The sequence below is a fragment of the Vicia villosa genome, linkage group LG5, assembly GCF_029867415.1.
Source record: "Vicia villosa cultivar HV-30 ecotype Madison, WI linkage group LG5, Vvil1.0, whole genome shotgun sequence".
NCBI lineage: Eukaryota > Viridiplantae > Streptophyta > Magnoliopsida > Fabales > Fabaceae > Vicia > Vicia villosa.
This window is the reverse complement of record NC_081184.1, coordinates 111755035-111817307: the sequence shown is the minus strand read 5'-3', so window position 1 is coordinate 111817307 and position 62273 is coordinate 111755035. Positions and strand designations below refer to the sequence as shown.

General features: G+C 36.1%; 3 protein-coding genes across 4 annotated transcripts; 2 read left to right on the top strand and 1 right to left on the bottom strand.

Annotated features, from left to right (window-relative positions):
- The first annotated feature begins 2417 nt into the window (after positions 1 to 2417).
- LOC131602010 (uncharacterized) lies at positions 2418 to 7234 on the top strand. 2 transcript variants are annotated; one of them, XM_058873952.1, is made up of 3 exons: positions 2418 to 2741; positions 3582 to 5972; positions 6069 to 7234. In XM_058873952.1, the coding sequence occupies exons 2-3, from the start codon at positions 3693 to 3695 to the stop codon at positions 6360 to 6362; spliced, it is 2574 nt and encodes an 857-aa protein (XP_058729935.1). In that variant the 5' UTR covers positions 2418 to 2741; positions 3582 to 3692; the 3' UTR covers positions 6363 to 7234. The 2 variants fall into 2 exon arrangements, with proteins under 2 accessions (XP_058729935.1, XP_058729936.1); XM_058873953.1 differs by lacking the exon at positions 2418 to 2741 and adding an exon at positions 2774 to 3322.
- Positions 7235 to 30294: 23060 nt separating this feature from the next.
- On the top strand, positions 30295 to 33970 carry LOC131607053 (serine/threonine-protein kinase BSK5-like). The gene is made up of 10 exons (XM_058879102.1): positions 30295 to 30537; positions 30661 to 30884; positions 31006 to 31141; positions 31872 to 32005; positions 32093 to 32198; positions 32320 to 32405; positions 32585 to 32773; positions 33044 to 33208; positions 33390 to 33503; positions 33583 to 33970. The coding sequence occupies exons 1-10, from the start codon at positions 30456 to 30458 to the stop codon at positions 33823 to 33825; spliced, it is 1479 nt and encodes a 492-aa protein (XP_058735085.1). The 5' UTR covers positions 30295 to 30455; the 3' UTR covers positions 33826 to 33970.
- Positions 33971 to 53273: 19303 nt separating this feature from the next.
- On the bottom strand, positions 53274 to 56931 carry LOC131602008 (dicarboxylate transporter 1, chloroplastic-like). The gene is made up of 3 exons (XM_058873951.1): positions 55668 to 56931; positions 54586 to 54807; positions 53274 to 53908 (listed from the first exon to the last, which is right to left on the bottom strand). Exons 1-3 carry the CDS (start codon positions 56754 to 56756, stop codon positions 53546 to 53548), a joined length of 1674 nt encoding a protein of 557 aa, XP_058729934.1. The 5' UTR covers positions 56757 to 56931; the 3' UTR covers positions 53274 to 53545.
- Positions 56932 to 62273: the final 5342 nt, after the last annotated feature.

Below are 62273 nucleotides of genomic sequence, written 5' to 3'. Positions count from 1 at the left end.
TCTATTAAGGTGTATGTTTTTTCTTAAATATGTAATAAAATTTATAAAAACAAATAATTAAAATAGTTTTCTTTGTCGCGAAACATAAACATACATTTAACAAAAAAAGAAGTGTTTTTAAGGAGTAGATAGAGTAGGTCAATTCGTATTCACTTGTTGGATTAGATGTGAGATGTTGGTCCAAAATTCAACAATTAATATTAGTGTTTTTTTTTATTTTATAAAAATATACAATTGTAAACAAGCACTGAATATTTATAAAAAATAAAAATTGTCTTCAAATAAAAAATGTAAACACATTTTCAAATAAATCCAAATTAATATCATGAAATGTTTTAAAATATGAAAAATTAAAATTAACTATATACATATAAAATAAATTTTAGATATATTAAAACATAAAATAGACAAATAAACTACACTGTCATTTTTCTTTTAAAACGTAAAATATACAAGATGAGTGTTTATGTTTTAAAAAATAAGTAGTAGTAATAAATAAATTACTTCTTCTAATTTTTTAAATTTATTTTTTTAAAAGAATTGTTTAAAATAGATAACAATTATTATTATGAGAACGGACAAGGTAGAACTTAGTATTAGATATAATGATGTATTTAAACAATGTATTATATAAATAACTTTTTTTTTTGTGGGCTTGGGGGCAAGGTAGAACTTTTTATCAAATATAATTATTTATTTTAAATAATGTATTATATAAATTATGTAATTAATTTTCCTTTGTGGGGGCTTGAGCCCCCTTACCCTTCTACATGCATCCGCCCCTGGCGCCAAGAGTTGGTGTGCAACGCGTGCCGGCATCATTTCATATTATTTAGAAAAGTGATTTATTTTATTTATTAAAGCAATGGGCAAATAGCATCATTACAGATTTGGATCTCATTGGTAATCATGCTGTCTGGCTTTGAACCTTCATCTTTTGTTTATTCGTAGTATTATTTTGACAAATAAATATAGTTCAATCTTAATCTTATATTATATGGCGGAAAGCGATGTATATAGGATGTGGTATGGTGGATTAGGAATCTTTTCTACCTTAAAATGTGGACGGCTAAATGGCCTTTAAGCCATAGAAAGGACGACACATATTGTGCAAGAGTGGTGTTCAACATTTTTTTGATTTGCTTTCAGTTTTGTTCTCCCTTGTGCCAACAACTCTGATCTCAATTGCGGCCAAGAAAGGGGAAATTTTATCCCTTTATTTAACAATAGATAAATACTTAGATAATTTCACTTTTCACTGTGTTATTACTTATTACAAACACAAACTATATTCCAATATACTTTTCACTAGGTTATAAATGGGCTTTAGCAGGAGAAATTTCTTGTACCAAGTGTAACTTTTACGAGTTTTGTCAAAACCCGTTGATATATCAATCATAGATTTCAGTTGGTTAGCAATGTTTTCTGTGTTTTAAGTGAGTTTTCTCGTTTGTGTAAGCGGGTTCGAGTATCACTAATACTCCCGTTTATTTGATTCCTTGCTTAGAAAAAAAATTTAGGAAACAATTTTATATTTTACCAGATTTATAAAAATGTATACATTTAGCCACATTAACATAACAAGTGGTCTGCTGCAAGTGGAATTTCTTTATAGAAGGTGTTGATTTGTATGGAAATGGAAATGCTGGCTATGTATTCAGTTCCAAAATTAGGTAAACTCAAACTTCCAAAGCCAAACAAACAGCACTTCACAAACTGTTATCCAAACTCTGGTTATCAGTCCTGTCACACTAAAATATTAATATTGTTTGTTTTAAACTATACATAGAAATTAGATGCTCACAATAGCAACCGGCTTGAAGGTATTAACATCCAAATTAAATAAAAAGTCTGAAACCAATGCCCGACACCAAACGTCAGAGAACAGAAGAAACCAAAGATATCAACCACAAAAACAGGAAAATAAAAAAATTATCAAAACAAAAAAATAAAAGAGATGAATTAACATAAATTACTAATTAATCTTATTAATTAAAAACAACAGAAAAACTACAGTTTCTCTCTTAAGCCTGGCTCAAGCCCAGATGAAAGAGAAGTGGGCCCACGTGAAGCCCATCCACTGAGTACCGTTGACGGACGGGCCCACATTTGAAATCAACACTTTCTCATAGAAAGAGAATCCAATAGTAAAAAAACAAAAAAATATTACTTCACGTGGGACCTGGGATCACGCACTATATCTATGCTTATTCCTCTTTATCGTCACCGATTTTTTCTCTACGTGATGTCGCCATCACCGTCCGATCATTTGCCCATCATTTTAAGCCTTTGGATTATAGCCCGCTCCCCCCATAATCACGACATAGTTTTACAATTTTTTTTAAATTATTATTATTATTTTTTAAATAAAAATCTATAAATTAGGTAAATAAGTCATAAAACTCCAACCATGTTGTTAGTAAATGTTATGTAATGCGTCTAGAGGTAGTAGTTGTAGGAGTGGCACGCACTCATAACCACAAACAAAAAAACAAATCACTCCCTTTCACTTCAGCTCCTCCATTGTCTTTATACTTTTACTGACTATAAAACACAGTTTAGGTGTGTACGCGGTTGTGTAGCCATGTGTCTTGTTCCAGGTGCTACAATCTACTCTAAAGACTTTTGAGCTCTGATCTCAACTTTTACTCTTTCGTATATTCACCACATTATTTATCTTCTTGATTTGTTCCCAAATCCCACACTCTTTCTAACCACCGACACCGCTCCATTCTTCTCTGGTATGCATATTTTCAAACTCAGCTTTTTCTCTATTCTACTTTTCTGTTGTTGTGTCACTTGTACCCAGAATTTAGTCACTTTTATGATTTGGTAATGTTTAGAAAAAGTGATTTTATTTTTTAAGTTGTTTTAATTTCTTCACATGTGTGTTTTATAGTTTATTTTCCTTGCAAGTGGACTGGAGACAGTTCAATAATTTGATTTTCAAAATTATAGTGAAATAGCTGGAAACTTTTGTCTCCGTGAGGACGGTATCTGTACCTTATCTTTTATATATTTTTAAATTGGATTCATATCATTTGCATGGACCATTATACCCCTTGCTTGTTACTGGGATGCCGCAGGTTCCAACTCGCATTCCTACCATCAGTGGGATGTTGCGGGTTCCAACTTGCATTGCTGCAATCGGATGTCATGAACAATTACAACTGAGCTGGTTTATCAGACATTGACATTGACATTTTCTTTTTGTTATCTTATTGGTGTGCATTTTATTATGGTCATGAATTTGATACACAATTTCTATGGTTTTTCTCATCTTGCTAAGTCCCCTTCAGTCACATGGTTTCATATGTTAAAGGTATTGTGTTGATGTAAATAGCGACCCCACGACCTTTACAGCTTAATTTACACTTATGCATAAACGGAAAATTGTCCAGAATCTTTCTTTGGACCTTACTTGCTTTGTTAGCTTATAAATTTTATGTCCCTTTCCATGAATCTTGTTTTTTTTCATTCTGTTATGAGTTTATGATCTTTCATAATAAGCAATAATTCATTTAGGTTGAGTTGAAATCTTTGTTTTTATAAGTTTTGGCTTTTCTTTTTTTGTAATTCAGGTTTGTAGATGAAAAAGTAGTATGTTTTGGATTGCAAGGTGGTTGATTGGTTCACAAAATTAATGGATAGTTTTCAAATCTGAAATAAAACTCAGGAAACTGTCTATCATCATGAGCAGAAAGGTTTACAGTGAGAGTAAGTCGGGGAAGTCATCTATGCCAAATGCTGCTGATTATCATCAAGAAATTCATAAAAATGAGGAAGATATAGCTTTAAAATCTTACCGGAGTCGCCACAAGCACGGGAATCATGGAAGGGAATATGAAGATGAGATGGTTAAGTACATGTCCAATTTGCCGGGTTATTTACAAAGGGGGAGAGAAGAAAGTCGGGATAAAGTTTTAAATGTCGGCGTTCTAGATTGGAACCGTCTAGAACAATGGAAGAACAGCCGTAAAGATGCATCACATAGAAATAGAAGGAGTTCGTCATCAAACAATGATTCCTCTTCTGTATTAAAAGACGGTTTATCTGGTCATTCTAGCAAAGATCAAGGGACAATATTGCGTCAGTCGCTGAAATCTCACTTTATGGCGTCTTCGATTCAAGACCATTCTCAAGCTGTTAAATCCTCTAGAAGAAGTATTGGACACTGTCAGGATTTTAGAGGTAGCATCGGTAATATTGACACGAAGGACCATCCTAATAGAAGACTGAAAGAATTCAACAGGGAATATTTGGATCCGCATATTGATAAGGAAAGTGGCATCATGCGAAATGAGAAATTGCACAAAGCAGCGTCAAGTGCTATGCTAGAAATGCGTACTAGAGATAGTGGAACGGGAAAAAGAGTAGAGAAATTGAATGAACCAAATATTGATAATGTTGTGCAAAGTATGCTAAGAAAAAGAGAGCCGTTTGTTCTTAATTTGCCTACAAAGTCAGAAGATCATTCACTATCATTCTTAGCTCAGAAGTCAGAAGATCATACTCGATTGAGCTTTTCAGAACAGCCGAAGGAATTCTTTCGTAAAGAACTAAATCATGATATTTCGCATTCCGGTTCACTTCCAGATGAACTTAGCTGTAATGATTCTCAAGATAAAGGTTCTGCTTGCAGTTCCACAGATTTGGAAAGTTTCAAACTTCCTGCTTCTACTTTTTCATCGCCAGCATCTACTCCCTCATCACCTTTATCAGTCAGAGTAGAAATAAGCCCGCCCAAATCTAGAAAAGCTGAAGAAATGAAACAAACCACGGCCAAAATTTCATCTGCGAATGTGCCTCTACATGAAGTAGACCAAAAAGTAACATCTGAAAAGTCAAGAAGCTCTTCACCTTTTCGTCAATCAAGCATCGGCTATTCAAGTAGAGGTTCTGCTTGTAAAGAGACTGGACACGTGCGGCATCAGAGCTCTATAACAGCTGCTGAATATAATGCCGACAATGTGAGAGGTTGTGGTAACTTAAACATTTCAGGAAATGATAAACCTGGTGATGCTGGTAGAAGCAGGACGAGCCCTTTAAGGAGGTTACTGGATCCATTGCTGAAACCAAAGACGGCTAAGTTCAGTCACTCCATGGACTCATCTCAGAAAGATTCCTTGTCAACTAATAAGAATTATAGGTCAGCTAATGCGAGATTTTCAACTCTACATCCAATCAAAGAAGTGGATAGGGACCATAAGGACGGTTGTAGTGCAGTTAAGACCGCCGATTCTTCAAGGGACAAGAAGCACTCTCCATCAACGACTCAAGCTCTTCTGAGAATTGCTGTGAAGAATGGTTTGCCTCTTTTTACATTTGCTGTTAACCAAATTGACGGTAACATTCTTGCAGCCAAAGTGAAGAACTTAGGCGGCGGCTCTGGAAAAGACGAATGCAATCGCTTCTATACCTTTTTAACCTTTAGCGAGGTTAAGAAGAAGAATGGAAGTTGGATGAGTAAAGCAGGCAGATGCAAAGAACCTGATTACGTTCCCCAAGTTGTGGCTCAAATGAAGGCTTCTGATTTGCATTATTATGATTTAACCGGCCAGAATTGTATGGACTCCTCTACCGTGAAAGAGTTTGTTTTGTTTTCTGTAAAGCTCGGGCAAGGCGATGCCCAGGACGCCGACTATCAGCCAAATGATGAACTTGCTGCTATAACCGTCAAAATACCTAAGGCTATCAGTTTCATTAACAATCAACATCATAGCAGTTGCCACAGTGATAGTCATGACGTCGTCCAAGCAACAGTTGTGCTCCCAGGTGGGGTTCATAGTTTTCCAAGTAAAGGCGGACCTTCATCACTACTAGAGCGCTGGAAATCCGGGGGATCATGTGACTGCGGCGGCTGGGATTTGGCTTGCAAACTTAAAATTCTTGCTAGTGAAAATCAAGCCAGTAGAAAACCATGGTCATCCAAATCTCATTTTGCAGATTATCAATTCGATCTTTTTGTTCAGGTACATTTTGTTCATGAAACATATTTCGCATACGATATTACAGATTACTAAGTTAGCAATTTTTTGATGCATCTCTTTTCTCACTAATAACCACAGGGGAACGAACAAGATCCGTGCCCAGCATTCAGCTTAACCCCCTTAGAAAATGGTATGAGTTCCGTAGCCTTTGACTCGTCGCTCTCACTTTTGCAAGCATTCGCCATTTGCATTGCCTTAGTTGATAGCAAGTTGCCCTGTGAGCTTTCTGGATCAAGAAACTCCATTGAAGGAAAAAACCAAAAGGAAACACTATCCTCGCAAACCGAAGAACTAAAGGCTTTTGGTAAATTACAGGACATTCCTACCAGTTATGTTTCTAATCCACCAGTTTCTCCTGTTGGTAGGGTCTAAAATTAACATGTGGTAGAGACATGTCTCCACAAGCTAGAGTATAAGATTATACAAGGATCTTAATATTTATAGAAGGTTCTTAGTATTTTTTTCTGTTTATTTTTCTTTAACAGAAGCAAGTATTTCTGCTAAAAAATGCACAATATGATAAACAACTATTCTCATATATCAATCAATTTAACTGTTAATAGTATGAGTAAATTGTTTTCTATTATTGTGCATTTTTTCTCAATACTTGTTTCACCATTGAAATAAATACCAGCACTGTAATGTAATCATAATGCTTTGGTAAGAAATATGGTTTGGCTGACGCAGATTCCAAGGGTGGGAAAAATATCATCGTGCAGAAGATCAAGTATCACCGAGAATTATCAAACCATAGTATCTAGATGCTATTGTTTGTTGAGTTTTAGCATATATCCAGGAGAGGCCTAATCTATATTTATAAATTATAACTAAGGACTGTGTTTGTGTTAAGAGTTTCATATCCGACAATATATGAGCTGAACATGTATTTATAAATAGGGGTAATTCTCACTCTATGAACCGGTTTTATAGGGATGAGTTAGGTTTAATCACATTTCTTAACATGATAGCAGAGTCATTAGGTGCAACCAAAAAGAATGAAACTAGACAAACAAAGTTAAGGTTTGATTATCTATTTTCTTTAAGGGTTTAACACAAGGCCATACCAAAACTATGAAATAATTATGAGAGCATGTATAATGTTGGATTCCAGAAAAGAGTACATTTAATAAAGGAAAAGTTTTCTTTATCTTTTGTACAACTTTGCTTCATTTTATTTATGATTCAATGAGCATGTGCGAATGTGCCTTACTAGTCATGCTGTAGACCTTGTGTTCATTAGCCTCTGTGTCTAAAGATATCCTTTTTGGTTTGATTGTTAAAAAAGAATGTTGAACCCTTCAAAACACTTATAAATGATATCCTAATGCTTTAAGAGAAAGTTCAAATTGACCATACATAAACTTTTCACGTACTGCTCACTATAACAAATGATTGACCTCAAATAAAATAAAAAGTGTAATCGAAGTATAATTTGGGATCATCATTGTTTTAGGAATGAGTCTACAACACAATTGTGGTTGCGGCATCACGATTTTTTTTAATTCTATGTGATTATTGCTAGAACAAGCACAAATTTTTTGGGGTGAGTCAATAGAGAAAAAGGTAAATGTGAGAAGATGGAGTGAATTGAGATATTGAGTGAGAGAGAATAAGGTTTTTTCTTTGGCCACCTCCCTATGGGGGTCACCCCCAGCGAAAATCCCAAAATACCCCTGCTTCGAAAATGAACTTCCGAAGCGCTTTTTTATTTTAAAAAATTTCCTTAATTCGGAAGTGCATCTCCGAAAACACCCCATGGGGGTGCCTTCTAAGATGAACTTCCGAAAACACCTCATGGGGGGTGTCTTCGGAAATGAACTTCCGAATTATGCAGAAACTGTGTTTTTTTTTTATGTTTTTTCATAACAGTCTCGCATTTTAATTAAACGCAAACGCCAAATAAAATAAGAAATAGATAAACTGAAAATACTAATATGATAAATAAACAAAAAAAATACTAATCCGATGAAAATAATATATACAAACCGAAAAAAATAAAAATAGTGTGCTAAAGATACAATCCGATAACAAAAAATATATAAACCCGACCACTACTGGGTGTGCCTAAACCTCTCCCCCTGAGACCTCCTCTGCCGCCTGTATGTCGCCGCACGGTCCGCATCAGTGACGATCATCTCCATCACGGCGACTGTGTAACACCCCATTTCTACCCGGCAAATATATATAAATCAGAGTTTTTCAAAATTTCTCAATAAACAAATGAGGCGTCACATAATCAAAACAAAACAAATCACCTCGTCGCATAAAGCGGATACATAGCACCTTTGAAACAGAATAACTTATTTTATTAAAACACAGCGGAATCACTTAAACAAGTATTCAATAAAATATCTTCAGTTAACTTATCATTTTGTTCAACCAAGATAACACAATTAAACAACAACATCATGAATGACATAAATCGTTCCCCCAGAGTGCTACGTATCAGAGCGACAACCGACTCGAGTAACGGCAACTAAATCTTCATACATGAATACCTGCACGTTACCAATATAAAGGCAACGGCGAAACAAGAGAAAGGGGTGAGATATCAAATCATATAAGTGGGCGCATGATAAATTGTATATTAGGATTTAGGCATATAAAATCATTACATCGCAAGTATCAACAGTTATCATACAAATTATACTTCCACAGTTCATTAATCTCACATATTTTTCATCACACAACAAGTCATAATCATGTAAATAGTATCATCTAATAAATTTCACATATTCAAGTAAGCACAAAATTCAATAGTATAATACTCAAAGATTCAATACTATTATCCCAAATATATACACAATCCACCATTATCACATATTCACACGTTTAACCAATTATATATCAAAACATCACCAATTTCAATTATCACATCTCATGTACACATGACAATCACATAAATGCATATATTCAAACATCACTTAACCTCAATGTGACTCAATGCAAGACATGTGACTCTATGCATGTGGTACCCAATGTGGACCCAAAGTTCCACCGCTTCCGATTCATATAGAATCTAGCCACGCTTCAGATCCGGACAAGATCAAAGCCACCAAATGTAAACATATAGTTTACCGCTTTCCGATTCACTCTAGAATCCAAGCCTCGCTTATGTTTCAAAGCAAACCACCTTTGTTTCAAGGCATCCATGATATGAATGTATGTACAATGTTAATCAAACATATGCAATTAAGATCATCTCTACCATCTTAATATTTAGCATATCACAATAATTCAACTCGATGAATTATCCACCAATTGTACACAACATTCACAACACATACATATCATTCACATATAAAAGGTCAATTAATCAATTACGATTCACAAAATTCAATTAACACTAGTAACCATACTATCTCATGTTAATTCTCATTTTGCCAATTATATATGAACATACACATTTAAAATCAAGAAATTAATCATTAAAATTAATGCTATCCAACTACTCATAGAGAATCAATATTAGCACAACATCATGGCATATACATATATTTATTCTCGACAAAAACATATTCAAGCCAAAACACAATTACGGACAAATTCCCAAAATACCGTAATTTACCGATAACCGAATAATTTATCCAAGTCTAAGTATATTCCAAATAAATAGTCTTAATAAAATTAATTCAACTATTAATTTAATTAACCAATTAATAATCACACTATATTAATTTAATTAACTTCTATTTCTACTCTATTTCCAATTTCTAGCATTCTATTGTTCAAGACCATTTTTTTATTGAAAAGAATATCGCGCTAGCTTTCTAACGCTTCGAACGGAGACTCAAACGTAGTTACGGTTCAAAAGATATGAATTGTTAAAGTTCCAATGAAAAAAACAAACACCGACGTTATACACTGACAACTCTAAACATGTCAGAATTACTCAAAACAAATAAAAATATGACTCTTAATAATTCAAAACAACTCTGACAACTTATTATCGACTCTAACAACTCTATTGACAACTCTATTAAATTATTATAATTTATTTATAAAGAATATTTAAATTAAACACAATTTCAGTCGATTAGTAAAATATCACAATTTCAACAAAATAACACCACCGCGTTAATCTACTAATTAAACTTAGCTACCACATAAATTTTCATCAAATTCCGGACAACTAATTATACCGCTTAATTCGGCTATTTCGATTATACGGGACTGTTTTGCATTTTAATAGTTCTATAAGTGTTTCTAATCATAAACCTCATTTTATAAATTGTTGCATATATACTATCATATATGTACATCTTACTGTAACCTTATATTTACTATTATATATATGTTCTTCGACGAAGCAGTGTGAAATGAAAACAAATTAATACAGTATGAAATGAAAACAAAATCACCACAATGGGTGCCAACCAGCAATTCGTAAGTCCCGTCAATTTGGAGTCCTTTATTCTCTAAATTTATATGGGATGTTATTATTAACAGAAAACCAAAACCACACTTAAGAGGCACATCATGGAAGGTGCCGTCAATTTGTATTGACACTCATCGTGGTTCTAACTCTAAGCTAACACAACAGCAGCAAACGGTAACAACAGCAACAGATACAGAATTTCAAGTTTTTAGAACAATTTAACACAACGATCACAAAACCTAAATCCCTAATTTCCAGCAATAATTACCACAAACAAATGTAATAAATCTACATACCCAATCCCCACATACAAAGTTTCATAAGTCCCATTATAGGAAGAGAACCTCACCCTTACCTTATCAATTGAAGCAACTCAATGGGTCTCCAATTTGACACCATGGATGGAAGTTTCTAAGCTTTGTTCTTCTCCTTCAAACTTGCCTCTTTCTCTTCTATTCTTCTTTTCTCCAAAGATGACAACTATTCTTTCTCATCTCTAAAACCCTAATTTAAAATCCAATTTGGGCTTAGAGGTTAACCACTCTTATTTATTTAATATCCTCCAAAATCAATTTAGGCCCAATAAGAGATATAACTCAATAACCAAAATATCACTTATAATAATAATTCCTTCAATATAATAATTCCGACTTATAAATAATATTATTCTTAATATTATTTTCCGACTTCAATTTAATAAATCCAAATTTGCCCTTAAATAACACCGACAATTCAAATTCGACTAAATCGAATATTTTCGGTCTAATCTTACTTACTCAGAAAATTCCCAAAACTTCAAATATTATTCCAATAATATTTCTAATACTGAAAATATCAAAACTCTTGATTAAATATCGATCCGCTATCCCGAACTAATACCGACTAAATCGTCTCAAAATACGAAAACTTCACTAAACACTCTGAACGTCTAGATTAAGAGAATAATCGAATTTCCGGGTGTTACAACTCTCCCCCACTTTAAATATTTTCGTCCTCGAAAATCTACTTGACAACACCATCGTAACCAAATCTCGTATCCAATTATCAAATATCCAAATCGCGTTTAGTAACACTTCAGTCACTACTTCTTCGGCACGACAACGATTCCATAAGAACACAAACACATTACTATTCTTACCAGATTCACAATAATCTACGACCTAATGCATCATCCTGGCTCATCACACTTATTCCAACAGTCTATCAAACATCAAGATAACTTCACTTCACAGTCTTCTGACATATCGTCCTTCACTTCTTACAAGTCGTGTAACAACAGTGCAACGCAATGCTTCCGCTGCGCAACTCTGATAATTCTCTTTTAAGTCACCATTCTCGATAAAATTTTGTCTACTTATATGGTTCATAAATTCTCAATCCAATACAAACTTTCTTCAATAATCATCCTCACATCGTTGTTTACTTGATATTTCCAATCTTTCACTTTGCGACACTCTCTTGCATAAAACGTACCACACCGATTGTTAATCTCATCTAATTCTAACTCAACCATCCCTCTTACCAAGCTACAAAAATTGATGGGCGACTATCTTCACGATAAAATATAGACTCTTTCTACACTATTAAGACAACAAGACAAATCTATAACGTCCAACACGAGTTTCGTCTACCATTAACAATAGATTGAGGGTGATCAGTTCCCCAATTTGCCAATTAGTATCCGACAACCTTAGTGGAGTATAAATCGTTGTTACATCATAATAGCGTTCTTTCCGAATTTCCACTTAAATCCAATAACACGACGTAATCCAATGATTCACTTTGGGTTTTCACAACTCCTACATCATCTTACCTTATCAATCGATCTTGTCGATGAGACACCGACATCCAAACATAATACAAAAGTCTGATTCATAATCTCTTAGCATCACATAATTTGTTTCGTCTCAACCGAAGTTCTCCTCACGATAAACTGGCAGTAGAAATTCCATACAGTCCTTCTTTTATATACACCGCCACTTTTTGGCATCCCAAATACGACTTCTATCATCCCTAGGTCTGACTTTTTCTTCGCTACTACTTCACTCTTCCTTAAAAGTCATAAGTACTCAAATCATCTTTAATACCAAATATCTCATTCTCTCATCTTAATCATAAACAACAAGTTTTGCTTAACTTCGCTTTAGACATTTGTGGTAATAACCATTCTTATTCAACAGGCTTACACATTTCCATATGGTAGAATACAATTTCACCTCTTCGTAGGCTTAAACGGTACGTCCAACTGATACTCGAAACCCAAGATACAAATCTCTGACATTATCCGAATTATAAACATCGACATCAAGCATCGGCAATTTTTATGTTATCTCCCAAACTCCTCAAATAACTTCGACAACAACTGCACCCCATCCCAACATCATCATGTCCCAAAATCAAATCTATTATGACTGCAGCAATCATTCTTATAATACACTTTATCTCGTTATCTTTCTGGCGCTTCAAACGGAGTTCAAATCAGATATTCAAAACTCAAGCTACACGCATTCTCGAGTTCCAACTCGGGTTCGTGATTCACAACACTTCATACCTCGACTATGTCCGTTAATCACTTATACGAGTCTAACATGAAGTCTACCGCAACTTTATCACTTGTCAAACACCGGCATCAGACTCAAAGGTTAAACACACTGACAATTTCTCAGTCCTCAACTGTGCTGAACATCGCCACTCTCTAACTTCTGTCTCCCAAAATTATCCTTAACTTCACATCGTCTTCGACTCTGGGTAACATCCAAAACTCTTAAAACACTTGCATCTTCGCTTGTCAACAACATACCCGACCATCCCTTACAACAGAAACATCTTTGAAAAGTAAAACTTCTCCCCCACTTAGAATCAAACCAATCCCTGCAACAAAGCAACCAAGTACCGACAGTGTTTCACACACATGTCACGTACTAAGGAATAAAACACTGACAGCATTCAACTGTCACACAACTCAACTGACTCGACAACTTGGCCGGATGGACCGACCTGCTCTGATACCACTAATGTAACACCCCATTTCTACCCGGCAAATATATATAAATCAGAGTTTTTCAAAATTTCTCAATAAACAAATGAGGCGTCACATAATCAAAACAAAACAAATCACCTCGTCGCATAAAGCGGATACATAGCACCTTTGAAACAGAATAACTTATTTTATTAAAACACAGCGGAATCACTTAAACAAGTATTCAATAAAATATCTTCAGTTAACTTATCATTTTGTTCAACCAAGATAACACAATTAAACAACAACATCATGAATGACATAAATCGTTCCCCCCAGAGTGCTACGTATCAGAGCGACAACCGACTCGAGTAACGGCAACTAAATCTTCATACATGAATACCTGCACGTTACCAATATAAAGGCAACGGCGAAACAAGAGAAAGGGGTGAGATATCAAATCATATAAGTGGGCGCATGATAAATTGTATATTAGGATTTAGGCATATAAAATCATTACATCGCAAGTATCAACAGTTATCATACAAATTATACTTCCACAGTTCATTAATCTCACATATTTTTCATCACACAACAAGTCATAATCATGTAAATAGTATCATCTAATAAATTTCACATATTCAAGTAAGCACAAAATTCAATAGTATAATACTCAAAGATTCAATACTATTATCCCAAATATATACACAATCCACCATTATCACATATTCACACGTTTAACCAATTATATATCAAAACATCACCAATTTCAATTATCACATCTCATGTACACATGACAATCACATAAATGCATATATTCAAACATCACTTAACCTCAATGTGACTCAATGCAAGACATGTGACTCTATGCATGTGGTACCCAATGTGGACCCAAAGTTCCACCGCTTCCGATTCATATAGAATCTAGCCACGCTTCAGATCCGGACAAGATCAAAGCCACCAAATGTAAACATATAGTTTACCGCTTTCCGATTCACTCTAGAATCCAAGCCTCGCTTATGTTTCAAAGCAAACCACCTTTGTTTCAAGGCATCCATGATATGAATGTATGTACAATGTTAATCAAACATATGCAATTAAGATCATCTCTACCATCTTAATATTTAGCATATCACAATAATTCAACTCGATGAATTATCCACCAATTGTACACAACATTCACAACACATACATATCATTCACATATAAAAGGTCAATTAATCAATTACGATTCACAAAATTCAATTAACACTAGTAACCATACTATCTCATGTTAATTCTCATTTTGCCAATTATATATGAACATACACATTTAAAATCAAGAAATTAATCATTAAAATTAATGTTATCCAACTACTCATAGAGAATCAATATTAGCACAACATCATGGCATATACATATATTTATTCTCGACAAAAACATATTCAAGCCAAAACACAATTACGGACAAATTCCCAAAATACCATAATTTACCGATAACCGAATAATTTATCCAAGTCTAAGTATATTCCAAATAAATAGTCTTAATAAAATTAATTCAACTATTAATTTAATTAACCAATTAATAATCACACTATATTAATTTAATTAACTTCTATTTCTACTCTATTTCCAATTTCTAGCATTCTATTGTTCAAGACCATTTTTTTATTGAAAAGAATATCGCGCTAGCTTTCTAACGCTTCGAACGGAGACTCAAACGTAGTTACGGTTCAAAAGATATGAATTGTTAAAGTTCCAATGAAAAAAACAAACACCGACGTTATACACTGACAACTCTAAACATGTCAGAATTACTCAAAACAAATAAAAATATGACTCTTAATAATTCAAAACAACTCTGACAACTTATTATCGACTCTAACAACTCTATTGACAACTCTATTAAATTATTATAATTTATTTATAAAGAATATTTAAATTAAACACAATTTCAGTCGATTAGTAAAATATCACAATTTCAACAAAATAACACCACCGCGTTAATCTACTAATTAAACTTAGCTACCACATAAATTTTCATCAAATTCCGGACAACTAATTATACCGCTTAATTCGGCTATTTCGATTATACGGGACTGTTTTGCATTTTAATAGTTCTATAAGTGTTTCTAATCATGAACCTCATTTTATAAATTGTTGCATATATACTATCATATATGTACATCTTACTGTAACCTTATATTTACTATTATATATATGTTCTTCGACGAAGCAGTGTGAAATGAAAACAAATTAATACAGTATGAAATGAAAACAAAATCACCACAATGGGTGCCAACCAGCAATTCGTAAGTCCCGTCAATTTGGAGTCCTTTATTCTCTAAATTTATATGGGATGTTATTATTAACAGAAAACCAAAACCACACTTAAGAGGCACATCATGGAAGGTGCCGTCAATTTGTATTGACACTCATCGTGGTTCTAACTCTAAGCTAACACAACAGCAGCAAACGGTAACAACAGCAACAGATACAGAATTTCAAGTTTTTAGAACAATTTAACACAACGATCACAAAACCTAAATCCCTAATTTCCAGTAATAATTACCACAAACAAATGTAATAAATCTACATACCCAATCCCCACATACAAAGTTTCATAAGCCCCATTATAGGAAGAGAACCTCACCCTTACCTTATCAATTGAAGCAACTCAATGGGTCTCCAATTTGACACCATGGATGGAAGTTTCTAAGCTTTGTTCTTCTCCTTCAAACTTGCCTCTTTCTCTTCTATTCTTCTTTTCTCCAAAGATGACAACTATTCTTTCTCATCTCTAAAACCCTAATTTAAAATCCAATTTGGGCTTAGAGGTTAACCACTCTTATTTATTTAATATCCTCCAAAATCAATTTAGGCCCAATAAGAGATATAACTCAATAACCAAAATATCACTTATAATAATAATTCCTTCAATATAATAATTCCGACTTATAAATAGTATTATTCTTAATATTATTTTCCGACTTCAATTTAATAAATCCAAATTTGCCCTTAAATAACACCGACAATTCAAATTCGACTAAATCGAATATTTTCGGTCTAATCTTACTTACTCAGAAAATTCCCAAAACTTCAAATATTATTCCAATAATATTTCTAATACTGAAAATATCAAAACTCTTGATTAAATATCGATCCGCTATCCCGAACTAATACCGACTAAATCGTCTCAAAATACGAAAACTTCACTAAACACTCTGAACGTCTAGATTAAGCGAATAATCGAATTTCCGGGTGTTACAACTCTCCCCCACTTTAAATATTTTCGTCCTCGAAAATCTACTTGACAACACCATCGTAACCAAATCTCGTATCCAATTATCAAATATCCAAATCGCGTTTAGTAACACTTCAGTCACTACTTCTTCGGCACGACAACGATTCCATAAGAACACAAACACATTACTATTCTTACCAGATTCACAATAATCTACGACCTAATGCATCATCCTGGCTCATCACACTTATTCCAACAGTCTATCAAACATCAAGATAACTTCACTTCACAGTCTTCTGACATATCGTCCTTCACTTCTTACAAGTCGTGTAACAACAGTGCAACGCAATGCTTCCGCTGCGCAACTCTGATAATTCTCTTTTAAGTCACCATTCTCGATAAAATTTTGTCTACTTATATGGTTCATAAATTCTCAATCCAATACAAACTTTCTTCAATAATCATCCTCACATCGTTGTTTACTTGATATTTCCAATCTTTCACTTTGCGACACTCTCTTGCATAAAACGTACCACACCGATTGTTAATCTCATCTAATTCTAACTCAACCATCCCTCTTACCAAGCTACAAAAATTGATGGGCGACTATCTTCACGATAAAATATAGACTCTTTCTACACTATTAAGACAACAAGACAAATCTATAACGTCCAACACGAGTTTCGTCTACCATTAACAATAGATTGAGTTTCATAAGCCCCATTATAGGAAGAGAACCTCACCCTTACCTTATCAATTGAAGCAACTCAATGGGTCTCCAATTTGACACCATGGATGGAAGTTTCTAAGCTTTGTTCTTCTCCTTCAAACTTGCCTCTTTCTCTTCTATTCTTCTTTTCTCCAAAGATGACAACTATTCTTTCTCATCTCTAAAACCCTAATTTAAAATCCAATTTGGGCTTAGAGGTTAACCACTCTTATTTATTTAATATCCTCCAAAATCAATTTAGGCCCAATAAGAGATATAACTCAATAACCAAAATATCACTTATAATAATAATTCCTTCAATATAATAATTCCGACTTATAAATAATATTATTCTTAATATTATTTTCCGACTTCAATTTAATAAATCCAAATTTGCCCTTAAATAACACCGACAATTCAAATTCGACTAAATCGAATATTTTCGGTCTAATCTTACTTACTCAGAAAATTCCCAAAACTTCAAATATTATTCCAATAATATTTCTAATACTGAAAATATCAAAACTCTTGATTAAATATCGATCCGCTATCCCGAACTAATACCGACTAAATCGTCTCAAAATACGAAAACTTCACTAAACACTCTGAACGTCTAGATTAAGCGAATAATCGAATTTCCGGGTGTTACAGACTGCCTCTGGACCGCCCCGCTCCACGATACCTCGATCCAACGCGTCCCGCCCAAGCATCGATATCCGCTGGCAGATCGGCATGAGATCAATGGCGTGATCATCCTCGGCCTGCTGGTTCTCCAGGATCTCCTCATGTGCTGGCCTAGGAGCGCCGGGAATGTCGGGTCTCAGAAGAGGATGTGACACCCGGTAGAACCATGTGACGTATCCCTCCTCACTGTGCCAGTCCTGGGTGACCCGAGTGAGACGGTACTCCAGCGGTACCACATGATCCTCCCAATGCTCCCATATGGCAGTGAGCTGCACTCGGGTCACAGTGTCGGGAGCAGCCTCAAAGGGTGACCTGGGTATCCGCTGCACGAATCCGAACTGACGCATGCACCGCTCAGGGAGATATCGAACCATGATGCCGGTCCCGCATGCCAACCAGCCTGAATATAGAGCAATGCCGTCAAAGGGGACAATCTGAGCGTAGTCGACGAACGGCCTCCAGGTGACGTCGTCGTGCATCGTGCGGTCCAAGTACAGACGGTATGGTCCCACCGCATCGTTCCCCCTCTGAAGAGCGTATCTGGCGGCCCTGGGCATGGCGTCCACGTACGCAGGATCGATGTGAAAGCCGTGGATGCGGGAGAAGTAGGAGATGATCCAGCTCTGAAACAGAAACAAGATAATGTATTAAAATTAAATACGAAACATATATAAATAAATAAATACGATAATGTATTAAAATAAAACGTACCGTAAGCAGTGTGCAGGATCCGACCAACTGTCTCGTCCTCCAGTTGGAGGCCTCATTCAGCTTCTGGTAGAGATATGCCAGAGTAGCTGACCCCCAGTTCCACTGGTGAACGGTATCCAGGTCCATGAAATAGCGGAGGTAGGCCACGTCGACGTACCTGGCACTCTTGTCCACAAAGCATGCAGCGCCTACCACATGCATGTACCAGCACCGGAGAGCGCAGCCGCGGTGGTACTCCCTGAATAGGTCGTTATCCTCCTGCTCGGCCTCGGCCGCCGCGTCCAGGTGGAACTCAAAATAGATGCTCAGTGTAGTGAACTGGACATGAGGCCCACAAGTCGTGACGCACTCAAAGTGAGCAACCTCGTGCGGCAGGCCCAAATAGTGCATCATCCACTCAATGGCCTCGACCCTCTGGATCCTGGAGTGGTCCAACAGCGGCCCCCTAATAGGCAGGTGGAGAAGACACTGGACGTCATGCAAGGTGATCGTCAACTCCCCCATCGGCAAGTGGAAAGAAGACGTCTCCTTGTGCCAGCGCTCCACAAATGCCCCCTGCATACCGGTGCTGATGGTGGTGTACCCGGTCATGCAGAGCCCGCTAAGCCCTGAACCTCGCACATGGTCGTTAAACCACTGAGCTGCTGGTTTAAACAGACCGAAAATCTTCCTGGAGTGGTTCACCATTTTCAATGGCTCTCTCTCCTGTTACAAAAAAAAAAACAAATAAGCGAGAAATAAACGGTAAAATTATAAAAAATGGTGACAAATAAACGGCTAAGTTAAAAAAAATACCTCTCCCTCCCAGATCCGCCGAGCGACGTGATCCTGGTAGTGAATCAGCAGGGAAGTGTCAAAAGGCCCTCCCGGATAGCTATCCACCTCCTGCTCCTCCTGCTCCTCCTCCTCCCCGACTGGAGGGTCAACATCCGGTATGACCTCCTCCTCCTCCTCATCCTCATCCTCCTCCTCTCGCTGGCGGGAAGAAGATACCCGAGCCAGCCTACTCCTAGAGCCTGAAGCAGATGAACTCTCCACCAAGTCCTGTGGAACGTGCACACGGCGTCCCCGGCCCCGCACGCGTGTCGACGCCAGCTGCGCCGCCGCCCGCTCGCGTCTAGCCGACGCAGTCTGGGACTCCCTGCCCTGTCTGATGCGTGCTGGTTGGTTGCCTGACATGTTCCTGTAAACAATCGAAATCGATTAATATGCGAGACAAATGAAAAAACAAAAAAAAAATGCACTTCTGATACAGTTCGGAAGTTCATTTCCGAAACTGGGATGGAGGTGTTTTCGGAAATGAACTTCCGAAACACCGCTGCGCAGAGCTTTTCTACAACCTACAATGGCAGACCCCAAAATCAAACTTTAAACCTATGTCTACACATTCTAAACATCCTAAATACCAGTACCAACCTAACCTAATACATATTTTCCTATTTGTAAACACCCTAATATCAATTTTAAGCATAGATCTAAAACTCATAATGCTTACCGATTGAAGAGGTTGGAGTGCTTTTTAATGTAGTATAGGAAGCTTGTTGGAGCCTTTGATGTTGCCTTGGAAGTCTTTTAACAAAATTTCGCCTTTGGTGTTGTTTGATGTTGGATTAGGGTAAATGAATGGGGGAGGGGGAGTGTTCTGCTTAATCTACAGAACGCGCATTGTTTCGGAAGTTCATTTCCGAAATGCTGTTTTCGGAAATGAACTTCCGAAATGAGACAATTTTTTTTAAAAAAAAGGCGCTTTCGGAGATGAACTTCCGAAAACACCTTTTTTATGCAGTTCGGAAGTTCATTTCCGAAGTCAGGGGTAGTTTGGGTTTTTCACCAGAGGTTAACTAGAAGGTTGGGAGGTTGGCAAAGAAATTTTCGAGAATAATTTAGGAGAATATTCACAAATAGTATTAGTTTCAAACATGTTACATGAGGAAGAATTTATAGGATACATCAAATGCACCTTTGAACCAAATAGGCCCAACAGGTAGCTAAAAAACACAAAAATTCCGACGAAAATCGATTTTCCAAAAGGGGTGATCGATTTCCCCAACTAAAAATTAAACTGAAAAACAGAACAAGTTTCAGAAAATTGATTTCCCAAACTGAGTAATTGATTTCCACTTTGACAGTTTATTTTTTCAAACTTATAGAAGTGTTTTCCAAATAAGCTGCTTTCAATGAAATGATCTCAGAAGCTTCCATATTAAATTTGAATTATCAAGGACTTCCAATACACCACCTCAATTCAAATGCTTCAAGTTCTTCATGCCTAAAATCATCGCAAGCTTCTTGAACACCAAATTTGTTACGCCTTTCGTTAACAAATCCACAACTTGTTCTTCGCTTCGACAGTATCCTAATCTCAGTTGGCCCACACACACCAGATCCCTCAAGTAATGAAACCTCATCTCAATATGCTTGCTCCTCCCATGTGCTATGGAATTCTTAGCAAGATTAATGGATGAAACGTTATGAATCAAGAGTGTGATAGCTTCTTCCACCTTGTTGCCCAACTCTTCCAATAGATTCATAAGCCACATAGCCTAACACGAACAAAACGACGCTGCGATATACTCGTCCTCACAAGAAGATAATGCCACCACATGTTCCTTTTTAGAGCACCAAGAGATTGGAGCTCCTTCGAACATATAGACATAATCAGTCATAGAATTTCAATTGTCCTCATCTCCACACCAATTGGATCGTGTCACCGAACAATTCACACTTTTTGCTTGTATTAGTTGCGGGAAAGAGAATTCTGCAGCCAAGAGTACCTTTGATGCAGTGTATGATCTTTTTAAATGCTTCCAAGTGAGACACCTTCGGTCTCTCCAAGAGTCTACTCGCAATACCGACATTTAACGCCAAATTTGGCCGCATATTGCATAAGTAACGTAATGATCCAATCAATCTCCTATATTATGTTAGATCCATATTCTGCTCCTCATCACTTTTGGACAGATGCAACCTTACTTCAGCTAGTGTATTGGCAACATTGGAATGCTCCATATCACACCTCTATGCCAAGAAAGTAAGTCATGATACCAAGGTCACTCATTTCAAATTTATCCATAAGCTCACTTTTGAACTTAGAAATCTTCAACTAATTGTTTCCTGTGATAAAAAAATGATCCACATATAAGCAAAGTATTATCACATTTTTGCTTGCATCCGTCTTCACATAGACATCATGCTCCGAAACACATTTCTTGAAGCCAACATCGACTAGGAAACCATCTATGCGTTTGTTTCAAGCTCTTGGAGCTTGTTTCAAACCATAAAGCGCTTTTAATTTGTTGACTATTCCCTCTTAATTTGTCACAACAAAACCATGAGACTGCTTTACATAAACTTCCTCGTCAAATGTACCATTCAAAAACGCAGATTTCACATCCATTTGATACATCGATCAATTGTTGCAATCCGCAATTCCAACAACTAGCCTTATGGTTTCTAGCCTAGAAACAGGTGGAAACACCTCGTCAAAGTCTATACATTCTCTTTGCAAAAATCCCTTCCGAACTAGTCAAGCCTCATGCTTGACAATTTTGCCTTTTTGATTTTCCTTCACTTTACAGACCCATCTTACATCGATTGGCTTCTTTCGTTTTGGTAAATCAATCAGCTCCCAAGTACTGTTCTTCTCTATTGATTCTAGTTCCTCTTTCATCGCACACAATACTTATAATTTTGTAATATTGATTTTTTATAATTTTGTTGAAAGTAAAATGATTTTTTTTGTCTAATAGTTCAAAATTTTACTTTATGAAAAATAAATAAGTGAAAAGTTGCATGATCGATTTGTACCTCTACAATGCATATTTTTATATATCTATCAACTGAGTTGAATTAATAAGACATATAAAATAATTTATTTGAATACGTTAATGTAAAAAATTTGAATACTCTTTTAATATAAAAAATGGGTTAAATATAAATTTAAGTGTAAAAATCATTAACCTGAAATAAAAATAAATGGTGAAGACATTTTGATCAACTAAACTCATCTAAATCAATTCAAAATTAATTCTATATTTTTAAAATTAATTTTAACTTTTAAAATAGAACCAAACATACAAAAAATTTTCTCTCTTCTAAAATAAAAGTCAAAAGTCAAATACTTTTAATAAATTAATGGTTGTGATTCACTGACGGTGTAAAACTTCTTTACACCGTCACTGTATTTCAATTAGATTCTTAGTTTATTCTATTAGTCATATGAGTTTAAAGATCGTGCACTGTCAATGTAAAATAATTTTACACATACAACTAATAAAACCAATAAAAACTCTTATATCTGCCATATCATTTCATTATTTTAAAAATAAAAATAAGATTTATTGTAATACATGTCTCTCATTAATTGATACTATAAACATATATTTTATAGTGTTATTACATTTTTTTTCTCTTAGTTATATTCTATGTTCATGATTCCTATTTTACCGTTATCAACATATGGGCTGGGTTTTATAAATGAACATATATCCCCTTTTTCTCTCATCAGAGTAATGTTGGATATTTCCCTAACAGATCCCAAAGAATAGCCTCAATGTCTCAATAGAAGTATAGATAAAAAAAACCATATAAAAAATGTGACTCACAAAACATTGCAAGCTTGTTTTTGTTACTTGTGATAAGGTTTTTGTGTATGATTATGATGATATATAATAAGAGATGAAAAATTGGGCCATATGAGTTGGTGGTTTGAGGATATTGTGACCAAGTGAGAGCTGGAATGGTAAGACAGTTTTATATTATTAATTTAATAATTTCCTTAACCAGATAGGGCGTGTCTCCCTAGTGACCTCTATTATTAGTTTGAAATGTTAAGGAAAATTATGTAAAATGTGTGTCCACTCATGAAATATGATTGTACGTTTATGACTTTTTAAGCAAGATATAGCTGGATCAGGATGTAACATGCCAATCTTCACACTGTCATTTTGTTTCAAAGATTGAAAATTTTAAAGTCAAATTCTTTTCTTAAATTGTAAAAATATTAACATTGTATGGCACAACAGAATTGATATGTTTACACTATAAATGACACTTACACTGTATTTCTATACGGTTTTCATGACATACATCAAGCCACGCACATGTTATATACTATACGGTGTAAGTGTAATTTGTTTGATTTTCAGTGTACACATAGCAAACCTCATTGGCACAAAGGAGATTGAACATTTTGTCATTTAAATGAGTTTGGATCTTTCAAATGGGAAAATGTAGTTGGGATGGAAGACTTCACTAAAAGGGTTAATTAGGTTTATGGCTGAAGATTTAATAACAAAATTGTTGAGAAATTAACCTACCACCCACACTTATATCCGTCACCTCTTAAAATATATGAAAAGACTAAAATAATTCATTTCAAAAAATTCACCATTTCATTAAATTTCAAATTTCAGAGGAGATACCGGAAATTTCACGAAATAGTGAGAATTTTCGGTGATTTTGAAAAAAAAAATTGGTAGAAATTCATAGAAGTTTCCGGGATTTTTTACCGGAAATTTCAAATTTTCTAGAGTTTTTTTTAGGCATTTGTACCGGAAATTTTGAATTTTCTGGTAGTTGAATTTTCTTTTGAATTTTTTTTGAAAATTTCAGAATTTTCGGTAGTTCATTTTTCTAATAAAAAAACAAGAAAATTTCATAATTTCGGGTAGCTCATTTTTTAACTAATCTTTTTTTGCCTTTTTTATTTTTTTCACTGAGGAGCGGGGGTAAAGACGGTACCATTGCGGGCAAACTGACTGATAGAGCGGAAGCTCGGGCCCAGAGGGATGAGGTAGAGGCTTCCCAGCTACGTGCTGGAAGACATCCTTCGAATGGTTCTCACGAGAAACAGTTGGTTGAGCAGGCGTAGTTCCGCGCACTTCGACACCGGACTCCTATAGTTGTTACTACTGAGGAGACACTTGTACCCGTGCTTGTGGGTGAGCAGGTACCTGTGGAGGAGCCATACGTGCCTGTACCCGTTGCGGAGGAGCCAGTAGTGGAGGTACCCGTTGTCGAGGAGCATGTACCCGCTATGGAGATGGTTATTGAGGAGGCTCCTACGGCGGTTGAACAGGTTCTTGTGGAGCTGGTAAGGTGTCTCCTTCTGATACAGATGCCATAACATGTGCATCTATAGAGCCATCCGTTCACACTGATGGAGCCTTTCCAAGAGGACCTACTAACAGTTACGTGCTCACAGGGTATGTTGACCATGTCGCATTCCGTATATGGTAAGGGCGAGGTATATATGTTATATTTTTTTATTGAAAATTATTCATTATGGCTCGATTGACTATATGAAAATTTATTGATTCTTTTTTAACTTTGTTTCTTACAGGAGCGTCCTACACAGAAGGTCGCATCCCATGACTCGAAGTTTAAGAACTTCCCAGAGAGGGAGATGCGTGAGCATGTCAGGCATATTGTTACTGAGTTTAGCCTGTTGGAGTTCATTAAGTGTTCACTTACCATGTCCAGGGCCTCCCTCCTGTCAGCTTTTGTTGAGCGGTGGCACCCTGAGACATCACCTTTTCATCTTCCACTTTGGAAGATGTCTATTATATTGGATGATGTCTCCTCGTTGTTTCATCTTCCCATTGTTGGTACAATCTTCACTGGTCCTTATATTAACCAGGTTACGGCGCTGGCACAGGTTGTAGAGGATCTAGAGGTTGATGAGGGTATGCTCCTTGGGGAGTTTGCCTTTATCAGAGGCTTGCACCTTCGAAAGTCTTGGCTGAGGTATGTACGATAAGCACGTCTAAGCCTAGAGATATGAGGTTGCCCCTGGGGCATACATGCTACATCTAATAGCATGTACTCTCTTTGCAGACAAGTTAGGTGTTTATATAGACGTTCGCTACCTTTGGTTGTTCAGTAGCCTAGACATTTCAAAATGGGCTTAGGGAGTGGTGGCGTTGACTATGCTCTACACGACACTTGGAGTTGCTTCCCAGCCTGAGACCAGACAACTAGCTTGTTATGTGAGTCTATTAGTTATTTGTTGGATGTCATATTAATTATTTTTATTTATTCAGTGCTGAATATATGAGCATTTCCACCGCATTTGTGATAGGAGACTGCAGAGTGTCCCAACAAGTGCTCCACTGGCGAGGAGATGAAAGTGGAGGCTTGATGCTTTGATATTATATGATGTCGCATGGACATCATACTCGGCGCACCGTCCCCATCGCCTATTTGACGATGCAACATTGTATTTAGGGTATATGAGGTGGGAGAACCACGTGGCTAGACACCTGCTAAGAGGTGTCTGCGACAATTTGGTTTTTCCAGGGCATCTCTCGTCAGTTGTCGAGGCTCCAGCTGGTTAGATTGACATATGGTTTCAGATCCACATCATCAGCTCTGCCCGTGAGATTACAGCTATCATGGTTACGGTACAATATCCTTCATAGTGCAAGGATGGTTACTTAGAGTGGTATCATAGTATATCCCACCCTTTCCTCATACCACCGACTGTATGGTCTTCTGATGTTATGGGGCCTTATAGTGCTAGGGTTTCTGAAACTGAGGTACAGACTGACGACGTGCCACCACCACCTCCACCTCCCATAGGGGACCAGGATAACCGCCTCCAATTGACTGTTGTTCTTGCAGATAACCTCACGGATTTGGTAAACCCGGATGGTGAGGTTTTTACAGGATTATCTAGGATAACCGACATAGCCCTTGGGGGCCTATGTAGGTGTATTATATTTTGCTTGTATTATATTTTGCATATGTATATTTTATGACACAAACTTCTTATCACCATACTTATTTATTGCATAATATTTTGGGGATTACATGAATCAAAGATGAACACACTATTAAATAGTACAACAAACATAAATTAAAAAACACTAAACATGAAAACCTAGGTACTACTAGATGATTCTGGATGTTTCAACATCTTCATTATGTCGTCGACTGATCTTGTTATCTGCGTATCCAACTCAATCAAACCTTTAGTTATCATTTGGATAAATGATTTCCACATGGCCTTGCCATCTTTGTCGGTCTTCAACTCAATCAAGTTGGATTTCACCCTTCTATTACTATCGATCCAATTCTTACGAAACTCAACCTTCCTTAACCTTCTGCTATCAATATCAGGTAGTAATTCATTCAATTTGTCTATGAAATTGGTGAGAGATATGGCACCATCTGAAAGCTTTAATTCAACAGAAGGGTTGTTTCTGTTGAAATACACTTCCGCCTTAATCAGAAATTGAGGAAGAAACATTTTTTGAGATGTATTTTTCTATAACATATTCCCCTATTTATACAAATGGCGATTCATTCTAAACCATGAAATAACGGTTGTGTTATAACAGATAGGTCTTGGGTTCGACTCCTACAACACCATTTTTGGGATTTATTATTCCACTTATAATAACAGTTGAAGTAACAATCGTCGTGATGATATTTCTAAATAATTCTCAATCATATCATACCAGAAACAATAATACACCCATTTTTAAATTGAAACTTGTATTACATCAATGACACAATACCATTAGGAACCAAACAACCTACAAAAATTAGAGAAGAAACATCAATACACCCATTATGCGTAAGAAGGAATATCAAAATTTTCAAAGAAGGGAAAAAGAAATTTGAAAAGACAAAGAGATGTAATCATTCAACAGCTCGAGGTTTCCAACTTCTAATAGAAGAAAGCATAGAGAATTAAAGAAGCAATAATGAGTAAACTTGACATGCGTGAAATCTTTTAGCTTTTAGACTTTTAAAAATTCAGAGGAGAGGAAGAATCAGAATAACCAATATAAAAGCGGAATTCCTCTTTGAATCAAAACATGAAAAGAACTTCATCTAAAGGAATCATAGAATAGGAAAAATCAAAATGAGTACTTTTGCTGAAACTTCAAACAATGTTGAAAGAATAGAAGCTGTTGTGATTGTAGAGGTCAAAGCTCCTGTGCAAAACCTCATCAGAATTAAGAAGAGGTCAAATTCATTGAAATTTGTGTGGTTGTACCAAACCTTTGAGACCTAGGAGAGCTCTCAGGAAGAGGACATCAAGAAGAAGAAGAAGGGTGAAAATAGCAGTCATTATTGATTCTAATGATGATGAAGCAGATTATACTTGGTCAAACTTTCTCTCATCCAGAGCCTTTAGATATGATTAATAAAAAAAGACTGGCCTTTTTGTAAGTTTTTAGGTTAAGGTTTATTTAATGAAAGTTGTATTCAAGAAATTCTATAAATGTTTCTTATCGGCCAGCTTAAGGTTACAACTAATCTACCAGATTATTTTGACGTACACGTTAATCTAGGAATTTCATCTTATGGTTTCAAGAAATTCAAGAACTCTTTTCTCATACACAATAATCTATCAGCTTTCACCCAATGGTTATATGTTACAAAATTTGAATAAAACCAAAACACAGTTGCAACAAAACAAAAATAAAGAAAATGTGAATGTCACAAAATCTAAAACATGAACAATACACATTCATAAGAACATAAACATATGTGGTAACCCTAAACATTCATAAGCGTCAGAGAGAGGAGAATGGTGGCGCACCATAAATGATATTGAAAAAGGATGGTGAAGATTTTATTTCCATAAATGATATTCGAATAAGATGGTGAAAATTTTGCTTTCAAAAATGATATTCAAAGAGGATGGTGAAAATTTCACTAACATTGTCGTCTCGTTCGCTAGGGCACCATGTGTGTTATAAACGAAATAAAGTACCTACTACCGTGATTAATTTTGTGAGAAAAAATTTCACAACTTGTGAGCTTCAACCGTAGTGATATATGAAACTTATAACCACAGTTGAAAACAACCGTAGTTGTTATATTCAATTTTTAAATTAAAAAATGTTAAAGGACGCACAATTATTTTAATGTAAAAATAAAAATATTGATGTTTGGATTCAAAGCTTGTCACCCAACTTATATGACAGTAGTTCTTTATAGAATCTGTGATAAAAAGTTTCTTAATAAAAAACATGCGCCTAGAAAATGTATATGACTATGATGGATATATAACTGTGGTAATATAGTGTCACCGAAAATATATTCTGTAAAAGTGTACAAACTCTAGACTGAGTGTCTTAACACCCTATAGGCCTGATGTGTGGATCTTGGAGTTAGAGTTAGTCATAATTAAATATAGGATATGGTAACCCTAAACTAAGAATAAATTTTGTAACATCAATAATGAGAAGACTTAAAGTTTATTATAGTAAAACTAGAAAACAAAATTATAAGGGAAAATCTCTGATGATCCTAGACCAAAGACGATTTAAGTACAATATAAAATAGGAACAAGACCATGATTATAATTCTTATACAAATGAGTATGTCTTAATAAGTTAATGAATATGATTAAGAAAGGCATATTAGAGTAAGGTTATAATACATGACAATTTTTCAATTCACTCCATGGAACTCTTAGACATCACGTAAAATTTCGATTTTGCTCCCAGCTTCTATAGATGTACTTCTGGAATGCCCTAACGTTCATCTTTTCCGTAGGTGCATCTACGGAAGTCTCTGGAGCTCAGAAACGCAACAATGGCGTAAATGCACCGTTCAATCACCCAAAAAACCTCATTTTTTATTGATCGTCCAAAATAAACCACAAACAACACCTACATTGTCTCTAAACAGTATCTCTAACCCTATCCAATTATTTCTACACTTAAAAATCATATTCTAATTCGATTTCAAAATACTCTAAAATAAGTCAAAATGTCGAAAACTTACCGGTTAAATAACGATTTGAACTTGATGGAATGTCTTGATACTTGATGTTGACAATGTAGGCCGAGTCTTTGAGAGCTTGAGAGTGTTTGAGAGTGTTTGGGGTTTAGAGAGTTTGAGAGATAGAAGTTTGAAATGAAGAGAATGAGGGAGGGGAAAGGTCTGACGCGAGTTATAACGTCAAACCTTTCCGTAAGTGCATCTATGGAATAAGTCAACGTTAAACAAAAAAATATGCTTTCAAAAGTACATCTACAAAAACACGAGAGTAATTTGGTCAATTCAGTGGTGCGTAAGAAAACTATGGGGTGAGATGAGAAATTGTATGATACAAATCCATTCAAAGATTATTCATGTTTTTATTATGTAACACGCATATGCAGAAATACTGTTCATTATTTTCCCAAATACTGTTCATTATTTTCCCAAATACTGTTCATTGCCGAAACTCTTTTACTACTAAACCCCAATTGCTTGTCTTATGATACAAGAGCAAGTGAGATGAACATGTGAGTGTTTAGGGCCACACTAAATGAGTCTTGTTAGATCCACTCAAACACTAACCATGTATATAAATGAATATAGTGTCCTAATTTTGCAAATCTTTTAAAAGACTTTTCCTCACTAGTATACCTCTCATGACTCATATACATATAGTTTTATCATAATGCCATATAAATGTTGAACCATATTTATTCATTCTAAGAAACCAATAACTTTTAGAAAGTAAAGTTAATTTCAATTTGTAGTTAAAATTTATAGTTTTTGACTATTCATTTCACTTTATAAACAACTCATTATGAAAAACAGATTTGTTCCTTAATATAAAGTATAAACTCATTTCAAATGATTAGATACCTTTTATTCTTTTTCTAAACATAATTTTACTTAAAAAAAAAAAAAAAACACTCACCCTTTTTCTTTTCTTTGAAAAGCAAGGTAAACTAGTGCATAGCTTAGAGAAAAATGATGAATAGAAGTGGTAACTGACACACAATTCATTGTAGCTGCAACAAAAAAACTCACCTTTTCCCTTTCTCTTCACATTTTCACCAATGGGAGTTCGTTGCTCTAAACACTCTCTATGCTGCTGGTCTTCAAAAACCAAATCAAATCATCAAAAGCTCTCTGATAATGGTGAAAACTCAGAAAAGAACCTTTTTTTTTCTTACTTCAGATATTAGAAAAACAACGACCCTTTTTTTGTAATGTGATAAAGTTTTGGTTTTTAACACAAATTCGTTTCTGGGTCATGTACAGATGATGATGGGAGCAAGAAGGTGAAGGATCCTTCGGTTGGTTTCACTGAGTTTAGTTTGGATCAACTTAGAGTGGCTACTGATGGATTTTCATCAGACAACATTGTTTCTGAACATGGTGAGAAAGCTCCTAATGTTGTTTATAGAGGTTGTCTTGAAGAGGATAGGTTGGTTGCTGTGAAGCGGTTCAACAAATCTGCTTGGCCTGATTCTCGACAATTCCTAGTTAGTTTCTGCTTCTGATTATGTTTTTTTTTTTTTTTTGGGGTTTTTGGTTTGAATGAAAGGTTTATTTTTTGATTTGATTAATGTTGTTGTTGTTGTGTTTTGTTGGTGTGTTTTTTAGGAGGAAGCACGAGCTGTTGGGGAGTTGAGGAGTGAAAGATTAGCTAACTTGGTTGGATGTTGCTGTGATGGAGATGAGAGATTGCTTGTTGCTGAGTTTATGCCGAATGAAACTCTCTCTAAACATCTTTTTCATTGTAAGTTTTGTTTTCTTTTGTTTATCACACTTTAGGAAATTTTCTAATTTTGAATCTGAAGATTCTAATTTGAAGCTAGAATTTAGAGGTTTTGTCTCTACCATTGATTTTTAGCCTCTATTTTTGGAGCAAAACTTTTGGAAGAGGTATATGTTTGGTTAAAGAAAATTTTTCTGGGTGTAGAAATGATTTTGGAATGTTTTTCAGGTGTTTGGTTCTTCTTCTTAATTAGAATTGATTCTGCCTTCAGAATTGATTCTACTTTAAACGTGATTTTTGCATTAAATTTACTTTTTAACTCTCTTTTGTATAAAATTATCCAAATATAAATCACTTTATTCAACTCACTTTTAACTAGAATCAATTTCACACCAGAAATTCCCTCAAAATCAATTTGACTTTTGGAATATCCCAAAGTGACTTTAAAGGTGTAGACTTGATTTTGACTTGTTTGGTTTGATTTTGCCTCTAGAATTAATTCTACTTGAAGCTAAGATTTGCAGCTTTAGAGTTTAATTGAGATTTTAACACCAATTTATTGTTCAACTCAGTTATTGTATGAAAGTATCTAAACATTAATCACTTAAGTTTCAACTCACTTTTAGTCAAAATCAATTTTTGTAAACACACGCTTAATTCTATGTTTACAAGTATAAATTTTAATAATTTGTTCCATCAATTCCACTCCCATTTTGCTTCAAACCATTGATTGTATGAACTGTCTTGGCAGGGGAGGCTCAACCGATGAAATGGGCAATGAGGTTGAGAGTGGCTTTGTATTTAGCACAAGCCTTGGAATACTGCAATAGCAGAGGAAGGGCACTGTACCATGATCTTAATGCTTATAGAATTTTGTTTGATCAGGTACTTATGCTTCTGTAACCGAGTTTTTCGAATCATTTCATAATGTTTTATAAACTATATCTCTTACATAATGTGGATGGTTCGCAGGAAGGTAACCCTAAACTCTCTTGTTTTGGACTCATGAAAAACAGTAGAGATGGCAGAAGCTATAGTACAAATTTAGCCTTCACTCCTCCAGAGTACTTGAGAACAGGTAGTTAATGGTTTAAGCCCTATTTGGACAAACAATTTAACTAAGTGCTCATCAATTAAGTGCTTATGTATAAGCTTTTTTGGATAAACAATTTAACTAACACCTGTTTGAAATTTGGCAGGAAGAATCACCCCTGAGAGTGTGATCTACAGTTTTGGCACCTTATTGCTCGATCTTTTAAGTGGAAAGCATATCCCACCGAGTCATGTACGCTCCCTCAATCCCATTTCTTGTCTTCATTTTGATAATAGGTTGTATTTTTCACCTAAGCTATATGGTAAACTGTACTTGTTCTCGAGTAACATCCTTTGACGGCTCGGTTTAAAATGATCACAGTATTGTTTTAACTTGTAAGTAAATATTGGCCATATTTCCTTTACGTGCAGGCGCTTGACCTTATACGAGGCAAAAATTTTCAAATGCTGATGGACTCAGGTTTGGAAGGTCATTTTTCAAATGATGATGGAACTGAGATAGTGAGATTATCTTCGCGTTGTTTACAATATGAACCTCGCGAGAGACCAAATGCCAAGTCGCTTGTTACTGCTCTGACCCCCCTTCAGAAAGAAACTTCTGTATGCTCTTCCTTTTCTTTCCATAGATCAAAATTTATATTGGTCCTGTTTAGAACAACACCTTAATTAAGCTTATAAGTGTTTATGTAGAAGCTATTTAATAACTGTTTTCGTATAGGCTATTAGTTGTTCTCATGTTATCGTGCAAGAGTTTATGGACACGACGTAACTCGTTTCCATAACCTCTTCCAAATAAAATAATATCACAAGTACTTATGTCAGTATAGAAATTGATTTCACATTAAGCTTACAATTGGTTATGTGTAACAGGTTCTGTCATATGTTTTACTCGGCCTACCGGATAGGAGTCTATCATCAAAAGAAACAGTTTCATTAACGCCTTTTGGCGAAGCTTGTTCAAGAAGAGATCTTACTGCAATACATGAAATTTTGGAAAAGGTCGGGTACAAGGACGATGAACATGTTGCGAACGAGGTAATTCATTGCTTGTAGGTTTTTTAGTTAGTAAAATAACCTGATGCGTCGGTGTTGGACACCGGATACGTCTTCAATCTACAGTGTTGGTTGGCTACGTAGTTTTTATGAGACCGTTCTTTTATAGTACTTAGCAAAGCTCGACCTAGCATAACCGTATATAACTTTCATTGTATGATAGCTGTCCTTTCAAATGTGGACAAATCAAATACAAGATACACTAAACTTCAAGAAGCGCGGCGATTCCGCATTTATCGCAAAAGACTTCTCGACAGCCATTGACTACTATACACAAGTAAGTCAGCTAATAATAAGCAACTATACTGACTTATTTTTGTTAGCAAGAATTCATTCAAGGTCCCTTTTTTGTGTAGTTCATCGACGGCGGAACAATGGTATCACCGACCGTGTACGCAAGGCGCTGCCTATGCTACATGATGAACGACATGGCACAAGAAGCACTTGGGGACGCAATGCAAGCTCAATCGATATCTCCGACTTGGCCTACTGCATTCTATCTTCAAGCAGTTGCACTGTCTAGCCTTGGTATGGACAATGATGCACAAGAAAGTCTCAAAGATGGCACAACACTGGAAACTAGAAACCATAGAAATTGAAACTGTATAGTGTTTATCTTTTTTCTCTCTCCCTTATTTACCAACCAAAATTTTTTAAGCATGGTTATGAAAAAATATATGTAATGAAACTTTTCTTTGGACTTCTGATTGTGATGCTATGGCCCATCTGAATTTTCTTTTTGAATTTTTGGCCTTATAGTGTGAATCTCAAATGTTTAAGTTTGTTATAAAGATGTGATGTTTCTGTAGTCAGGCTTGTACATTTTTAACTAAACATAAGTTGACCATTTTCCCTAAACTACATTATTTTTCGAAGGTGATGCCAGAAATTTCTTTCGCCAAAGCTTTTGACATGTGACTCGATTTTGCAGCAAAGACTATGTAATGTAAGCAATAGAAAAATGAAAAATGGACGCTCATTTTTATCTCATTTTGTCGCTAATTCACATTTTCCAATATAACGTGGACTAGGATGATTTGGATTGAGAATTTTGAATTTCTTTTACAGAAACATACTTCTCCATTCTTATTACCATTGTACCATACTTTCTACATTAAATATCAAACTGGGGAAAAATGCTAAAAAAATTCAAAAATATCCTTAAATTTCGAAAATGCATTTTCGAGCGTATCATTTTCACATTAAAACACTTTTAATTTTTCAAAATTTAGTTTTGAGATGTATCTCCGGATCCACCTCATACACACTCCATGCATTCTTCACTCTCATTTTGACATAAATTGATGGAAGATGTATCTCTGTTTTCAAACGAGACAGAATTCGGAGATACATTTTCTGTTATCCAGCAGACCATAATATTTTACTCTATTTTAGAGATACGATGATTTAATTGACGTGCATTATAGCTATACTATCATATTCAATTTTACATAAATCAAATAATATGAAAATGACATGTATAAATGAATAAATTTGTGTTTAAGAGGGTTCCCTTTCCTTTAAATATTTGGGAGTGCCCCTTACATACAAGAAACTCTCCATAAGCCACATATGATCCTTGTGGACAAGATTGCTGGGAGGATTAACCACTGGTCTACCAAGCTTTTGAGTTATGCAAGGAGGTTGCGGCTGATCAAGAGCATATCTTTTTCCATGGCCAACTATTGGATGAGTTGCTTTCCAATATCAAATTTTGTTATTAAAAAGATTGTTATCATGTGTCGTTCCTTCCTTTGGGCAGGTAAACACTTTATTAGCAGGGAGAGTCCTGTTTCCTAGAAACACCGTTTGTAGCCCCAAGAAACATAGAGGTTTAGCTATCATTGACCTGAACACTTGGAATAAAATTGTTATGCTTAAACTTCTATGGAATCTGAGTAATAAGGCTGATAGCCTTTGGGAAAAATGGATTCATACTTATTACATCAAAGATAGCAACATTATGGAGATCCAAGTAAACTCTAGCAGTACATGGATATTCAAGCAAATTATGTAGCAAAGGGAGACTGTAAGCAGTATGCAAAGCTCTTGAGAATAGATGTGCAACACAAAAAATTCAAATGAAGACAGTCTACACTAATATGAAAAAAGATGATCATGTGGTATCTTGAAGCAGATTGACGTTCAACAATGCAGCCCACCCAAGAGCCATAATGACCTTATGATTTGTTTGCCATATGAAGCTTGGTACAAAGGATAGGTTGATGAAATTCGGCATGATGAATAACAGTAAATCTACTTTTTGTAACAAGGATGAAACTATTGACCATTTGTTTTTTGAGTGTGTTATGAAAAGGATTTGGAGCAAAGTGCTTAAGTGTATTCATATGAGCCATGACCTTAAAGAATGGAATGAAGAGTTAAAGTGGATTCTCCAAAATAGCAAGGGCAAAGGATGAAAGGCATCCATGGTCAAACTTGCAGCTACAGAAACTGTTTATGGAACTTGGAAATTTTGGAATTATGTGTGTTTTGGTAACACTGTAGATAGTGATAATGTAGGAGATCACATTATTGACATGATTGTGTATAAGGGATGGTATATTAAGAAGCTTAGGCCTCACATAGCTAGATTGATGATGAGTTAGAAGCTTTTGATTTTTGTTTGTCTTCTAGAGGGCTGGATCCAAGCGACTACCTTGTCATTTGTTTCCTCCTGTATTGCAGGGGCCCTCGCTGCAGAGAAGTCAAGAAAGAGTCCTCTGTCTACAATGTTTGCCCAAGCTCCATAATACGGTGACATCTAGGAAACCACCGCAACACGATCTTCCCTAGCCTCCTCCTCATCCTCTAGTATACCCTAATGAGCTGAACTAGGTGGATCTCTTAGAGCATCCAGTGTCATATAAGGACATGACACCTTGAAATACCACTGGAAATAACCGGATGCACCACTTTAGTCGCTAGGAGATACGGTACTTCGTGCCTTATATAGTACCAAATAATTAAGGAAATCATCATACATGGCATCTATATCTTTGTGTGACCTAGTAGGAGGAACAAAACTGGAGGGTTCTATGGCGAAAAATTGCATGTAGCTGAAATGTCACATGACGCGCTCATGCAGATGTGGATACATCATATTTGATCTGCAAGCCAACCATCAAGAGTATAAGCCTATTTCATTCAAGGGACGTGTCTCACAGTGATCTAAGTATGCGTAGAAGTGTATATTCGCTGCTACCAAGCAGTCAAGACACACTCTAAATGACTTTGCCACTTTATTCCCTCTAAGCGGGACAAATGAAGAAGCACATGCCATATCCTTAGTGTAAGTCAGAACACATGACCAACCGAATATGTGAAAAGTGCTGGAGGATCCAAGCCTAAATATGGTACATATGAATCACTTGTAATGATGTAGCGCAAGTGTTATGAAAATTATACACAAGCATTAAAAGATGCCGAAATATCACAGTCAACAGTCTGCATCTGCTTGTCATCTGTTTAGTCTTCCACAACTAACTTGGAGTAAGGTAGACAAAACAAGCTCCCTCTCAGTTGTACTTTATGACCAATATTATATATATATATATATATATATATATATATATATATATATATATATATATATATATATATATATATATATATATAAAGTATGAGGATTTTTAAAATAAGAGATAAGAAGATTAAATGTTAACCATTAGATTTGATATTTGATCTTGATGAACGTTTATTGTCAATACTTACATGTGACTTCATCAAGACCATTTATTAAATCCAATGGTTAGCGTTTAATCCTGTTATCTCTTATTTTAAAAATCCTCTTACTTGTTACATCACCAATATATATATATATATATATATATATATATATATATATATATATATATATGGTGAATTCTTATCTACCTAACTCAAAAAGTTTAGTAAGGTTACCTTCAATGTAAAATGCTTTAAAAACAACAAACAATTGTACTATTTAATAAATAATTAAATATATTAAAATTAAATTGTATCATGTGATTGGTTGAAGGTACACTATCCAAATTTTTATGATGGATAGAGAAGTCGTGCTTCAGGTGGGTGTATTTGAAAGTTGAAGAGGTTGTACAGAGACTGGATGAAGAAGATAGAGCAATACATGGAGAGAATCAAGGTGTTAACAATAATGGAGATATGTCGATAGCTGAGTTTTAAGATGAAATATGGAAACATCTTTACCTTAAAGAATGCCTTCTTAAACAGAAATCAAGACATAAATGGTTAGCTGAAGGAGACCTTAACACAAGATACTTTCATGTCGTGATCAAATAAAGGAAAAGGAGAAACTCAATAATGTCGGTTCAAAATAGAGAAGGTGTGATAGTGGATAGCGTTGAGGAAATTCGTAGTGAGAATTTCAATTTCAAGGATTTTAGGGAGAAATACAAGGAGGAAGTGGTGGAAAGACTTGTATTGTAGGGGATTGGCTTTAAGTGCAATTTTGCAAGTGAGAGGCTTTGATTGGAAACTGAATTTTTAGAGGCAGAAATTTGAGTTGCTGTTTGGGACTCGGATGGGGACAAAAGCCCTGGTCCCGATGGAATCAACTTCAAATTTATACAGGAATGTTAGGAATTCCTCAAAAAGGACATAAGCAAGTTTTTTTCAGGAGTTCTACCTAAAACCACGCCTTCCTAAGGCAATTAATGCATCCTTCATCGCGCTAATTCCGAAGAACTTTAATCCCCAAGGCCTGAATGAGTTTATGCCTATATATTTAGTGGGCTGCTTGTACAAAATTTTGTCTAAAATTCTTGCCAACAGAATTAAAAGAGTTCTCGATGGCATTATTTCTCCAACTCAAATTGTTTTTGTTCCAAGAAGAAAGATTTTAGATGGAGTCTTGGCTTTAAATGAAATTATCGATCACGCAACTAAGGAGAAGAAATAGTGTTATATATTCAAGGTGGACTTCCAACAAGCTTATGATTGCGTCAATTGGAATTACTTGCGAATGATGCTTATCAAATTTGGTTTTGGCTCAAAGTGGTGCAAATGGATGGAAGCATGTATATTCAATAGTTCCATGCCAATCTTGGTTAATGGCAGCCCAACCTAGGACTTTATGGTTGAAAGGGGATTAAGACAAGGTGATCTCCTATCACCTTTCTTGTTTACCTTGATAGAAAAAGGACTTGCTAGGCTATTTCAAAAATCTGGGGAGGAGGGTCGATTCGAAATCTACAAGGAGAATGAAGAAACTGAAGTAAAGTTGTTGCAATTTGCGGATTACACATTGGTCGTGGGTAGGGGATGCTGGAAAAATCTGTGGTGTATCAAGGCACTTCAGGGATTTGAGCTAGTTTCCAGCCTCAAGGTCAATTTTTTTTTAAAAGTAAGATATATGGGGTGAACGTGAAAGAGGATTTCTTGGAGTGTGCATCCGATTTCCTGTACTGTTGCAAGGATACCATCCCTTTTAAATTACTAGGCATACCGGTTGGTGCGGATCCACGAAGATGCGCAACATGGAACTTTGTGGTAGACAGTTTGAAGAGAAAATTATCTACGTGGAAGGCACGATTATTGACCATCGGGGAGAGAATGACGTTGTTGAATTCAGTGCTATCGAGTATACCATTATACAATATGTCATTCTATAGAGCCCCTGTGAAAATCATAAAATAGGTGATCAAAATCCAGAGAAGATTTTTGTGGTGTGATAAGAAGGAGAAAAAGTGTACTAGCTGGGTGAGTTGGCACAATGTATGTAAACTAAAAGACGAAGGAGGACTTGACATAAGACACATTGGACATTTCAACAAAGCACTACTTTACAAGTGGACGTGGAGAGTTTTGAAGGAGGATGGTTCTATTTGGAGACGAATTTTTAGTGCAAGATATGGTGATATCCAACTCGCTGTGATGATGGGCAAGGATTTCAAAACAAACCGTAAAGACTCATTTTGGTGGAAGGATATGATAGCGGTAAGCTTCGTTAAAACTAATGTTTCTGATTGTTTTGTAGGTAATGTTTCTTTTACTTTGGGTGCAGGTAGTTTAGTGTTATTCTGGCATAGAAAATGGATTGGTGAATACCCACTCAAAATCACTTTCCCTGGACTGCTAAAATGTTTCACCAAGCCGACGGGACTGATATGCGAAATGGGGAGTCAGAATGCACACGGTTGGGATGGGACCCGCATCTATCGGCGGATGCAGTCCTGGCCAATCCACAAGTAGTAGTGGAGGCCTTAGATTTATCCGAGTTATTGCTTACAGTGAACTTCAATTCAGAAGGGTATGGTTCATTTAAATGGTGGCCTAACAGGGATGGGTGTTTTTCGGTGAAGAGTTTCTACAATGGCTTACGAGAGAAGGATCTTGAAGAAGTAATTTCTAGTAACACAACCGGGATTTTACAGAGATTATGGAAGAGTAGAATTCCCTCAAAAATAAATATTTTCAGGTGGAGAATGATGATCAATAGATTGGCAACCAGAGATCAATTGTCAAAAAGAAGGATCATTCACGATGAAGAAGACAAGGTTTGCGTTTTATGCGGGGTCGATTTCGAAGAATTGGAACATTTATTTTTCAAGTGCAACATAAGTACAAGAGTGTGAAATATATATATATATATATATATATATATATATATATATATATATATATATATATATATATATATATATATATATATATATATATATATTTGTCTAGGAGGGTGTTGGTGGAAGCCATTACACTCAATTTCTTAGTGCTTTGGTTGGTAAAGTTAAGAAGAAGAATATTGGCATGTTATGGCTAGTTGTGTTATGGTCCATCTGGCTCATGCGCAATAGTATCATCTTTGATAATGGCAAATGCATCTTAGATGATATGGTGATGAATATTAAGATTGTGTCCTGAAATTGGTTGGCTTTTGGTAATAGGGAAAGGCATGTCACAATTTTATACAATTGGATGCACTCTCCCTTAGACTTTTTGAACATTGTATAAGTTTATTTTTTATATCTTTCCTTTATATTAGGTTCAGTACCCCTTGTACTCAATTTAATATAATTTTTCATATCAAAAAAAAGTCGGTGTAAAAAATTCACACAGTCATCCAATCAGACTATATTATTTTGTCATGTCATACAAATTATTTAAAAATTTTAGTCTGATTTGTTAGAATACATGGTCATCATTGGTTGACAATGTAAAACTATTTTACACTGTCAGTACATATTTTATATATATATATATATATATATATATATATATATATATATATATATATATATATACACACACACACAGAGGGCATATCATATGAGAATGGTTTTTTTATATAAGAATATGAGAATGAATCTGAACCATTGAATTTTAAAATAAATGGTGGAGATTATGGGTGAATCTTTTTTTTCTCTCTCCTACATCATTTATTTCAAAATATAGGAGATAGAAAAAAATTCACCCATAATCTCCACCATTTATTTTAAAATTCAATGGTTCAGATTCATTCTCAGATTCTCATATAAAAAAGTCATTCTCATATGATATGCCCTATATATATATAATGGTCGTGATTCATTGTTCTCATTTCTCATAATAACCAAGTGTTCTCACTTGAGTCGTCCCCATATATATATATATATATATATATATATATATATATATATATATATATATATATATATATATATATATATATACTTAAAGGTTAACTCTGATAGGAGTCAATTGGTTGCAATAATTATTTTTCCGATATAGCTAAAATAAGTAGTTATTGTGAAAGGTAATTTCTTATTCCACCTTTGCTATATGGGGCGCATCTCTGAAAATCCAAAAACTCCCTTGGATGAATTTGGAGATGCATCTCCGAACGCATCAAATACCATTTTTTGCAAAAATTTAGTTCGGAGACGACTCTTTGAAGTCACCTTTTGTCCTTTTAAAATCAAACAATCCCATCGTTTCTTAAGGAAATGGATTCCGAGATGAATCTATGAATTTTTGTCTGTGTAATTTGTCCAGAATCAATTTTCAAGTATTGTGGTGTTTTCAATTCGATTAAAAGTGTTGTTATTTGTTTCAACGATTAATAAAAACGAATATTATATAACTACGTAAAGCTTTAATAAAATCAAATATTATAGAAATCAAATATATTAGTACAACCATTGTTCTCAAAGTCAATTAAAATTAAACAAAGACAATCAAAATACACTACCTTGTATTCCTAATCCTAACACAGTGGTTCCTCCTCTGCCTACAATAAGCCATGACAGTTCATGCCTCGGAAAGAATGGACTGTGCTAGGACAACCGCTTCATCTCCACCTCTCGCAAACTGTATGGACTCGATGATATGACGTGTGAGTCGCATAATATTTTGACTGCACGGCAACACATCAACCGCATGGTCGTCCAATGCCTGCTGATTCTCTAGGAGCTCCTCATCTGCAGTCCTAGGTGGACGTCCTGAAGCGTCCTGTGTCATGTAAGGGTGTGGCACTTTATAGAACCATGTCCTGTAATCCTCAACATAGCTCTACTAAGATGTGACCTCATGAGTTCGATACTCCACCAGTACTAGATGATTCTCAAAATCCGGCAGAATGTCATCCAGATCTCTATAGACAGTACGGGTAGAAGCATGTTGGAAGGGAGACTTGGGAATGATCTGCACGTACCCAAACTTTTTTGTCTGAAGCGCTCGGGAAAATACCTGCACATGATGTTTGTCCCACATGCCAACCATCTAGAGTATAATGAATTGGGGTAGAATGCAACTTTGTCCTCGTGAGCACCGTATGACCTCCATTTTACATCATCATGCTGAGTACGGTCAATATACACACGGTACGATAAGATATGATCATTCCCTCTGCTAGGAACACACCGACAAGCATATGACCAATCATGAGCATAGGCTAGGGAACGTGCAAACTCGTGGATGCGGTGATAGTTGTAAGTAAAAGCCTATACTCACCAAGGAGTTTTCGATTCATGGCAAACATCATAAGTGAACAAACAACAAAAGCACAAGTGAATGACTCAAGGAAAAGCAAGCATTGGCTATCCAAGACAATGTAGGTCGACATACCATGTGTCAAGGTCAACCTATAAAGCTCAAATTACTCAACATATGGTCTTGCATCAACTAGGCCGACCCAGTGCATCATTTGGTCGACTCAAATTAAGGCAAACAAAGAAGATACAAACATGCCACTGTTAGGTCGACCCACTCACCTTCCTAGGTCGACCTAAACTGAAGGGATTTACACATGTCACTGTTAGGTCGACCTACCCACACTCCTAGGTCGACCTAAACTGAAGAAAAGTCACAAAAATGAATTTCAACTGACTTTAGGTCGACCTAAACCTTCAACAAGTCGACCTAACTGGAAACAACTGACTTTAGGTCGACCTAAACCTTCAACAGGTCAACCTAACTGACTTTAGGTCGACCTAAACCTTCATCAGGTCAACCTAACAGATTTTAGGCCAACCTAACAGGTCAACCTAACTGGGACAATTTCAACTCAATTAACTCTGCTTCTGTTAGGTCGACCTAAGCACTAAAGTAGGTCAACCTATTTGCTGAAAACTTCCCAAATTATGTGTTTACTCTACTCCAACATACCAGCAACTATATATATCATTCCATGTTAATTATTCATCAACACCAACAACTGAAAGATACACAAAGGCTTCTCATCTTCGATCATCGACACAACTCCAACACAACTACACACAATCATTTTTGCGTTGACGGTTTGCGTTCAAGATCGATAACGTCCATGGAACGGAATTGAAGATTCCTAGTGGGTGAAGATTTGTGGGGTTTTTGGTGAATAAAATCTGAGGGTTTTGTCCTCCAAGATTGGTGAATTTTGGGGGTTTTTATCAAGAGGCTTCATCAAGGATCCAGCTGAGTGTGAAGATTGAAGAACAAGTGTTCAAGCAATTCAAGACACTGCGGAAAGGGATCAAAGTGAAGCTCTTGGAAGACCTTGATCTGGCTCAAGATTAAGGGGGAAGAAGATTCAAAGGATCGACAAATTTGGTTTATTGTTTATCGCTTTGTTATCTTCTTTGTATAAACTGCTTTCAACATTAATGGAAGATTTCCCAATTTCAGTTTGGAATTGGGGGCAGACGTAGTCGTAGCGAGGACGATCGACGAACTGCCTAAACAAATATCGTGTTCTTGTCGCTTTTATCTTTTCATTTACGTTCTGTTAATATTTGGTTATAATTGCAAATTGATCAACGATTCGAGTGTTAAAATTGTGAATTAAGAACTTGTATAAACATCACAATTCATCACACATTGAATCACCATCAATTTGATCATTATCACCAAGTGTTTGTGCTTTTGCTTCTTTCATTATTACTGCATTGCAAATCAAAGTTTATCAAATCAGAAGTTAATCGATTTTCTAAAGTGAAACATATTGATTCGATAACATATCATCTCATCGTTAATCTCAATTATCTTGTGGTTTTGTCACATATACGATCCTTGCAATAACGATCCGGAATAGACGCAAGTCAATTCAGAACCGCTTTCGCCTTAGTTCGAAATAATTCCGAAAAACTTTGTGAGATCTATTCACCCCCCCTCTAGATCCTTAGGCCTGCGTCTAACAAGTGGCATCAAGAGCTCTGGTTTATTCCGTGCTACGTGAAACACTTATTGGAAAGATGGCTTCCGGACCTAAAGGGGCTCACAATAGAGCTCCAGTTTTCAACGGTGAAAACTATGGCTATTGGAAGGATTGTATGTGTGTCCACATCAATGCAATTGATAGGAACATCTGGACAGCTATTGTCAATGGTCCCTTTCAGATCACCATGACAAATGCAGCTGGTGCAGTTGTTCCAAAACCAGAAAATACTTGGGATGCTGAAGATGAAAAGAGATATGGATACGATTGGAAAGCGAGAAACATTCTAATATCAGCTCTAGGAGTTGATGAATACTATCGCGTTTCCCATTGTAGATCCGCTAAAGCTATGTGGGACACATTGCAAGTTGCCCACGAGGGAACGGATGATGTCAAACTAGCTAGAATCAATACGTTAACTCAAGAGTTCGAACTCTTCCACATGGAAGATGGTGAATCCATCGAAAACATGCAGAAGAGATTCGTTCACTTGAAAAATTGTTTAAATTCTCTTGATAGACCTGTTTCCAATGCAGTTGCTACTAACAAAATCTTAAGATGTTTGAACAGGGAATGGCAACCCAAGGTTACAGCAATAAATGAAGCAAATAATCTAAGCACCTTAGACATTACCACTCTCTTTGGTAAACTAGAGGAACATGAACAACACCTTAAATGCCTTGACATGCATGAGAAAAGGGCAAAGAAAGAGAAGAACATGGAGAAAGAGGTAGAGAAGAAGTCAATAGCTCTAAAGGCTTCAAGCTCCAAGACCTCAAAGCACGAGCTAGAGGATAGTGATACAAGTGATGATGAAGACTCGGATGATGAGGAAATGAGACTGTTCGTGCGAAGATACAACAAGTTCATAAAGAAAAATATAGCAAAACACTCCGGCAAAAGCTTGATTAATCATAGCAAGCAATTCGACAAGTCCAAATAAGATGATAACAATAAAAGAAAATCCAAAGGCCCTTGTTTCAATTGCGGCAAAGATGGTCATTACAAACCAGATTGTCCATATCTCAAGAAGGAGAAAGACAAGAATCAAAGCAAAAGTCACAACAAGTCTAGAAGAGCCTACATAGCATGGGAAAGTGATTCCTCAAGTGAAGACTCATCAAGCGATGAAGAAGAATCGGCAAACCTATGTCTTACGGCTCATCAACACAAGAAAAAGAAACGTGTAAGTCATCTTAAACCTGAACTTGTAGATAAGGTATCTCATGCTCAATTAAAATTAGCCTTTGAAGAACTACATAGAGATGCAATTGAAGCTTTCAAACTTTTGGCCTCAAATAAGAAATTTTTTTCGTATCTTGAATCAAAAGTTGAGAAGACCGAAAAGGACATGGAAGCTTTGAAACAATCTATGCTAGATATTCAAAAGGATAAAATTGAGGAAGATCCTACATCATGGTTTGGTTGTGAGACATGTCATATTTGGCAAAAAGAAGTAAGAGATCTAAAGGCCAAATTAGATAAGGCTCTACAACCAAAAGTGACTTTTGCGGTTGATCCAAATAAGTTCAAAAGATCGTATACTCCTTTATATAGTAAATACACTTTTGTACCAAAAGTATCAACTAGCAAAACAGCATACTCTCATCATATTACTTGTCATTATTGTTGCAAAAAGGGACATACCATTGAAAAATGCAAATTTAGGAGGATTTTAGTTCCTAAAGGAGTATTTCAATGGTTTCCTAAGTGCAACAATTTATGTACTCACCACCTAGGACCCAATGAAGATTGGGGACCTTCCACTCTAAATTAATTTTGCAGGAAAAGTGTCTTGACATTGCCGAAAGGTTGTGGTTCCTTGATAGCGGATGTTCAAGACACATGACGGGAGACATATCACTCTTTGTTGAGTTCCACGCAAAGAAAAAGGGGTATGTCACCTATGGAGACAACAATCGGGGAGCTATACTTGGTAAAGGAAGTGTAGGTAACCCGTCTACCACAACTATAACTGATGTGTTACTAGTAGAAGGTCTTAAACATAATCTCCTAAGTATTAGTCAATTGTGCGACAAAGACTTCAAAGTAACTTTTACAAATTCTGGCTGCACAATTGAACATATTAAGAAAAGAGGCATCATGTTTAATGGCATATGAGTAAACTACATTTATATGCTAAAACTTGGACAAAGGCATATTTTTTTTACTCTCAATCTAGTAAGGCATATAGGCATATAGTTTCTCTCAATTTATTTACTACTTATTGTTGAAAAATCAGTTCATGTGTCCTTTGATGAATCTTACTCAAAATATGTCGAGAAAGGTATATCTTTTGATAGTGCAGGCCCATCTACTGAAGACATTGTCAAAGAAAGGGAAGACGAAAGTAAAATTGTTGCAAAGAAAGATGCTAAGGAAGAGAAAGATGAATCTCATGATAACGTTGAAAAAGAAAGCATCTCAAACAACGAAGATCTTCCTACGACCTGGACAAACGTAAAAGACCATCCAATCGACAACATAATAGGTGACATCTCAAAGGGCGCTACAACACGCTCCAAGATAAGTAACTTTTGTCACCACTTCGCTTTTGTTTCACAAGTTGAACCGAAAAACACATAAAGACGCATTACTTGATGAGCATTGGCTAATGTCCATGCAAGAAGAATTAAACCAATTTAAACGGAATGATGTTTGGGACCTTGTCCCTCATCCGGGAGAACATCAAGTAATCGGCACTAGATGGGTTTTTCGTAACAAACTTGATGAAAACGGAGTTATCACTAGAAACAAAGCTAGATTAGTTGCTCAAGGTTATAATCAAGAGGAAGAGTGAATTTGAGATGAGTCTCATGGGAGAGTCAAACTTCTTTCTTGGTCTACAAATCAAGCAACTTAGTCATGGAACTCTCGTAAGCCAAACAAAGTATTGCACAAAATTGCTTAAGAGATTTGGAATGAATGAGTCAAAGGAAATTGACACACCTATGGCAAAAAATAGCAACCTAGACAAAGATGAAAAAGTATGAAGGTAGTTCGTCATCAAATCAAGGATCGTGCCACTTTGACAAGAGGATTCTACTCCACTCTACGCAATGATGACAAGATACTTAAAGTGGTAACATGTTTGTTGTTCACTTCCAAAAATATTATTGATACTATAATATGCTATCAATTAATATGTTTATAGTGACTTCATATATGCTTCTCCATATGTCTCATTTACATGTATATGTTGATCATCATTACTCATAGCATACCATGTTTGGGCATACTAATAAGTAGAATCAGCTTGTATCTAACATCCATAAGTATCTCCATTGCATTTCAAGCATTTGAAGCATTTTTGGTCGACCTACTATGCCTTTGAGTCGACCTACTGAAGATTTTTTGTTTTGTTTGGATATTTTGTTCGCTTGGCTGTATTCTGAATATGTTTAGATATTATGCTCTACTGTTTTACTATTATGCTATGCAAGATATCTTTCTGTTAAAATTATTATGTTACTCTCTTCTACTATTCTCTTGTTGTCTATCTTTTGACGTTGTCAATGGGGGAGATGTGTTTAGAGTACGGGGGAGCTGAGTACGGGGGAGCTTAGTACGGGGGAGCTTTCGCCATTAAATCAAATGTTTGCCATCATCAAAAAGGGGGAGTATGTAAGTAAAAGCCTATACTCACCAAGGAGTTTTCGATTCATGGCAAACATCATAAGTGAACAAACAACAAAAGCACAAGTGAATGACTCAAGGAAAAGCAAGCATTGGCTATCCAAGACAATGTAGGTCGACATACCATGTGTCAAGGTCAACCTATAAAGCTCAAATTACTCAACATATGGTCTTGCATCAACTAGGCCAACCCAGTGCATCATTTGGTCGACTCAAATTAAGGCAAACAAAGAAGATACAAACATGCCACTGTTAGGTCGACCCACTCACCTTCCTAGGTCGACCTAAACGGAAGGGATTTACACATGTCACTGTTAAGTCGACCTACCCATACTCCTAGGTCGACCTAAATTGAAGAAAAGTCACAAAAATGCATTTCAACTGACTTTAGGTCGACCTAAACCTTCAACAGGTCGACCTAACTGGAAACAACTGACTTTAGGTCGACCTAAACCTTCAACAGGTCAACCTAACTGACTTTAGGTTGACCTAAACCTTCAGCAGGTCAACCTAACAGATTTTAGGCCAACCTAACAGGTCAACCTAACTGGGACAATTTCAACTCAATTAACTCTGCTTTTGTTAGGTCGACCTAAGCACTAAAGTAGGTCAACCTATTTGCTGAAAACTTCCCAAATTATGTGTTTACTCTGCTCCAACATACCAGCAACTATATATATCATTCCATGTTAATTATTCATCAACACCAACAACTGAAAGATACACAAAGGCTTCTCATCTTCGATCATCGACACAACTCCAACACAACTACACACAATCATTTTTGCGTTGAGGGTTTGCGTTCAAGATCGATAACGTCCATGGAACGGAATTGAAGATTCCTAGTGGGTGAAGATTTGTGGGGTTTTTGGTGAATAAAATCTGAGGGTTTTGTCCTCCAAGATTGGTGAATTTTGGGGGTTTTTATCAAGAGGCTTCATCAAAGATCCAGCTGAGTGTGAAGATTGAAGAACAAGTGTTCAAGCAATTCAAGACACTGCGGAAAGGGATCAAAGTGAAGCTCTTGGAAGACCTTGATCTGGCTCAAGATTAAGGGGAAAGAAGATTCAAAGGATCGACAAATTTTGTTTATTGTTTATCGCTTTGTTATCTTCTTTGTATAAACTGCTTTCAACATTAATGGAAGATTTCCCAATTTCAGTTTGGAATTGGGGGCAGACGTAGTCGTAGCGAGGACGATCGACGAACTGCCTAAACAAATATCGTGTTCTTGTCGCTTTTATCTTTTCATTTACGTTCTGTTAATATCTGGTTATAATTACAAATTGATCAACGATTCGAGTGTTAAAATTGTGAATTAAGAACTTGTATAAACATCACAATTCATCACACATTGAATCACCATCAATTTGATCATTATCACCAAGTGTTTGTGCTTTTGCTTCTTTCATTATTACTGCATTGCAAATCAAAGTTTATCAAATCAGAAGTTAATCGATTTTCTAAAGTGAAACATATTGATTCGATAACATATCATCTCATCGTTAATCTCAATTATCTTGTGGTTTTGTCACATATACGATCCTTGCAATAACGGTCCGGAATAGACGCAAGTCGATTCAGAACCGCTTTCGCCTTAGTTCGAAATAATTCCGAAAAACTTTGTGAGATCTATTCACCCCCCCTCTAGATCCTTAGGCCAGCGTCTAACAATAGTGAGCCATGATCCATCCCTGAAAACCAATAAGAAAAAAATAATCAGTAACAAGTGTATAAAGAAAAACAAACTAGTTTGTAACTTAATAATGGGATTTGGAACTTACCGTAAGCAGGGTGCATGAACCTGTCATCTGCCGTGTCGTCCATTTGCAAGCTTCGTTCAAGTTATCGTACAGGTAAACCAAGCACACTGTCCCCCAATTCCATTGGTGAATAGAGGTCAAGTCGATGAAATATTTTAGGTAGGCCACATCCACGTAGCTAGCAATTTTGTCCACAAACATGGACGTGCCAACTAAGAGTGGGAAATAACACTTCAGGGCACACTCCCTATGGTAGTCAACCCAAAAATTATTTGTGTCCGGGTGTTCAAATGTCTCCAAGTTTTTTATACAATTATGCCAAATAAGAAAACGTGCCATGTGCACCCCTGATGCTTCTACACTGCTCAAAGGTATCATCATATTCATCTCCCAACAAAGTCACCATCATGTAAATGGCCTCAGTCCTGCTGATCTTAGAATGATCAAGCAATCTTCCTCTGAAGGGAAGGTATATGAGGCATGCTACATCATCTAGAGTAATAGTCATCTCACCAGTGGAGAGGTGGAAAGACGACATCTCACTATGCCATCTCTCCGTAAATGCAGCCTGTATGTCACTGATGATGTTGGTGTACCCGGATGCACAAAGACCTGCAAGCCCGGAATTTTGAAGTACATTTTGGAACCAGACATCTTCGGGCTGATAAAGATGGTGAATTTTTCTTGCATGATTCACACATTTCAAACAGTCACACTCGTGTTGAAAATAAAATATAACATGATCAGTTGAGTTGAATAAATATAATATAGAGGAAGTTCAAAAATTAAATAGTGGAAGTTCAAATAAATACCTTTCTTTCCTATACATGCGAAGCCACGTGCTCTCTAAAGTATATGAGTAAAGATGTGCCTGTGGGCCCTTTTGGAAACATAACTGCAAAGGGGGCAACCTCAACAACTAGGACCTGGGGTGCAACTGACTCATACTCATCATAGATCGCATGACTCTATGATCCCGACCCCTGTGAAAGCCGACTCCTAGAGGCCGACGCCTCCCTATCGTGAGGCAGATGCGGGACGACTGCAGCCTACTTGTGTTAACGAGCCCTCTCGTGACGAGCAGAGGCTGTTAGGGTGGGTCGCCCAAGTCTCATCCTTGGTTTCCTTGGTTTTCATCCATATCTTGAAGAAAAAAACACAACAAATTATGACACAGGAAAGACTTCGGATACGCATATCTGAACACCTAAAACAACCCAGTTCGAAAATGCATATCTGAAAACAAGCTTCGTTTGCTTCAATGGCAACAGTTTTTGTGCAACTGCCCTAACTCATACAAACACATCCAAAGTCATCCAAATCATATAAACAAAGTTTCTAAACGTGAACATTAACCTATTTGAGTTATCTAACGCATTAAAACTAACCTATTTAAGCTAATGCATTAATAAAAAAATCAAAAATAAATTAAACAAGAAACTTACTCAAAAATGTGTTGGTAAGGGATTAAAGTGCTCTGATTTTGAATCCAACAGATATAAGGAGTTGGAAATGGTGAGAAACGGATAAATATAGCTTCAAAACTTTATTTTAAGTGAGAACTTAAAATGGATAAAATGAGGTAGAGAGAAAGCTGTTTTTTTGAAAATGAAGAATGAGAAGAGGGAAGGGTCTGACGCTTTAAATATGTCCACCTAGTTCGGAGATGCTTCTCTTAACTTTTTTTAATTTTAAAAAAGGTTTATTCAGAAATACATCTCTGAACATACCTTTAAAATGACTTTGATTATGCATCCGAATTTTTTTGAAGAAAAACATATTTTTAATATGTCCGATGATGCATCTCCAAAAATACGAGATATCTTGAGAAAGGGATGAGAAATTGCCTTGCAAAATAGAATGTACCTTTTTAAGTATTTTGGCACCAACATGGACGTACAGTTCAACTATGCTCAATGGAGGTCAAACCTAGGCCATGTCTCGGTCTTTGATTTCACAATTGTTCGTTGTTTCGAAACTGATTTGGAACAGGTTTTTTCTTTTGGTTCAGCGGATCATATAGTTTCTCTCTGCTATTGTCGTACTTGTTGCGACACTGTGGTGCAATTGGAAGATCAATTATGCTTGGTTTCTCACATTTGTTTCTTCTGGATTTAATATTGGATGGATGGTTCTATCATTGTATTCTGTCTCTTTTGGATTTAATATTGGATGGATGGTTCTATCATTGTATTCTGTCTCCGGCTCGACCACTATTTTCATTTGTGCAGTATGGCAAGCTCAGTAGGTAATTGTTTCCGTTGCAGTGCCGGTGTTCTTTCGGTTAGATTTTGGAGCCGAGTGTGGCAGCCTTTCTCTGTTTGGAATATTTAGCTTTTTATGATCTGATGTATCGTAGCTGGAGTCTATGGTTGGTGGTCTTCCTTATTATCGGCGCTGCGTCGTGGCTTCTTCGTCAAGGTTTTGGAATGTTGGTAGCTTTTTCTGTGTTGATAATCAACCATCAATTATTGAGTTTGGATAGTTTTCTGAAACAAGGATGTTTCAGTGCATCTAGCTTAGGTGTGAGCTTTCTATGATTGAACGGTAGTTGGTGTGTAGTATTGGTGTAGTGGAGTATTTTGGGTGAGACTTCTATCTAATCTAGTTGGACAGGATCTGTTTATATGCTATCCTGTTAGCATTCTGTAATATAGTTGTGGATACTGTCATGCCTCATGCCTTGTGTTTGTTAATAAAATTCTTAGCTGTTTAAAAAAATTAAACTATATGGTGTTGATGAGATGAAAATTCACTCGAAAACTCGTGAGTAGAATAAATTATGAGTATCCTATGGGCCTCACGGATTATTGAATTGAAAATACAAAAAAGTTGTCAATTAGTGGATGTGTGGTGGTTTTTATTTTTCTTTTCTAGTTTCTCTTTTATTAAAGACTCTGTCAAGTATTAATTTTAATTAAGAGTAATGCTAACCTATGTGCTGACAAATAAAATGTGGGTTAGGGGCTTCGGCCCTCTTGTTTATAAAAAAAAAAAAAAGTGTGTTAAAAAACAATAAAAATATTAATTATAAATTTTTAATTAAATTAATGCATAATTTTAGATTATTTTTATACATTTATTTCTTAATATTTATTCTATCCATTCTAAATTATAAGAGAAAAAAGATATTTTTCTTGTTCCAAAATAAAAGAAAAAAAATTAGCTTTTTAAGGTGGAATTAAATGCAAATTATATTTAATTTATTTTCTCTCTCATGTCTTTTATAACCAACCATCCATTAGAATTGTTTTTACATCTTTCCAAGACAATTATTACAAGAAACTGTAAAAAAAGCATCATCCAAATTATTGAGTTTTTTATTTTTTCTCAATAAGTGTGTTTTTTTTTATTTTTTCTTATATTTTGAGACACAATTATTACGGAAAAAACTATAAAAAATCATATCCAAATTATTGTGTTTTCTTTTATATTTTGGGACGGAAGGAGTACCTTCAATGCACATATTAGTTAGGACAAGTTAGCATTACCCTTTAATTGTGACTTGAATGTAAATTAATTTCAAATAAATTTATATGAAAGTTGGACAATAAATTTCAATTTTTAGATCTTTAACTCAAAATCAATTTTATTATTAGACCTCACAAAATATTAATCCCTTATACCAATTATTAATCAAGCAAAGACCTCATAAAGTACTCAATTAACCTTTCCCCTTAGCGTATAGTGCATCCAGCAAGAAGTAACTAAAATCATAGTAGCATACTCAGCCTTGCTACTTGGCTTTTTCTGCAAACAGTCTTGGATCTTCAAATGAGGAACATCCTGAAGGAATTAACTAACAGTTTGACTTTAATTCATTATCTACTTTCTACTTTCTGTTTAGTGTCAATATATTATAGAGAGACACAACTGATACATAATTGAACCTCACTAATGAGTCTCATTTATCTATTACTTGTATCTATGTCTCTTATAAATGAAAACTTAAATAGGGAAGAACTCTAGAGTTCATGTATCTGTAAAATTTCCAGAAGTGTAAAATAGCACTTGTACAGAAAAATTAAAGGAAAGAAAATATTGGAAGCATGTCAGTCATGACAATATAACCTGAATAATTTGATGTGTTTACATCTCATATAATAATGTAACTGGTATACCCAAGATCTAACTCGATCATTGGTATCCAGGCTCCCGTCTAATTCTACAACAAAACCTTCTCAAGATTATTTCTAGAAAGCATCGGTTAAAAATTAGCAATTTGCTTCAATTGCTGATAATAACAAGAATGCGTACATGGATGTATGAAAAAATCTTAACCTGTATTGGCAAAACTCTATATCAGACCCCTTACCACAAGCCAATGGCTTTCCACCAAATAGAACCGAGTCCAAGCCAGATTATAATGTTAACAATACTAATAACAAAGCCGTAACCCCACCATTGGGCAAGTGGGACATAGTTGGCACCGAAAAACACTGGAGCTGACCCAATCCCATAATGAGTAAGGCCACCCATAAGGTTGGAGAGGAAAGACAACACCATGGCTCCGAAGAATGGTGGAGTCCCCAGAGCAGTAGCAACAGACAAAAATGCAGTAAACATGGCACCAATATGAGCAGCTCCACTGGCAAAGAAGTAATGGGAGTAGAAATATAGGAGAACCAGAATACCAAAAGATAGTTGCCACGACAGACCCAATCCACCAACAAACTGTGTAATAACATTAGCAAACTCTTTCATTAACATCATCAAGGTATTTCTATATAATTATTTTAATAATTACTCTAAAATTGAAATTTCATCATAAAACAAGATGCATAATACAGCACGTCGGTAATATGTATGTATGCATGTAACCTAGTATTATAATTAAATAAATAGCATTTCTTCAGTGGCTATTAATGGACTCATAGGACTAAGAACACGCGATGATCTGGAGTGGACAAATTTAAAACCAAACATATCCACATCTACATACCAGAGGAAGGGAATTCTGATTTGGTACATGTTTTGAACATGGAGCAGATGGTGATCATCTCAGAAGTAGGAACAAAGCACCCCAAATTAACCAAGATGCGTGTTGTATGTTCCATGAGAACACACAGTACAAGCATGCCGATGAATCATTATTTACTAGAGTTATGTTTGTTAAATTGGTTGAAAGCTAATTTGATTCTGAATATCCCAAAACATGTTCCAGGGGTCAAACAACTATCACAATATAGTATGAAATAAAATAAATTAAACAAAAAAACATGCATTCACCAGTTAATTCCAGAAAACAGATGAAAAGCAAACGAACTGAAAATCAATCGTCAGGAGCAGCATGAAGTAAAATTAAATGAATATTAGCCACTTGAGGTAGAAAGATGAGACAGGAAATATACCTTGACTACAGTTTGACTGAACCAAGAGATGAGACCATATTTGTTCAAATACCCGGCCATTGCAATGAGGGCAGCAAACCACGTGAGAGTATCCCAGGCAACACCCTCGGCTAAGCACTCTTTCCATGTTACAACCCCTGTGATGAGGAGCACAGCTAATCCAAGAATAGCAGCAGTTACGGCATCTATATTAAGAAGCCCTCCAAAAACCCAAAGTCCCACCTGGTAAGTTAAGTGAGGAAAGTAATAAGTTAGTTACCCACCTAAAAGAAGATTCTAAAGCATTTAAATTACCACTCTGTATTCACTAAATCAAGACATATATCTACAGCAAAGCAAGGGAACAGTAAAAAAGTTTTTTAAATTTGCAAATCGCAAAGTCAAGGTTTTTTATGGCTCTATGACTGCACCAACCATATTCCTCAGCAGCATGGCGATAATTTAAAAACTTGCTACTAAATGATTAGTTTTTCAGATCAATAGGGAGGAGGTGCAACCTAATTTAGCAAACAAATTTAATAATGGTGTGATTAGTCATAACCAATGCGTAATTATTTACAGTTCACTCAGCTAAAAAAACCATAACATCTGTCGTATGACCAGCCCAGCGTTGCAATTGGATGCTCAACTCAACAAGGATAAATGACTCAACAAAACAGTTTAGAAACAAAACCATTCTACTAAGTACAGCTAACATTAGGTTTAAAAAGGAAATGACACAGAAAAGGCATCATAAGTTTGGGTGGGGGTGAGTGGCCCAAGGACCAACTATGCATTTAGATTAGCATTTCTTAGAATTTGGCAACTCAACCCTACAAAACTGAACTCAACCCTACAAAACTGAACTTGTAAAAAGAATAATGTCCACCACTTTACAAACATATTTTTAGCTCATACCCCATCCAATGTGAGACTCTTCACATCAAATCAACAAGTACCCCATTGCAAATAACAGAGTTACTAAACACCAAAGTAATACCCAAGAACACAGATCTAAAATAGTGAAGCTATCTATCCTATTTAAGTTTATACTCATCACATAACACATCATATTATATTTATCAACTATACAAACTGATTACCGTAAGAAATAGAGTAGCAGTCATGATTTTCTCATTGCCCGACATTGGCCCCATTTTCGCCAACCTTTCCCTAGCAAGCTTGGGTGCATCAGGACTAGATTTCATGGTAGGAGGATATATAATATACAAAATCAACGGCACCAAAACCAACGACACCAAACCCGGCACAATAGCAGCTTTAGCCCAATCCAACCACCCAATTGTCTGGTTAATCGAATTCAAAGTAAGAGTAGCACATAACGGATTCGCCGCCATTGCAGTCAAAAACATCGCCGACGAAATACACGAAGTCTGAAAACAAGTAAGCATCAACCACGACCCAAGCTTGTTCTCCGTCCCATCACCAACATTACTTCCACAAGCAACACAGAGAGACTTAACCAATGGAAGAAAAATTCCACCAGCCCTCGCCGAAACCGAAGGAATCGCCGGAGCCAATAAAGCTTCACTGAAAACCAAACTATAACCTAACCCTAACGAAGAACTACCGAAAAGCGAAACGAACTGATAAGCGACACGGTTACCTAGTCCGGTTTTGATAAAACCCTTAGCAAAGAAGAACGCAAGACAAATCAGCCATGGGATTGGATCACCGAAACCGGAGAATGCAGCAACGAAGGGTAGGGTTTTGGTGAGAACCGAAACTCCTAATCCCAAAATGGCAACGGCACCGAGAGGTAACGGCTGTGTGATGATTCCGACGATAGTTCCTAAGAAAATCGCGAGTAGTTGCCACGCGTTTCGGGATACACCTTCGGGAGTGGGAACGAACCAGAGTATAACTCCGGTAGCTATAGATGCTAAGAGAGGTTTTATCGCGGCTCCTTGCCATGGCTGAGCCGGAGCCGGAGCCGGAGCTGGAGCTGGTGTGACGGAAGCTGATGAAGCCTTAACAGTGAGAGTGTGGCGTTTCGAGATGAGGTTAGAGAGTGGGAGGGGTGAGAAAGACGAAATGGAAGAGTGATGAACTGATTTGAGAGATTTGAAAGTGTTGTTGATTTGGAGTCGGCGAAGTGGCGGAGATGAACGGAGGCGGAGGTATGGGAGGGTGGTTGGAGTGGTGGCGGTGGTGAGAGGTATGGAAGCCATGGTGGTGGGATTGGGATCTGGCGCGGTGAGAGTGAAGTTGGGGAGTTAATAGTTAATAGACTGTAGTTTGATTGTGGGCCATTGGATTAGGAATGGACGGTTGAGGTTGTGATTGGAATATGCGGCTTTGTTTGTTGGTGAGAAATTAGTGGTTGGTTTCGAAGCTTTGTTGTGATATCTTCGATTGTGACAAGTTGATATCTCCGTCGGGAATACTATAGGGACAAGGAAGGATACGTGGCAGGATGTTAGTGGATGAGTGTTTATATCGGATTGTTCTTTTGTGATGTGGACTAGATGGACATGTTGTCGTGACACGTGATGAGTCTCTCAATGATTGTAATTTGTATGCCATCGTGGAAGGGCTGGACAAACAGGTGGGTTGGGTCGGATTCGGCCCAAATTTCCAATTCGGCCCAATTCATGGGTGCTAAACAGCTATCCACTTCTGATTATTTTTGTTATGGTTTTGATGGTTTGCGGTTTTTTAGATTTTGCGATTATTCAGATCGGATTGTTCGGTGAATTTATTGAAGCAAAAAATTATTAAATCACAAAAATCAAGAAAAAAAAACAAAAAAATTCATAAATTAATTTCAATCTAAAAAATTAGGCTTAATTGTAACTGTGGTCCCCCTATTTAGCTCTTTTCTTGATTTTGGTCACTCATTTTAAAAAACACTATTTTAATCCTTTTCTAAGTTTTCAGAGTAATTTTGGTCCCCCTTTCAATCTGGTGCCTATTTTCAATGACATGGCACATTTTTTTGTTGAGTTGGCATGTAATATTTATTCCACGTCATTTATTTCATTAAATATTAAAACAATATTTATGTGATTATATTTTACCAATTAAATATTACATAAGTGAATTAAAATTACCAAACAAATATATCACATCCTTCACCATCGAAGAACATAAAATTAGGTTTTCTAAGGAACAGTCATAAACCCACGCATGAACCCTAAGTAAGGTAATCAAGGCGCCTCCAATCAACTATGGCAGACCCAACTTACGTTTCCAACTAAGTATTTCTATCGTTATTTTTTCGCGTTTTCTGAATCGTTTCCATCAATTTCTGAATCTTTTCGTTTTATGATTTTTTGTTGAAGTGTTTTCTGTTTTCTGAATCGTTTCATTTTCCGATTTGTTGATATGAATTGATTCATGCCATTTGTTTTTGCGTTTGAATCCTCCATTTGTTTATGCGTTTTGTCTGAATATGTTGTATTGTTTGAATCCCCCATTTGTTTATGAGTGAGTATCATTGAAATGTTGTATTAATTCTGAATATGTCATATTCTATTGCAGGCCACCTGATACCCAACTTGTCAAACTTAGGTTACATCATCGGGGCTGTTTTGTAGATAATCCAGTGAAGTTATATGTTGGTGAGCTTGTTACTGAAATGGATTGGGAGTGGGATGTGGATTTTCTGCCATATATGCAAATTAAAGACCTGGTCAAAGCTGAAGGATATTGTAACCTAAAGTGCTTATGATATTGGAACCCCAACTTTTCCTTTTCACGTGGACTTTGGCCTCTAAATAGCGACAACGACGTGTTAAGGTTAGTGGAAGATGTTAGAGGATTTAAACTCATTGATATCTATGTTGAACACAAAGTTGAAGAAATTTTTATTGATTATGTTATTTTTGAGGATGAAAACGTGGAGGTTAATGGTGATGGCGTAAATGTTGAGGAGAATGTGGAGGTTAATGGTGAGGGAGCTAATGTAAAGGAAAATGTTGAGGTTAATTGTGAGGGAGCAAATGTAGAGGAAAATGTTACTAATGAAGACGTTATTGAAGAAGAGAGTGTAGAGGGTACTAATGAAGAAGTTAGTGAAGAAGAAAATGTAGAGGATACTAATGTGGAGGTCAATGAAGAAGATAGTGAAACAGATCCAGATTATAACAATAGTAGTGAGGATGATGAGGAGGAAGATGATGAAGCTGAATTAGATGAGTTAGAAGTAGATCCTGCTGTTGTTGTTAATTGGCAGACAATTTTGCCTACGGTTACAACAGAAAAACCTGCAATGATGCATGATATTTCTGATGACGAAAGTGATTCGGATGTGCTACATACTCCACCGGGTAGTGATGAAAAAGTTCATATGGAAAAGTTTCTAACTTTTAAAGAAACTACAAAACTAGAAGTAGGGATGATGTTCAAGGATAAAAAGCAAATCAAAGATGTCATAAAGGAGTTTGCTATGGAGATGAATAAGAATATTGTGATCAAGAAAAACGACAAGAAGAGAGTGGTTGTCAAATGCATTGAAGGTTGTCCATTTCATATTAGATTTTGCATGAGGTCTACCAACCAGTTCTGGCAATTAGTTAGTTTCACCAATCAACATACTTGTCATAAGACGCCTTAATTTATTACTTGAAGACTTGCAATCCATTCAACATATGGAATACGGATTTATATCTGACCAACAAAAGATTAGTTTTACAATTACTACTTTTTGTTAAAATATTGCCTTGCATATGCTGCTACTGTGCTGCATATTCCGTATAGTTTTAAATATGTTGCTACTGCGTTGCGTTTGCTCTTAGTCTTGCATAGGTTTCTACTTTGTTAGTTTTACATAGGTTGCTACTGTGTTGCATATGTTGTTAGTTTTACATAGGTTGCTACTGTTAGTCTTTAAATTACTAATGTGTTGCATATGTTGTTAGTTTTATATGGGTTGCTACTGTTAGTCTTTAAATTACTATTGTGTTGCATATATTCAGGGTTTGGTGTCGGCTATTCTAGAAACAAGCCAAAATGTTGAACATAGGTTGTGTGTGAAGCACTTGTATGGCAATTGGAGGAAGAAATATCATGGGATAGCCATGAAGGAAGCTAAAAAAAATGCCTTTACGTGATTAACAACGCTTCTTGCACACTCCATTTTCGGTTGGACTCAATTAGAAAGATTATTCCATGAATAAGTCTATATGAGGAAATCTAACATTACCTTAAAAGAATTGGCAAGTGTGAAGCGAAAGTTCACTAAATCGATTGATGATTACCTAAATAGATTCCGACTATTGAAAGCAAGGTGTTTCACTCAAGTGCCTGAGCACGAATTATTCGAGATGGACGCTGGTGGTTTATATTATTCCATTAGAAAGAAATTAGATATCCAATATCTAAGGGATATGGCCCAACAAGCAGACACAGTTCCACATGTCGAACGACTAAAGAATGAAAAAGCTAGGGCAAATAGAGATAAGAAAGAAAAGGTGGCTTATGTCGACATAGACGGGAATGACTAAGTGTCTGACGTCGAATTCAATCATGTCGAAGAGAATGAGGTTGACTAGCTGAGTTAAAACCAGGGGCCCCATATGTGTGTAACTTCTTTCACCGACAAATGGGAAGAATCCTGTTGAGCCCGAAAAAATGACAAATTTCCAAAGAAACCCTACATTTTCGATGTGACCAAATCTTTGATTTATTGGTTGCAGATGGCCAAATTTTAGTGCCACCATTAAAACAAAGAAAGAAGAGAGATTTATGCAAATATCATAATTTTCTGGGGCATAAAACTTCACAATGTTTTCTTTTTATGGATCTTGTCCAAATTGCATTGAAAGAAGGAAGGCCCAAATTTGGTGAGAAATGGAAGACACCAATGAAAATTGACTCTGACCCATTGCAAATTAGAGATGCCAACTATAATGAACCAGTTGAAGTTAACATGGTCGAAATTACTAAAGATTTTGACATGTAAGAAAATGATGTCGAAAGCAATGAAAAACAAATGAAGGTTGTTTACCCCAAAGTTGAGGAAGGTCTAGTCGACTTCCTTAACCGTTGTAAGATCAGCAGGTCGAATGTAATGCTTTGCCTAAGATGCAATGCAATATTTGATAAAAAAAGGTTGCTAAAGAGGTGGAGAATCCTCGACAGTACCACAGAGAGGAAGATGGGGTAATAAAAAGCCTTAGTACTACTTCGAAAAAATGGGTGTACCCGAGAATAAACTACAGAAATTCCCTACTCATCAAAGGAATAAACCTGGTACCTATGTACCGACATCCAATTTTCCCAAGGGAAGTGGGTGCGACCTACAGGCGAATAGGGACAAAATTGTCAAAAGTGGAAGAGTTTTTAGATGGGAAGAGGTTCGTCATTAACATATCGATAGAAATTTCAGGTATCGAAGAAACGTTCATACGAGCCCAACAACTACAAGGGAAAAAAATCTAATGTCGAGAACCCAATGAAGGAAGTTTCAAAGAAAGAAGAAAGCGAAGAAGGAGGTTGATGAGTCAAGTAGCAACAAACCATATCCAAATCATGTTAATGATTAAGTCAAGAAACCAATAGGAATTCAGTTATTTTCCCTCGCGGCATTTATTTTCAAGGACGACGAGATTGTGACAAACAATTATGATTCAGGGTCGAAGTATAACTTTGACTTGACATGCAACAAGGTGTCAGTACTCCTGATTGAGTATGGTTGCGTCATAGAGGTGGCAAACACTATAGAATATGAAGAGGGAGAGATGGTGAAACATAAACCTGTGTCTTATTTCGTGATGAATAATGGTTGTATATAGGAGTAGAATGCCCTTTTTTGAAAGGCCTAACTAAGGAATAAAGATCCATTTGAATCCTTTATTCATAAGGGCGAATGTGGGAAAAGGTACTAATTGATGGAGGCGTTACGTGTAACGACCGTTTTTCTTTAATTATTTATTTATGTGTGTTATGTGAACTAAATTGTGAATTATGTGCTAATTATATGCTTAATGATTTTTATGTTGTTTTATTTGGGAATTATTAATAAATAATATAAGATAGTAGGTGTTGTTGATTATTGGGCCTAAGTCGGTATTAGTGAGTGAGGTGTGTTAGTTAGAGCCCATTAGTAATTTAAGATAGTAAGGGTTTAACTAAAACAAGGGTTTTAGAGGAAATAGAAATTAGAAGCTCATTTGGGAATTTTGGTGAAAGAAGAGAAGAGAGGAGAGAAGAGGAGAATCTCAAGGTTGAAGATAGAGTTGGCTTCAATCCAAAACCTAAGGTAATGGTGGGGTTCTTTCATTCTAAAGGGATGTATGATGATAGTTCATGGTGGGATTTAGGGATTATATGTATTGATTCATTTTCTTGACAAATATTAGGTTTTAAGTGAAATCAATTGGGTAATGTTGTATGTATTGATGGAGATGATATGTTATAATGCTTCTTATCATGACTCTATGTGTAGGTTTTGAATTATAGCATGTTTGGTGGAGAGAATGTGAAAACCTAACTTTTGGGATTTGGGTTAGGTTTGCATGATTAATTAGGTTTTGATGAATCTAATGGTACATATGTGTTGTATATATGATAAGTATGTGAATTTCGTGTGCAAAATTGAACTGAACTGTGAATTGGGTGATGGAATGAGAAATGGGAACTGTGCTGACTTAGCGCAGAAACTCATTTCTGCCTTGGGTTCGCGACGCGAACAATAGTGGCGGCGCGAACTGAATGAATTTTTGAATGACTTGTTTCTGCCTTGT

What these genes read in the sequence shown, in the direction of transcription:
- LOC131602010 (XM_058873952.1), top strand. Translation starts at nt 3,693, where the DNA reads ATGAGCAGAAAGGTTTACAGTGAGAGTAAGTCGGGGAAGTCATCTATG. An exon ending in AATTCGATCTTTTTGTTCAG is followed by an intron (nt 5,973 to 6,068) that starts GTACATTTTGTT and finishes TAATAACCACAG; the next exon opens with GGGAACGAACAAGATCCGTG.
- LOC131607053 (XM_058879102.1), top strand. Translation starts at nt 30,456, where the DNA reads ATGGGAGTTCGTTGCTCTAAACACTCTCTATGCTGCTGGTCTTCAAAA. An exon ending in TCAAAAGCTCTCTGATAATG is followed by an intron (nt 30,538 to 30,660) that starts GTGAAAACTCAG and finishes GGTCATGTACAG; the next exon opens with ATGATGATGGGAGCAAGAAG. An exon ending in CCATTGACTACTATACACAA is followed by an intron (nt 33,504 to 33,582) that starts GTAAGTCAGCTA and finishes TTTTTTGTGTAG; the next exon opens with TTCATCGACGGCGGAACAAT.
- LOC131602008 (XM_058873951.1), bottom strand. Translation starts at nt 56,756, where the DNA reads ATGGCTTCCATACCTCTCACCACCGCCACCACTCCAACCACCCTCCCA. An exon ending in CTGCTACTCTATTTCTTACG is followed by an intron (nt 54,808 to 55,667) that starts GTAATCAGTTTG and finishes TTAACTTACCAG; the next exon opens with GTGGGACTTTGGGTTTTTGG. An exon ending in TCAGTCAAACTGTAGTCAAG is followed by an intron (nt 53,909 to 54,585) that starts GTATATTTCCTG and finishes GTTATTACACAG; the next exon opens with TTTGTTGGTGGATTGGGTCT.